The sequence below is a fragment of the Salvia splendens genome, chromosome 21 (assembly GCF_004379255.2).
Source record: "Salvia splendens isolate huo1 chromosome 21, SspV2, whole genome shotgun sequence".
Classification (NCBI taxonomy): domain Eukaryota; kingdom Viridiplantae; phylum Streptophyta; class Magnoliopsida; order Lamiales; family Lamiaceae; genus Salvia; species Salvia splendens.
The window spans coordinates 13,337,544-13,409,632 of record NC_056052.1 but is presented as its reverse complement, the minus strand read 5'-3'; the positions used below and the strand labels follow the sequence as shown (position 1 = coordinate 13,409,632).

Sequence of the window (72,089 nt, the reverse complement as noted above, 5' to 3'; positions counted from 1 at the left end):
TGAGGTGGTTCTCCCTCGGTATGTGCGTTCAGCGTCCCGATCTCAGGATCTTCTTCTCCTTGAGCGGCCATCCTTCTCGGGTTTTCCTCTATCCTTGGTATCTCTTCCGGTATTGGTCCGTCTATGGTGTATTGCTCCTCGTCACTAATCGAACCTAAGTCAGACAAAGCCGTCGACAAGCCGGATCGAGTGGTTACGAGTATAGATCCTCGCTGAAGTATCTTCGGCCTCCACTGATCAGGAGCCGAGCTGCTGCTCATAAACAGAAACAAAAAGAAAAGAGAAAAATTATGAATAGTATATACGCCAAAGTATCACTCACAATAACAGCTAATAACGCCATTCATCCCCGCCAACGGCGCCATTTGAAAGCGCAGGTTGGCGTAGGTGTCGTTCAAGCAAATTGTGTATCCTACTGATCAGGATAAACAATCCCCCGCCAAGCCAAAAACCTGGTATCAATAATTCCTCAACCCTCTTCTACTGGGTACTATAGTGAAGGTAGGGGTCGAATCCCACAGAGATGAATGCGTTTTGGGAATTGTGGTGATATTCTGGAAAGGTTTGGTTAGCTACCACGCTTGGGTTGAGTCTCTACCTAGGCAAGAAAATGAAGGTGGTATCCTACTGGCTAGGAGGTGTGAGAGGATTCTGATATGCAGCTGTGTACGTGGACATGGTGAAAACAGGAAATATTCAAAAAGTACTAGGTTTCTATTTTGGGCTAAACAGAATATCAGAAGATAGTGGTAGTTGTGGTGACTAGGCTGGCAGGTCTGCAGGGTATAATTAAAAGTGAAGGACGAAAAGCAAAAAGCATTTTTAAAGAAACAAGTGGTCCCCAACACTTGATATGGACATCATCTTCTTCAACAAATACAAACTAAAATCAGATAACAAGTAAACCAGATTCAACACCATTTAAACACAGTTTACCAACTCACGATTCCAGTTCTACCACTAAAAATTCCAAATCTAAGATCAAAACCCGAAACTGAAATTCCGCCTACTGGTCAACATAAACGAATATATGAAACACATAACTACACCTTGCATGAAACAAACTCTAAGCAATTAAACAGTAAACAGACTATGCTAGCTCGAAGAAATAAACTACGAAACTGGAAACACACGATTCGATACTCAAAACAACCAAAAATACTAGATCTAAGCTAACTAGGCAGAAAGAGAAGAAATCAGCGAAGCGAACTGATCACAAAACAACTTCATAGCATAAAACATGTTCGGATCTTCAAACAAAGTACTTCCAAGCAGCGAAATTCAAAAGTATCAAAGATCCAGCGTAAAAGAAAACAAGTAATTTAAACTACGAAAGTGGAATAAAAAGTGTTTTGCCACGCCGGGCGATGGAACTTTCTAACTACGATCTTGCTGACTGGATGAAGAACGTCTGGAACTCCGGAGGCTTCTGGAACTCAGGTGATCATGGTTGTGGCGAGGAATGAGGCTCTGGACTGGGCTGAAGGACTGAACTACCGAGAGAATTCTACCTAAGAATTGGATGATAATCTACGAATTGATTTCATTCTCTCTCCATGTGGCTTCCTTTTATAGGGAGGCTTACCCTTGATTTTAGAGTAAAACCTTATGGCGAGATGACTTCTTTGCCCTTAATTGTGGTTGATCAGTCCCAGCTATCTTTCTTCTCCATCTCGAGCCATTTTGCAGGTATACTGGTCAGTACGTAATCGTTCTGACGCCCTTTTCACCTGAAGTATCTGAAGATTTGCCTACTGGCTAGAACACTCAACCTGCACACTTTGAGCAACTGTTTTGCAGATATAATCAAATTATGCACATCATACTGACCAGTAACCGAGACCTAGAATACGACATATCAGCGAACATTAAGAAAACAGAGCACAAATCCAGATTCAAACAAAATGTAAAAGTTCGGACGTCGGAAACTTGCAATTAGCCGGAAATAGAACAAATCTACATATACTAGACGGATGAAACGAAAACACGAAAACTAAGCATCGACCACGACCAATTCTGTTTCCGATCCAGACGTCGGATGCTTAATCCACTCCGGATCCAAGCATTCCGAACCAAACAACCAACAAAATCAACTCTATAACTTCTGATTCAATAGATTTGCCCCGATCTACACAAGCTTCCAACAATTCTACTCAAACTCAATAAACCAACGCGAGAAACAAACATCCAGTTCAGCAACTACGTCAAACTCAAAACAATTTGCATCCATATTAGAAATCAACAACAGTAAAGTAAATACGGAAACAGAAAATGCATAGATAACGAGAATTCAACAGAAAACAGGGCCGAGCTTCAAACAGCAAAGCTCGGTGAAATTCACGACGACAAATAAAACGAAAGCAAATAATTGTATCTTCGCCCTACACAAGGACGGTGTTACCCAACATCAAACAGTAAATGAAATGACCCGAACCCCTACAAATTCCCGAACAGTCCCCCCAAGTGTGTGGATGTGAGTGAGCTAAGAGCCAAGAGCAAAGTGCCAAAAAAAAGTCCTCCCCCCTCTTTTGATTGTATGCTCTCTTCCTTATATAGGTGCGGGTTTGATCTTCTAGAAGCCTTCGCAGAAATCTCCATTCCGCCCTTCAGCTTCGTGATCTCCTTCGTCTAGTCATTTTTCTCCACAATGCTCACTTATTCGCCAGATTCCTTGGGTCATGCAATTGTCCTCTCTTCTTCCTGGACCTGGCGAACTTTCTACACACCTAGCTTAATCAATGCATGAAATTAGCCTTATCAGCGGCACATACTACAAACAGTAAACATACTATAAATAAAATATACAAACATACACAAAACACATGTACAACAATAATACTTACATACATTGCAAACGCTACGCTACATATACTAAAACAAAATACCCTATTTATATACTACACAACAAATATATACATAAAATTCACAATTTATACATACATGGCACCTACTACGCACACTCACTACAGACCAATACACTACAAATACAAATACAAAATACACTACTTGTACACTATACAACAAATGCACAATTCAAATACACAATTTCACACATGGTACACACTTCAAATATTAAACACGATATAAATAAAATACACAAACACAATATAAATAAAACACACACACATACAACTCAACGACACACTGAAAAAAATGAATAACACTGCATACATACTATTAACTATACATCTTAGCACATAATACACATTGCGCACCCTCTGCACATCACACATATACGCACACTTTACACACATACATATTAAACAAAAATTACACATTGTTTACAAAATACATATACAAAACACAAACATTACAAAAACACTACACTCAGTACGCGGCACATACTACAAACAAAACAGTAAACATACTATAAATAAAATATACAAACATACCCAAAACACATGTACAAAAATAATACTTACATACATTGCAAACGCTACGCTACATATACTAAAACAAAATACTCTATTTATATACTACACATCAAATATATACATAAAATTCACAATTTATAAGACAATTTATATTACGCATAAAATTCACAATTTATACTACGCACTAAATGGACAGCACATACAACCCACACTCACTACGTACACAAAATACACAATTTAAATATACTATACAATAAATGCACACACTGCATACATGATATATACATTACACATACTACAAATATTAACTACTTTATAAATAAAATACACAAACACAATATAAATAAAACTCACTTCATACACATTGCGCACTATTTACACACTATACATACCACAAATAATAAACACACTATAAATAAAATACACTACACATGTACTGTAAACATACATGCATACATTGCACACACTACGGGTAGTAGCACAAAATACACAATTTATACACTATACAACAAATATACACATAAAATACATAATTTATACATGCATGGCACATATTACAAATATTAAACACAATATAAATAATAAACAAACACAATATAAATAAAATAAACAAACATTAAATGGACTGCACATACTACACAAATTATATACAAAATACACACTAGTTCACAATTCACAAAATAAACATACTAAACACCTCTATACAAAAATAAAAACTTTACACTATAGACAAAATACACTCTGTCCATACAAAATATGCAATACACACACTACACTACACAAGATACATGCACATACATTAAACATATAAATATAAAACAAACAATACACACTGTACCCGAAAAACTAAATACAAATATTATAAAACATACTATACATACTCTGACACATACAACGAATAATATTACACACTATAAAAAATACACAAAACACATACATAACATAAATACATACACACATTGTGCACACACTACCGATACTATTACAAAATAAACTATTTATACACTCTACAACAAATTCCTAAAACAAAATACTCTATTTATATACTACACATCAAATATATACATAAAATTCACAATTTATACATACGTGGTACCTACTACGCACACTCACTACAGACAATTTATAAGACAATTTAAACTACGCATAAAATTCAAAATTTATACTATGCACTAAATGGACTGCACATACAACCCACACTCACTACGTACACAAAATACACAATTTGAATATACTATACAATAAATGCAGACACTATATACATGATATATACATTACACATACTTCAAATATTAACTACTTTATAAATAATATACACAAACACAATATAAATAAAACACACTTCATATACATTGCGCACTATATACACACTATACATATCACAAATATTAAACACACTATAAACAAAATACACTACACATGTACTGTAAACATACATGCATAGGCACACACTACGGGTAGTAGCACAAAATACATAATTTATACACTATACAACAAATATACACATAAAATACATAATTTATACATGCGTGGCACATATTACAAATATTAAACACAATATAAATAAAAAACAAACAAACACAATATAAATAAAATAAACAAACATTAAATGGACCGCACTTACTACACACATTATATACAAAATACACACTAGTACACAATTTACAAAATAAACATACTAAACACCACTATACAAAAATAAAACCTTTACACTATAGACAAAATACAAATTGTCCATACAAAATACGCAATACACACACTACACAAGATACATGCACACACATTAAACACATAAATATAAAACAAACAATACACACTGTACACGAAAAACTAAATACCAATATTAAAAAAACATACTATACAAACTCGGCACATACTACACTATAAATAAAATACACAAAACATATGCACAACATAAATACACAACTTGTGCACATTTCAGATACTATTACAAAATAAACTATTTATACACTCTACAACAATGCACAAATAAAATACACAACAAATACACATGTGGTACATACTACAAACATTAAACACGTTATAAACAAAATACACAAACAAAATATAAATATAACAAACAATAGACACAATATTATAAAACATACAATACTTAAGCAGCACATACTACAAATACAAATACAAAATACACTACTTGTACACTATACAACAAATGCACAATTCAAATACACAATTTCACACATGGTACACACTACAAAAATTAAACACGATATAAATAAAATACACAAACACAACATAAATAAAACACACACACACACAACTCAACGACACACTGAAAAAAATGAATAACACTGCATACATACTATTAACTATACATCATAGCACATAATACACATTGCGCACCCTCTGCACATCACACATATACTAACACTTTACACACATACATATTAAACAAAAATTACACATTGTACACAAAATACATATACAAAACACAAACATTACAAAAACACTACACTCAGTACGCGGCACATACTACAAACAAAACAGTAAACATATTATAAATAAAATATACAAACATACCCAAAACACATGTACAAAAATAATACTTACATACATTGCAAACGCTACACTACATATACTAAAACAAAATACTCTATTTATATACTACACGTCAAATATATACATAAAATTCACAATTTATACGACAATTTATATTACGCATAAAATTCACAATTTATACTACGCACTAAATGGACAGCACATACAACCCACACTCACTACGTACACAAAATACACAATTTAAATATACTATACAATAAATGCACACACTACATACATGATATATACATTACACATACTACAAATATTAACTACTTTATAAATAAAATACACAAACACAATATAAATAAAACACACTTCATACACATTGCGCACTATTTACACATTATACATACCACAAATATTAAACACACTATAAATAAAATACACTACACATGTACTGTAAACATACATGCATACATTGCACACTACGGGTAGTAGCACAAAATACACAATTTATACACTATACAACAAATATACACATAAAATACATAATTTATACATGCATGGCACATATTACAAATATTAAACACAATATAAATAAAAAACAAACACAATATAATTAAAATAAACAAACATTAAATGGACTGCACATACTACACAAATTATATACAAAATACACACTAGTACACAATTCACAAAATAAACATACTAAACACCTCTATACAAAAATAAAAACTTTACACTATAGACAAAATACACTCTGTCCATACAAAATATGCAATACACACACTACACTACACAAGATACATGCACATACATTAAACACATAAATAAAAAACAAACAATACACACTGTACATGAAAAACTAAATACAAATATTATAAAACATACTATACATACTCTGACACATACAACGAATAATATTACACACTATAAAAAATACACAAAACACATACATAACATAAATACATACACACATTGTGCACACACTACCGATACTATTACAAAATAAACTATTTATACATTCTGTGTAACATCCCAAAAAAAAAATATTTGTGACCTTTATTTAATATATGTCTTTTGGAATTTTCATTTATGAGTTTTAAATTTATTTGCTACGTGATTGAGTTTGATTATGTGGAAAAAATCGTCATGGGGGAAGTGGAATAAAGTGCTATTTATATTTAAGGTGGGGAAGATCGACTCTTTAGTGTTGTTTTTCGTATCTAATCTCTTTTACCTCGCGTTGTGATCGAGTGTTATGTTTAAAGTAAGTATCATGTAGTTCTTTTAGCATTGAAGAACTAATAGCTAGTTTGTGAGGTTCTTTTTACACATAAAAGTCAAAAAGCGTTTTTACAACGAGTTCGATACTAGAATAGAATAAGAACACGATTTCGGACATCACAAGAGTCATGCCGGGATGGACTCGTGCCGGGCAGCCGTGCCAAGTGCCGGGCAGCCCGGGACAGCCGTCTTCCGTCCTCCGGGTCTTGCTCGATCACCACTTTTTGCACTCCCGATACCTGCACGAAAGAATAGACCACGTATCAAATACACTTTCGACATCAAATCAAGACGAAAAGTGGATAAGAACCGCATCACATCAAGCACGTTTTCCAAACAACGGCCGCATTAATTAGTTGTCGTATCGAAACAAAAAGACGTGAATTTTTGTCTTTTGTGAAAAATAATTTTCATTTCCATTTTTTTTACTATCTCTTTTGTCTATATATATATAACTTCCATCCTCTCCCTCTCTTCATCCTCTCCATCCTTGTTCTTGCATCCATTGGAGTTGGATTTTCAAGAGTTCCCAACGAATTGCATCAATCATTGCTTCTACCGTTTGATTTTTTATTTGAGAAGGTATAACTAAAATCTTTTCCTCGTCTTCACCATTGAAAACCTTGTTCTTGATTCCTTCATGCATATAGTTAGTGTAGGAATCTTAGATCGCATAATTAATCGGTGGGAATTTGTGTTTGTATGAGAACAATTGTGAATATGCGATTTTGAATGAATATGTGTGAAGTTTGAATGAATCATTGGTGAATGATGTGTGAATATATGAGAACATGATTGTGAGAACCTTTTAAAGCATGATTGTGTGTTGGAAGCATGAAAAAATTGTGTTTGGATGAATGAGGAAGAAACCCTGATCTCGAAATTGTGAATTCTCAAAACTGTGGTGCTCGGACAGTGGATTCCGACGTGTATTTGATTGACCAAACGATCTTATTTTGGTGCGAATTTGTGACTGAGTAAACTTCAAGGTGTTTTCTGTGTTGTGAGTGAATTTCAGCCCCTTTCGACGAAAGATGAATTTTTAATAAATTTTTGAAGTCGACTGCGCAATTCTCTCGGCCAGAAAGTTTCGTATTCTGTTTGACCGACCAAATGACCTCCGCGTGATGTGATTCTTGAACTAGATGAAAATTTGAAGTGTCCTCTGAGTCTTGTAAATATGTCAGCCTTATTAGACATCGGATGAATGTTTGGCGAATTTTTTAAATGAACTGCGCAGTGCTGCCAGAATTTTTATGTTCTGATCAGAGAGTTGCATAAATGTTTTGACTGACCAAATTATATGATTTCGGTGTGAAATTTTAACTGGGTAAACTTGAATGTGTCTACTGTGTTGTGACCAAATTTTAGCTTCATATGAGGACGGATGGATTTTTGGTGATTTTTACAAACTAACCGCGCAGTTCTGCCATATTCGTTGTTATGTGGAAATATCACTTGGTGCCAAGTTGAGTGAATTATACGACGCATGTATGTTTTAGGAATGTATCCTATGACGTGATGAATGTGTGATTTGAGAAAAGTATTATGACATGTCTTTCTTGTGTTGGTGATAGTTGGGATGGGTAAGAGAACGATAAAAAAAGGGAACAATAGGACATGCATGATAATATAAGTTTACGAAAGGCTGATTTGTGTTGTCGTTGGCAAGGTTGATTGAGTATACGTGAGTTCGAGGAACGAGGGTTGCCTTAAATGGATATTGAATGGTTTAAGCAAACGAGGTGGGCTTTCTTTTACTAAACTCTTTTACGCTTTCAAAAGTATGATTATGGAGAAATAAGGGTGGTTTAAAGTGTTATGTCATGCCATGATGTTTTGTTTATGAGATTGTTGCCTGATGCCTAGTTCGTCTAAGCTTGCTCCGTTAGGCTATATGGCTGTAATGAATGAATGAAACGAATTCGGGTCTGAGTAGGGCCGCAAACCCTATCAGGCTGTGTACACAAGTGGGATCGTGAGCCGTCCTTGCTAGTCAGCCGGTCTCGTGGGCGAATAGTGTGGCCACACTTTCGTCGCACTATGGAAAGAGAATGTGATTGAATGATTGATGAGAAAGTGGGGAGATTGATTGTCTGGCCAGACTTTGAAATGTTTTTGTGTTCTCGTGATATTTCTTAACTACACATAAAACTCGAGATCATTGGTATGGATGACATAACTGTTTTTATTAAAATGTTTTCGGCATGAGCCCATTGAGTACAACAAGTACTCAATGCTGCATGTGTTTTCCCTATGTGCAGGTTGAGCGGGATGTTGCTGTGGATGTTGAGTCGGCATAGGGAATATGGATGCGTTGTGTCTTCATACATAGGCGTCATCCTTGACTCTCTTTGAAACCTTATTTCCGCTGCTATATATTTTTTTGAACTAAAATACTATTCCTTTAAGCTAATTGAGTCTTTCTTATGAACTGTTTCCTTAAATGTTATTCTTAAATGTTTGTCCCTTGGTCACGATCGCCTCGTTTGTAACACCCCTAGTATGGGCGGTCGTGACAATGATGGAGTGTTTTACATGAAGGACGAAAGTTGATGAGTTGTTTTGAGAATGTTAAAATTTTTTAGAAAATAAATGAGTAATCTAAGAATGGTGTTTCAAACATATATGTGAAGTGCATGAGTGTTTTGTTTGGAATACAAATGTGTTATGAGTTTTGAAAGATTTGCATGGTTTGATATGTAGAAAAAAAAATATATATATATATCTTTGAACTTTAAATGAAAACATTTTAGTTCTTTCTTTTGGGAAAATTAATTGACCAATGGAAAATGTTGTGTCTATGATTTGTTAAAAAAAAAATTAATTTACCTTTTTCATTGGAAAATTGAGCCATGGAAGTATGATGTTATATATGTTATGAGGTGCGAAGTATGAAGCGTTATTCTATGGAGTGTTTTATACGAGTGATGAAAGTTGATGTGAAAGTACGTTTTAGTTTGAGTCAACTTTTACTTTAAAAATGAGATGTGGAATTTTTTTTTGGAAGGTGTGAAAGTGTAAAGAAATTTTGTTTCAAAAGTTTTGAATATAATTGTGAAGTTCGAAAGTGTTTTGCTATGGATGTGAAAATGTTGTGTGTTTATCTTGAGGTCTGAATGGCGTAAATTGTGGTAGATGATGATGATTGAGATGACGAATTGTGTTGTGAACTTAGAGTACCTAAAATAAAAGCCTAGTTGACTGCGCGAATCGTAGTTCTAAGTTGAAAACTTAACTATTGCTTCTCTGAGCAATGAAACGTACGAGAACATGAAAATTGAGGCAAACTCTTAAGTCAAGATGCGAGACAAGAAGAGCTGAAGCTAAGTGATATTTTCATGCAACGACGAGCTGTCATACTCGCGATTTAAATTAGTATAGTGTAATCTTGCGTAAGTGGCAAAACGATGGAGATGATCTTCATACCATGCTAAGGAGCACGAGGATGACAACAATATCCTACGAGGATAATCATTATGACATGCAGAGAACTTTATGAAGATATGGACTCCGACTATCATTATTAGAGGCATTGACACGAAGAATCTCAGCGTGGAATCCGTAGTTTCGTAGAACGATGTTACCATGTTTGGCCTCAGAAAGATGAACGTGAGAGCGTGACCCTCGTAGCTAGAATGAATGATTTTAATCAACAATACTTACTTGGATTATAAGAAATTCTGTTTGGAATCTTTCAATTAACGGTGAGCCCTTGTCTATTTACGACCTTGTTTGACTCACAATTCACAATTATTGCACGTTATTTCTTTTCCTATATCGAGTCATGACTCACTTTCAGTTCTTGAAAATTGTGTTTGCCTTCGTCATTTTTGGACATCTTGATTAGTAGTCTTCTTTGATTCATCTTTTGTAAGGACAATATTTTGACTTTATGAACTTCCGCCTTTGAACTTCATTTCTAAAGTTGTTTGCGGTTATGACCTTCAGTACGATCCCATTCCCAAACATGTTTCTTCAAAGGAGGGAATATTCTTCTTGGAACTTTTGTACACCTTTTTATTTCGTAACTATGCATGCGGCAAGTTCTTCCTTGCAGAAGTGAAATTTTTAGCTCAGTTTCACTACATATATTGTTTCATGCTCAATGATTTTCTTTCTGCAACACCAAGTTAAGGCTATTGTGTCTCTTTTTCCTTAACGTGGTTGATCTAGCCGATCTTCCTAAAAAGTTCACTTCACGTTGGTTGCAACCCTGTGAATCCATTGATGTGACATCATTATTCAGTAACATGATGTCGTCGAACCATGATCAGTGCTACCGCATGACATTTGTCTATGCTTCTAAATCCTCCCACGATTGATCATCTCATGTCATGACATGTTTGAACCATCATTCATTGATGCCAAAATTTTGCAAATTTGATTTGACAATTGAAATATCTTATTTGGCAGCCTACTATGGAATTTGAGACCTGATTCAGTTTCATCCTGTTTTCAAGGCCTATCTCATATTCTTTCAAGCTCTCGTCAGAAGTAAAGTCTCAACCTTTATGAGTTTATTTGAAACCTTAACTTCCAGAACGAACATGATCAAGATCAATGAAACTTAGACCCTGCCTTATTTTTTTCAAACCAATTTCTGCAAGTTGGTAATGAGATCTAAAAGAGTCGAACTAGAAGTGTTGTTCTTGTTTTCTTGATTAATTCTACAACCTTTATGATTAAGACACCTTCAGCAGTGTTGCTACAATTTTGAATTCAGTTCATATCCAAGTAAGACTGCTTGATCAATTTTCGAGTTCTTGATACTAGACTTGGAGAAAAGGGTGGGGTTGAGCTTTTCGAATGCACACTGGGGAATAAGTTTCTATACTAAGACATGCGTAAAAGTGATGCACCAGCTAGAGGCAAATTTCTTTTCAAACCCCTGGCGACGAGCCGACTTTTTTGTATGGGATTTCTTTAAATAGACAAACCTCTATAATCTCCGCATTGCATGCAACCATGATGATAAGGAAAGGGCGTCCAGCGTATCTTGTGTACTTGAACGGAGAGGAAAAAGAAGGATTTGAGAGTGGAAGACGTGGCAGTAGTACGAGTTTTTCTCGATGTGTTTTCCCGGAGCTTAGCCTGGACCGCCACCCGACAGACAATTAGAATTCACTATTGATTTGGAACCAGGGTCTGCGCCAGTATCGAAGGCGCCATACCGAATGGCCCCTAAAGAGTTGGCAGAGTTGAAGATTCAGTTGCAAGAATTGTTAGACTTGGGTTTTATCCGATCTAGTGTGACACCGTGGGGAGCGCCGGTGTTGTCCTTAAAGAAAAAGGATGAAACGATGAGGATGTGCATCGACTACCGTGAGCTCAACAAGAAGACCTTGAAGAATAAGTACCCACTGCCGAGGATTGATGATTTGTTTGACCAACTTCGAGGAGTGGGCATATTTTCAAAAAAATGGACTTGAGGTCGGGATATCATCAACTAAAGGTCCGACGAGAGGATGTACTTAAGACTGCTTTTCGCACTCGTTATGGCCATTATGAATTCGTCGTGATGCCATTTTGGCTGACTAATGCCCCGGTCGTCTTCATGGACTTGATGAACCGAGTTTTCCACGAGCATCTCGATGAGTTCGTGTTAGTCTTCATCGACGATGTTTTAGTATACTTGAAGAACGAGGAGGAACATGGAGGGCATCTGCAAACTGTGTTGGAAACGTTGCGAAGGGAGAAGCTTTATGCCAAGTTTAGTAAGTGTGAATTTTGGTTGACTCGAGTGAACTTTCTTGGTCATATCATGACGGAAAATGGGATTCAAGTAGATTCCGCAAGGGTCGAGGCTGTGCAAAATTAGAAATCGCTGAAAACGCCGAGTGAAATCTGCAGTTTCTTGGGATTGGCGGGATTCTACCGACGCTTCATCGAGGGATTCTCTAAAATCGCGAGACCAATGACACAATTGTTGAAGAAAGGAATCAAAGTGGTTTGGACGCCGGAATGCGAGGCGAGTTTCCAACTGTTGAAAGAAAAGTTGACCACAACACTTGTTCTAGCGGTGCCGGCAGCCGACAAGGAGTTCGCCGGCTATACTGATGCATCAAAAGTAGGACTTGGATGCGTGTTAATGCAAGATGGGAAGGTGATAGCATATGTTTCCCGACAGTTGAGACCGAATGAGCTGAATTTTCCGACCCATGATTTGGAACTAGCAGCAGTAGTGCACGCACTGAAAATTTGGAGACACCATCTCTATGGAGTGTGATGTGAGATTTATACGGATCATAAGAGTCTCAAGTACTTCGAGCAGAAGGAGCTAAACATGCGACAGCGACGTTGGTTAGAAGTCGTGAAAGACTATGACTGTGGTATTCACTATCATCCGGGCAAGGTGAACGTAGTGGCAGATGCTTTGAGTAGGAAGGACCAGCCTCAATTGGCTTAGTTGCTAACTCAGGAGGAAGCATTGATCCGTGAGTTCGATAAGATGCAGTTGGAAGTAGTAAAAGAGGCCGAGACAGTAGGAGGAAGAATAACGACGCTAGTGATCGAGCCAGACTTAAGAACCAAGATCATAGAAGCTCAGCGACGTGATGAGAAATTGGAAGAGACACGCGTGAAGGTGAGAACCGAGAAACATGACCATTTTCGTGAAGAGGCGGACAATGCTTTGACGTTCGATGGATGATTATGTGTGCCGAACGACGAGGCACTAAAAAATGAGATTTTGAGTGAAGCATATGACATACCTTACACTGCTCACCCTGGAAGCACGAAGATGTACCGAGATTTGAAGTAACATTTTTGGTGGAACGCAATGAAAGGAGACGTGGTATCGTTCGTGGAACGATATCTAGCTTGTCAACAAGTGAAAGCCTTACACCAAAGGCCATATGGGAAATTGCAACCGCTCAAGATTCCCGAATGGAAGTGGGAGCGTATAGCCATGGACTTCGTGATGAGTTTGTCAAAGTCACAAAAGGGCAACACTGCGATTTGGGTGATTCTCGATCGACTGACTAAAAGCGCGCACTTCTTACCGATTAAGATTTTCTATGGATCAGACAAATTAGCTAAGATCTACGTGAGTGAGATCGTACGTTTGCATGGAGTGCCAAAGACTATTGTGTCCGACCGCGATACGAAGTTCACATCAAAGTTTTGGATGAGTTTGCAACGAGATTTGGGCACGCAATTGAACTTCAGCACTGCTTATCACCCGCAATCGGACGGGCAGTCAGAGAGGACGATTCAAATGCTTGAGGATATACTCCGAGCTGTTGTCTTAGATCGAGGGGAAAGTTGGGATACTATTCTGCCGCTGGTTAAATTCACCTACAACAATAGCTACCAAGCGACGATCGATATGGCTCCGTATGAAGCTCTATATGGCAGGAAGTGTCAATCCCCACTATATTGGGATGAAGTTGGCGAGAGAAAGATGTTAGGACCCGACGCTATAAAGGAAATGACCGAAATTGTGCATCAAATCCGCGCAAGGATCAAGGAAGCTCAAGATAGGTAGAAGTCGTATCCTGACGTGCGTCGAACGGAAATCAAATTCGACGTTGGTGACAAAGTGTTCTTGAAAGTATCCCCGATGAAAGGAGTTGTGAGGTTTGGAGTGAAGGGCAAGCTGAAACCGCGCTTTGTAGGACCGTACGAGATTATCGATGAAGTAGGTCCTGTAGCGTATCGTTTGGCGTTACCTCCCAGTTTTGGGAACGTGCACAACGTGTTCCATGTGTCGCAGTTGCGCAAGTCGTGTTCGACCCCAAACATGTGAATCATCAAGAGGAAGTGATCCTAACCCTCGACATGAGCTACGAGGAAATGCCAGAGGCAATCCTAGATCGGAAGGTGCAAGAGTTTCGAAATAAGTCGATAGCATCCGTGAAAGTGCTGTGGAAACACCATGGTTCCGAGGAAGCCACGTGGGAGTTAGAAGATAGAATGAAAGAAAAGTAGCCCGAGTTGTTTATGTGAAACGATCAAATTTCGGGACGAAATTTCTGTTAAGAAGGGAAGAATGTAATGTCACGCCCGCATTTCCTAAGGATAGAAAACACGGTTGACCGCGACTAGGGGAGGATTAAAGAAGCGGGGAAGAAAGGGAAAAAACCAACACAAATCGACCATAGCCCGAAACAAATGGGAATAGCTCAAATAAAATCAGAGTATCTCAACAATCAACAACTCAAAAGAAACAATATTTAGCGGAAGCATTTGAGAGAATGAATATGCCACGTGTGAAGACATGACACATTCTACACACTTAAATTTCTTCAACGGTCTTGCTCAACACCCACCGCACCCGTCACGCTCAACCTGCAATTTTTAAAAGAAAAGCAGGGCTGAGTACTTGATGCACTCAGTGGACTCATGCCGAAAACATTTTATAAAAAGTATTTATCATGCCACCATTGAGTGACCTTGGGGTTTTAACTTTAGAAATCGCCCAAGACACTAAAATTATTTCCATCGTAAAATTCGGTTGATCAACCATTTTCCCATAGCTATCTACCATATCTGATCCATTGATGACAAAGAATGTGGCCACATTCCAAGTCACTAGACCGGCCGACCCAAAAGACGGCTCACGATCCCCATTGGTGTACACTAGCCTGAATAGGGACTCACTCCCTAGACAGACCCGAATTCGATTATCCATTGATGGCAAAAGCCACATCAGATAGGTTCCATAGAATAAAACAAAACACGACATGACAAATATTCGTATCATTTTCACATAAAAATATACTTGGGGCATTGCCCATATTTAAAAAGAAAGCCCACCTCGCTTGCTTATACCACACAATCACGACTTTACGCAACCTTTTACTCTTGGTACCCTCGTACGTGCAACAACCCTTGTCAATATCACCACACAATCAGGTTTTCCATTATTACAATTATCATGCATGTCCTATCGTTCCTTTCATCGTTTTCTTAGATTGCCCATTCCCGAACGTTCATCAACATAAGGAAAAACATGCCATAATACTTCTCAACGTGTTACACATAATCATGCCATAGGATACCTTCTTAAATCATACATGCATCATATAATTCATTAAAACTTAGCAACAAGTGATATTTTCACCTAACAACAAAACAGGCAGAATTGCGCGGTTGGTTTGTAAAAATCATTTAAAATTCATCCGGTCTCCGTTGGGGCTGAAACTTTTCCACAATACAGTAGACACATAAAATATCATTCAATTAAAATTTCACATCAAAATAATCTTTTTAGGTCGGTCAAATCGAAAACGTAACTCCCTGGTCGAGAAAAACAATTTCTGGCAGAACTGCGCAGTCAACTTGAAAAATTCACCAAAAATACATCTTTCGTCCAAATAGGTTGAAATTCACACACCACACAGAAGACACCTTAAGGTTTACTCAGAAAAAAGAATTGTATAAAAAGGAGTTCGTTTGGTCGGTCAAACATGCGTCGGAACCTACTGTCCGAATACTACAGATTTCATGCTCCAAAATTCGAGTTATCCTAAATGAATGCAAGGAAATCAAGGCTGGGAGTTGATCGGTGATTACCTTCTTAGGCGGAAGAAAACCCTCTTCTCCAACTCGGTTCTTTCTCTAAAGTTTAGTTCCTGGTTTTTCTTGGTATTGAATTTATGTGTAGAAAGATCGTGGGATTGATTGGATATATATAGGCAAAACTGATAGATATTGATGGATTTGGTGGTTGGAGAGATTTTAGGGAGTATAGATATGGGTAAATCGTTTGGTGATATGGTTTAGAGAAATATATTTGACCAAGTCAACTAGGAAAAGATTTAATTAGATTTATTTGATTATTTTTTTTTTTACGGGTGTTACATGTAACATCCAAAAAAAAAAAAAATGTGACCTTTATTTAATATATGTCTTTTGGAAATTTCATTTATGAGTTTTAAATTTATTTGCTACGTGATTGAATTTGATTAAGAACACGATTTCGGACATCACAAGAGTCGTGGCAGGACGGACTCGCGCCGGGCAGCCGTGCCAAGTGCCGGGCAGCCCGGGACAGCCGTCTTCCATCCTCTGGGTCTTGCTCGATCACCACTTTTTGCACTCCCGATACCTACACGAAAGAATAGACCACGTATCAAATACACATTCGACATCAAATCAAGACGAAAAGTGGATAAGAACCGCATCACATCAAGCACGTTTTCCTAACAACGGCCGCATTAATTAGTTGTCGTATCGAAACGAAAAGACGTAAATTTTTGTCTTTTGTGAAAAATAATTTTCATTTCCATTTTTTTACTATCTCTTTTGTCTATATATATATAACTTTCATCCTCTCCCTCTCTTCATCCTCTCCAAAAATTTTCTTCCATCCTTGTTCTTGCATCCATTGGAGTTGGATTTTCAAGAGTTCCCGATGAATTGCATCAATCCTTGCTTCTATCGTTTGATTTTTGATTCGAGAAGGTATAACTAAAATCTTTTCCTCATCTTCACCATTGAAAACCTTGTTCTTGATTCCTTCATACATATAGTGAGTGTAGGAATCTTAGATCGCATAATTAATCGGTGGGAATTTGTGTTTGTATGAGAACAATTGTGAATATGCAATTTTGAATGAATATGTGTGAAGTTTGAATGTATCATTGGTGAATGATGTGTGAATATATGAGAACATGATTGTGAGAACCTTTTAAAGCATGATTGTGTGTTGGAATCATGAAAAAATTGTGTTTGGATGAATGAGGAAGAAACCCTGATCTCGAAATTGTGAATTCTCAAAACTGTGGTGTTCGGACAGTGGATTCCGACGTGTATTTGACTGACCAAACGATCTTATTTTGGTGCGAATTTGTGACTGAGTAAACTTCAAGGTGTTTTCTGTGTTGTGAGTGAATTTCAGCCCTTTTCGACGAAAAATGAAGTTTTAATAAATTTTTGAAGTCGACTGCGCAATTCTGTCGGCCAGAAAGTTTCGTATTCTGTTTGACCGACCAAATGACCTCCGTTTGATGTGATTCTTGAACTAGATGAAAATTTGAAGTGTCTTCTGAGTCTTGTAAATATTTCAGCCTTATTAGACATCGGATGAATGTTTGGCGAATTTTTTAAATAAACTGCGCAGTGCTGCCAGAATTTTTATGTTCCGATCAGAGAGTTGCATAAATGTTTTGACTGACCAAATGATATGATTTCGGTGTGAAATTTTAACTGGGTTAACTTGAATGTGTCTACTGTGTTGTGACCAAATTTTAGCATCATATGAGGACGGGTGGAGTTTTGGTGATTTTTACAAACTAACCGCGCAGTTCTGCCATATTCGTTGTTATGTGGAAATATCACTTGTTGCCAAGTTGAGTGAATTATACGATGCATGTATGTTTTAGGAATGTATCCTATGTGATTTGAGAAAAGTATTATGACATGTCTTTCTTGTGTTGGTGAAAGTTGGGATGGGTAAGAGAACGATAAAAAAATGGAACAATAGGACATGCATGATAATATAAATTTACGAAAGGCTGATTTGTGTTGTCGTTGGCAAGGTTGATTGAGTATACGTGAGTTCGAGGAACGAGGGTTGCCTTAAATGGATATTGAATGGTTTAAGCAAACGAGGTGGGCTTTCTTATAATAATCTGTTTTACGCTTTCAAAAGTATGATTATGGGAGAAATAAGGGTGGTTTAAAATGTTATGTCATGCCATGATGTTTTGTTTATGAGATTGTTGCCTGATGCCTAGTTCGTCTGAGCTTGCTCCGTTAGGCTATATGGCTGTAATGAATGAATGAAACGAATTCGGGTCTGAGTAGGGCCGCAAACCCTATCAGGCTGTGTACACAAGTGGGATCGTGAGCCGTCCTTGCTAGTCGGCCGGTCTCGTGGGCGAATAGTGTGGCCACACTTTCGTCGCACTATGGAAAGAGAATGTGATTGAATGCTTGATGAGAAAGTGGGGAGATTGATTGTCTGGCCAAACTTTGAAATGTTTTTGTGTTCTCGTGATATTTCTTAACTACACATAAAACTCGAGATCACTGGTATGGATGACATAACTGTTTTTATTAAAATGTTTTCGGCATGAGCCCATTGAGTACAACAAGTACTCAGCCCTGCATGTGTTTTCCCTATGTGCAGGTTGAGCGGGATGTTGGTGTGGATGTTGAGTCGGCATAGGGATTATGGATGCGTTGTGTCTTCATACATAGGCGTCACCCTTGACTCACTTTGAAACCTTATTTCCGCTGCTATATATTTTTTTGAACTAAAATACTATTCCTTTAAGCTAATTGAGTCTTTCTTATGAACTGTTGTCCTTAAATGCTATTCTTAAATATTTGTCCCTTGGTCACGATCGCCTCGTTTGTAACACCCTAGTATGGGCGGTCGTGACACTCTGCAACAAATGCCTAGAACAAAATACTCTATTTATATACTACACATCAAATATATACATAAAATTCACAATTTATACATACGTGGCACCTACTACGCACACTCACTACAGACAATTTATACTACGCACTAAATGGACTGCACATACAACCCACACTCACTACGTACACGAAATACACAATTTGAATATACTATACAATAAATGCACACACTATATACATGATATATACATTACACATACTTCAAATATTAACTACTTTATAAATAAAATACACAAACACAATATAAATAAAACACACTTCATATACATTGCGCACTATATACACACTATACATATCACAAATATTAAACACTATAATTAAAATACACTACACATGTACCGTAAACATACATGCATAGGCATACACTACGGGTAGTAGCACAAAATACACAATTTATACACTATACAACAAATATACACATAAAATACATAATTTATACATGCGTGGCACATATTACAAATATTAAACACAATATAAATAAAAAACACACAATATAAATAAAATAAACAAACATTAAATGGACCGCACATACTACACACATTGTATACAAAATACACACTAGTACACAATTCACAAAATAAACATACTAAACACCACTATACAAACATAAAAACTTTACACTATAGACAAAATACACATTGTCCATACAAAATACGCAATACACACACTACACAAGATACATGCACACATAAATATAAAACAAACAATACACACTGTACACGAAAAACTAAATACCAATATTACAAAAACATACTATACATACTCGGCACATACTACACTATAAATAAAATACACAAAACATATGCACAACATAAATACACAACTTGTGCACATTTCAGATACTATTACAAAATAAACTATTTATACACTCTACAACAAATGCACAAATAAAATACACAACAAATACACACGTGGTACATACTACAAACATTAAACACGTTATAAACAAAATACACAAACACAATATAAATATAACAAACAATAGACACAATATTATAAAACATACAATACTTATGCAGCACATACTACAAATACTAATATAAAATACACTACTTGTACACTATACAACAAATGCACAATTAAAATACACAATTTCACACATGGTACACACTACAAACATTAAACACGATATAAATAATATACACAAACACAATATAAATAAAACACACAAACACAACTCAACACATAACACATATTGCACTCCCTCTACACATCACACATATACGCACACTTTACACATACATATTAAACAAAAACTACACATTGTACACAAAATACATATACAAAATACAAACATTACAAAAACACTACACTCAATACGCAACACATACTACAACACTAAACATACTATAAATACTAATACAAAATACACTACTTATACACTATACAACAAATGCACAATTAAAATACACAATTTCACACATTGTACACACTACAAACATTAAACACGATATGAATAAAATACACAAACACAATATAAATAAAACATAAACACACACAACTCAACGACACTAACACCATAGCACATAACACACATTGCACTCCCTCTGCACATCACACATATACGCACACTTTACACGCATATATATTAAAAAAAATTACACATTGTACACTAAATACATAAACAAAACACAAACATTACAAAAACACTACACTCAGTACGCGCACATACTACAAACAGTAAACATATTATAAATAAAATATACAAACATGCACAAAACACATGTATAACAATAATACTTACATACATTGCAAACGCTACGTTACATATACTAAAACAAAATACTCTATTTATATACTACACAACAAATATATACATAAAATTCACAATTTATACATACGTGGCACCTACTACGCACACTCACTACAGACAATTTATACTACGCATAAAATTCACAATTTATACTACGCACTAAATGGACTGCACGTACAACCCACACTCATTACGTACACAAAATACACAATTTAAATATACTATACAATAAATGCACACATTATATACATGATATATACATTACACATACTACAAATATTAACTACTTTATAAATAAAATACACAAACACAATATAAATAAAACACACTTCATACACATTGCGCACTATATACACATTATACATCCACAATTATTAAACACTATAAATAAAATACAATACACATGTAATGTAAACATACATGCCTACATTGCATACACTACGGGTAGTAGCACAAAATACACAATTTATACACTATACAACAAATATACACATAAAATACTTAATTTATACATATGTGGCACATATTACAAATATTAAATATAATATAAATAAAATACACAAACATTAAATGAACTGCACATACTACACACATTATATACAAAATACACACTAGTACACAATTCACAAAATAAACATACTAAACACCACTATACAAAAATAAAAACTTTACACTATAGACAAAATACACACTGTCCACACAAAATATGCAATACACACACTACACTACACACACTATACACAAGATACATGCACACACATTAAACACATAAATATAAAACAAACAATACACATTATACACGAAAAACTAAATACAAATATTATAAAACATATTGTACATACTGGGCACATACTACGAATATTACACACTATAAATAAAATACACAAAACACATGCACAACATAAATACATACACACATTGTGCACACACTACAGATACTATTACAACATAAATAAAATACACAACTAATACACACGTGGTACATACTACAAACATTAAACACATTATAAATAAAATACACAAACACAATATTATAAAACATACAATACATATGCGGCACATACTACAAATACTAATACAAAATACACTACTTATACACTATACAACAAATGCACAATTAAAATACACAATTTCACACATGGTACACACTACAAACATTAAACACGATATAAATAAAATACACAAACACAATATAAATAAAACACACACACTCTATACATATAATGCACATGTTGCTCACTATACAAAAAACACGCACTATGCAACACACATTCTATACACACCATACCCACACAAGATATTACAGTGTGCACATATAAACAAAATACATGCACTACAAACATACATACACAATACATATATTGTACATAATACTTACACTATACACAAAATACATACTCGTACATTATACACAAAAAAACATACCTAAACAAAGTACAAAAAAAACAACACCCTTTATGCGCCCAGTACAAACAAAATATACCCCCACTGTACACCATATACACAATATACATGCATTACACACAAAGTATACTTACACTATACAAAATACTCATAGTGCCCACACAATAAACACACTGCACTTCACACACTATACACAAAATACACAAAATGTATACACTGCCGGCACTACACAAATACACACACTTTACACATACAGAAAATACAGACACTATAAACACACTTCATGATGAATGACAGAAAAGTTGAAGCATCTGCGACATCCCAGAAAGTTAAAAGATGAGAAATTGGAGAAAGATGAAAAACCTTGACTTGCTTCAGTATGCTGTCGAGGGAGATTAACGACACAAGCCTTGCATCTTCAGCAGAAGTGGAAGGACTCCGAATAGGTGCAGCGCCACTTTCTAAATTTAACATCTCTGAGTCATTTTTCATTTGTTGTAAAATCTGATTCGAGTAAACAGTGTTTGCAGAATTTCAGTATTTGAGAAGTGAGGTAACCAAGAAAAAGAGATCCAGCGCGCTATAATACAGACCTTTCTTCTCTTGCGATCAACAGATTCAAGAGGTGAACGTAGCTTAGCTACTTGAGCAGAGTCTTTCGCTGCTTCAGTCGCCAAAGTACCAGTAATATCCTTATGGACCAATAGAACCGTAGATATCAGTATGCGAACCATAACAAACCACATTACTGTAAACAATATAAAAAAAGCATACAGTAAAAGATCTAGATAATGGCACTCTGTCCGTAGCTGCACAAAGATGGGAATCTAAAGAAAATGGTAAGAACATACCTTCAAATGTTGCAGCTGTGAAGTATAAAGACATCTGGCATATTCAGATAACAGCTGTCCAAGAGCATCAGTAGTCGGAGGCTGGGCAACACCAAGTCCAGCCATCCAACCATCCATTATTGCTGTAGAGAGAAGTTCCAGCTGACCAGTTGCTCCTGCAGCCGTGTCATCAGCAATGGAAAGGAAATCATTGATTGTTGCTTTGCTTCTGAAATGACAAGGTTAGAATGGCCCATCCACTGTGTGTGGATTTGTTGCTTTGCTAATACAAATTACAAGGAAATCGTTTCAATTTAGTATCTTATTCAGGCTTAAGCTGTTAGAGAGGTGTAACTCATCTATACAGAAATAAAGAATAACATAAACATGCTAGAATGGAAAAGACATTAAATCTAGTGATGAGTACAAATGGAATCAAGAAGGAAAACACGACTAATTTACCTGATCAATTCCACGTATCTTCAGAACTACTGATGAAAACTTTGACTTCTTCTCTGGTTTTATATTTACTTTGAACCCTTGAATTCGGTCCCCAACCAGCATATTCCTTGAACTAGAATCGTAACGAACTAGAGATCTTCCAGCGCTCAACTGGAGAAACCTTACATCACAAAAGACATTTTCACTTTTACACTCGATGCTTATCATATTATAAGATTTCATGTTTTACTCAAGTAGAAAAATTTTTCTATTCAACTAGTAGATCGACACATGACAGGGAGGCACCTTAATTGATTGTAGCTCCGGTGATCGAGCAAGCAGGGACATTATATAGAAAATCCTAACACAAGAGACAAGCATCGTATCCATCACTCTTCTGGGCTCCATTTTACGAATGAAAGAAAAAACAGCATCTCTTATTTCAGCTAGGATTTCATGCTCTCTAGAAGCACCTACCGTAATGACTGCAGCCAGTACCTGCACATAGGAAACCAAGCAGTTATCAGGAAGCTATATTCCATGAAAGATGATAGAATATAAATTTTTAACAATCGAGTTTTTCTCAGCTGAGACACATACATAACAAATGCATAAGGATGCAAATGCATACAAAACAAATCTTATTGATTAACCTAGGCGATAGATCCAAATGTATCGAACACCCTCAAACCATAGAAGGAAAAGGTAAATCTTAACAAATACTTCAGAGTTATGTCATTAACACATGCTCTGGAACCAAGCTAACTTTCTTAATCTTCTCAGATGCCAGAATGTTTCTTAAGGCAACTTATTTTGCAGACTGAACTTGCTGAGCAGATGCAATCATGTCATTCTTCAGCACAGTGAATTTCAGCCTTCTTATCATCATGATACCAAAAACTATATGTTGCTGACTATATTCATAAGAGGAGGTAGAAGGTGCTGAACACAGAATACTAAGGCGAGCGTAGAAAAATGCAAGCAAGGAACCGAAGGGTGTCCTCAAGGAGATCCAATCCCCACAAAAAATTATAGAATGATCAAATTTATAAAATGATGAGAGAGCTAAAATTTGAATGACCGAAAAATTTAAAGCATCTGAGACGACATCTGCCAAGCGCTTTATATTAAGTTCCAGACTAGTAACTTGCCTCGGAGGGAGCATATACCTGTCTTGAATCTATTCCAAGCTTTTACCAGCAATGCAAGAACCTATACAAAACAAATGCCCATGATAATGATAGCACCAAGGAAAAATGAAAATTTTGATAACTAATATGTATAGAAGGCAAAATCTTCTCAAAGTGCAGATATTGCAATGCTTATTGTACAGTAAATACTATAAACATTTGTTATAGAGCCAATTGCGACTAGGCATTACTAATAAGTAGTGAAAAATCACAAGAAAAAGTTGGAAATGTGTCGTATTTGGATTTTCTCGATGTGTTAAATTTCTGCAGTACATTTAAGATTATTTCAGTTCATTTCAGAGTACAAAACTTTGATTTTCAATGTAATTGTAACAATAGATCTAAAGGGTCTGGGAAATCTTTTTTATTATAAATGCAATAAACATATATCTCTCTCTGAGTTATGACAGAAACTGCATGATACTTTGATTTTAGAAACCAATACCTCGAGTCCAACAGACTTTGCCATATTTTGAGTTGTTGTGTTGCTGGCCACCTCATCCAGGTATGATACACTTTCAGTTTCACAGAGTTGCAAAAGCTGCAGCGGAAAAAATCACACTTTAAAGAATTAAGAGCCTGTTCACACAACCACACCAAGCACAAGTACAAGCACATAAAATTTTAAGGTGTGCTAACTTTACCAACAGTTTTAAGATTTAAACACATATCAACTTATCTTAATTGGAAAGTGCACTCACAATAGATAAAGCTTTAGATTTTAGGCGGGAGATAGCAGCCATGTATGAGGAAATATTGTCTGAGCCCGATAACTTTAAGTTCATGACGGCCTGAACCAGAATCAGAACGCCTCCATTACCCGGTGTGAAAGGAAACCAAAAGTGCACTACTCCTGAATTAAAACAAATAATAAAGAAACAAAGGGGGGAAAGGAAAACGAGAAAGTAATCAGGAATGAAGAAAGAATTCAGAAGTGTGAGATTTTATTTAACCGGTAGGATAAAGTTATATGTGCTATTAATAGAACTTGTAATATGCTAAGTCATAAAAGCATAGGAAAACCAAAAGGATCAAGATAAAGTGTAAACAGAGACCAAAAAATTATAAGTCAGTTACATCCAATCACCTCTACGAGAGTTTATGTTCTCAAAGTTGTAACACCAGTCCCAATGTTAATGTAATCCATAAAGCGCACAATGGGAGAAAGTGGCACAGTTAAACGTGATAATTTACTTGCTGAGGTTTATCTAGAAGACCGTCGTAAACCCGATGAGGCAAATTGTATAGACAGCGAAGCACCACTGAGTGACTGCATTGTGGGTTTGAGTAGATTAGCTCACAAAAATAAAGTCAAAAACAAGGTAAAAATAGAAAAAGTATCAAGTGAACTACATCAAAGAAGACAAAGACCCTATTACTTGCCTTACGAAAGGTAGGTGTGTTCTGATGGCTTCATGTAATTAGGAGTCAACTCTCATCTAGAGAACTTGGTGGTCTCTGTTGTAGTGAGATCGAAGAGGGGAATTGCTAATCCACACGAGATGCTGCCAGGTCCGATTAGAGAAAATGATGGGCCTGCAATCTGAAACCAAAATGACCACGTCGATAATCAGCATTGGCACTATGGCAGCCAACATCAGGTTAAGTATAAGCTGCTGAAATACTGTTAAGATCCCTCTCTATAAATGCTGCAAAGTGTAGGATATGATGGCAGTATTGTGGCCACTCAATAAGACGGTCCACAAACTGCTCCAATGCCTTACTCCCAAATGAAAACATCATAATGTCATAAATCCAAGGTCAGACTGTAATTCACAATAATAACATTCACTGATAACCTAGGAAGGAACAAACTTCCGAATCCGCAGGCTTCCACAAAGCATCTAAAACAGCTCGTAAAGCAATACCCAACGTAAGGTGAGTCACACGTTGATGCTTAATGACTGATCTGAAGTAGAAGCATTCACAAAGGATAAACATTATAGGCAAGCTCAAAATTTTACAATAGGGTAACATTACAATTATCATAGTTAGGTTGAAGAGTATTTTATGACATTATTTATCTGGGATCATGTTCACACAGTAAACCAATAATTTGATTTATCAATCATAAACATCAAACGGACAGGTAAAGATAAAAAAACTCAAACACAGTAGACTAAGTATAAAACTACCTAACTGGCATATAAGAGATGTTAGGTCAAAATAAATTGTTGAGGAACTTGACCAAACAGATCACTTCAAAAAGAATATGCTGAATTATCTCAGTAGCCTCAAGTGCAACAGGAAGTGCAATAGGATTGGCACACAGCTCTGAAATCTAACCCAAAAAGAATTTCTTTCCTGCATACAGACAAGAAAAGGGATACACGTTTAGTGCAACACGTAGAAGAATTCCAAGGACATAAAAATAATAAATTGTTGTATGTATTCCACTTCCTACAACTAAACAAAAAATTATATCTAAATGTATGTATAAAGAAGATAATAACTAACCACACATCCTGGTATCGTGTTCTTCAGAATTAGACAAAGCTAGACCAACTTCAATTTTATCAGGTACAGACAAGTGTAGAGCATCAGACTGATTATGCAGAAGTTCTTCATTGATGGCTTTAGTATGAAATGACACACTTAATATCGAACTAAAGTTAGGTTTAATAAATAAAAGTTTGAATATTGAAGCAAATATTAGTTGCAGCTTTATACCCTTCAACTCGCTGGAATAAATAGAGAGGTGGTCAAAACTAAAATGGAGCAGTACTACTCAATGAGACGGTCCAGAAACTGCTCTAATACCTTACTCTAGAAGGAAAACATGGGAATGTCATAAATCCAAGGTTATACTAAAATTCAAAATAATAACATTAACCAATAACCTAGGAAGGAACAAACTCTTGAATTTGCAAGCTTCCCCAAAGCTTCTAAAGCAGCTCAAGCAATACACAGCATATGGTGAGTCAGAAGTTGATGCAGCAATACACAGCATATGGTGAGTCACAAGTTGATGCAGCAATACACAGCATATGGTGAGTCACAAGTGATGAATACTGACTGATACTGAAGCAGCAGCATTCATAAAGGATAAAACATTACAGGCAAGCTGAAAATTTTAGAACGGCGTAACATTACAACTCATAGTTAAGTTGAATAGTATATTACAACACTATTAATCTGTTCTTATGTTCACTCAGTAAACCAGAATTTGTTGTATCAATCATAATCATCAAACGGACAGGTAAAGAAAACAAACTCAAATATACAGAAATCGAAGTAGTCTAGATTCCATCTATTATAGTTAAAGTATTTACTACATAGTGGCAACAAGCTGCAATTTCCATTCCTGCATTGCTAAAATATTAAAATCATGAGAAAGATCAGTCACCCTGCTATAGTAGTGGCAACACTAACCTCATATAAAGTATCTTTACTTGACACCCTGCACATATTTGTATAGGGCATATGAGACAAAGAAAAATAGGATGCTATCTATGTATGTATGAATTAATTATGCTGCAAGGTAGCAAAAAGTGGATTAGAAAAAGTAGAAAAACGTCAGGCACAATATAACAAACAAAAATATAATATATATAACAGATCAATTATAAAGCTGCAAAATGCAGCAAAGAATGAATTAAATAAGTAGGAAAAATAGAGGCGCAACAACCAAGAAACAGAAGATCACAAAGCAAGCTCAAAAATCAATAAATAGACTTTTGCCTTCAGTTTTCCACCGTTTCCCCCTCATCTTTTAAGTTAAGAACTCAGTCGCCCACTACCACCCTCAACCTTTAGATCGACTAAGTACTTTCTAGTCTATTTATGCACTAGGAACTATCACAGAAAACACCTTAGTTCCACGAGAGATAACATTTGCAAGAACGAATCTAAATGCTTAGAGAGGCCTTCAAATCGACTAAGAGTAACACAAGAATATGCTGAATTATCTCAATAGCCTCAAACGCAACAGGATTGGTACACAACAGCTCTGCAATCTGACTCAAACAGAAAGTCTTTCCTGAATACACAGCCAAGAAAAGGGTGTGCAACAAGTAGAAGAATTCCAAGGAGATAAAAATAATAAACTGTTGTATGTATTCCACTTCCTACAACTAAAAAAATTATGTCTAAATGTATGTACAAAGAAGAGAATAACTAACCACACATCCTGGTATCATGATGATATCGTGTTCTTTAGAATTAGACAAAGCAAGTCCAACCCCAATTTTATCAGGTACCAACAAGTGTAGAGCATCATAAAGATTTGGCAATAGTTCTTCATTGATGGCTTTAGTATGAAATGACACACTAAATATCGAACTAAAGTTAGGTTTATTAAATAAATGTTTGAATACTGAAGCAAATATTGGTTGCAGCTTTATACCCTTCAACTCGCTGGAATAAATAGTGAGGTGGTCAAAATTGAACTGGAGCAGTAGTACACTACCTTCCATTCCATCCATTTTGTAATAACAAGTTAAACAATTACCCACACACATCAATTACTTCCCAAACGTAAGTCTTGCTCGCCCTCAAGCAAGTTAGATAAATAAGCACATTCACAGGACATTTGATAATCCTCTACTTCAAGTCACGTCAAATCACATGAATCATTTAGAGAAATTAGGTTGAGCCCGAATTCACGCGCGAGTAAGACTTTAGAACAAGAATTGTACACGAACTAATTCCCTAAGAGCTAGGCATCCAATGCTTCAATGTAAGTTCGATTTATGTCTTGGGAGTCTCAAACCATCGTCGCTAATTCATAAAGAGAAGTTCTTCCAGCTATTCTTTATTTTAAGCACATATGATCTTTCTCCCAAAATCAAGCAAAATTCATCTCTCACAAATCAATATGATGCATAAATCAAAAGGTCTTTTTCATTTGGATGTAACGGGGCTTTTGGTAAAGGTGTGATCATATTTGGATAAGTAGCTTATCACCATTCTTAAAATACTAGCACATCCCTCACAACATCCTTCACAACATCCTTCCCATCTCACTGAATGCGTACAAAATTCTGACAGCTCAACACCCCAAACTTGAGATTTTTCTACCATCTAAACCAAGTCATCTTATTCTTTTGAGCATAATTCTGTTTTTTGCTCGATATTCTTTTTTCTAGCCTTGGCTTTTTTAACACATGAAAGGCTGCCTTTTTATTTTATTTTTTTTACTTGCCTTGGCCTTTTTTTACACATGAAAGGCTGCCTTTTTATTTATTTTTTTCTAGCCTTGGCTTTTTTTTACACATGAAAGGCTGCCTTTTTATTTTTTATTTTTTCAAGCCTTGGCTTTTTTTTACACATTAAAGGCTGCCTTTTTATTTTACTTTTGTTTGAAGAGACAACTTTTTTCATTTGTATCTCAATATAAATGAATACAACCTAATGAATGTTCCAGGACTTCCAACTTTTCCTTACCACCATAAATACCCTCCCAAGAATGTGCTAGCACTTTAATTTTAGTGACTAGGGTAGAAAATATAGGCCAACAAACGGATATAACAAGTAGGCTAATATAGTGACTTCAAAATTTTCAACAAAGAAATTAGGCTTTTGGGGCTCAAACCGGCTCACTAGTGGTTTATGTAGGGTTAGGCATGTGATAATTTGGATATGATGCTTTTAGTCCTATTGCCTAAATCATTTTTATGCACCAATATCAACAAGATTGCAACTCATAAAGCTCTCATTCAGTTGATCGACCCTATGGCTTTTTCAATTAATTTTTCAAAACCAGAATAATTCTCTCTCCTTAGCTCAAGAAATCGGGCACCAAAGAACACTATTGTCACTATATTTGAAGCACGGGAAACATAGTTCTCCAGAAGTTAGTAAGCAACAACAAGTTTACGGACCAACCCTCGAGAGAAACGAACTCTACACTAATAACCCAAAAAAAGTGGTGAAAGTTGTGATAATCAATGGAGAGAAAATTTTGCTTGCACACACAAATAGCAAGTGGTGAAACACTGTTCGTGGAAGCTTTTCGTTCTCACTACAAAGTAGCATAGTACTAGGGCAATTTTTGGATATTTATGAAGCTAATATCATTTGTTTATCAACTGGTGATGTGTATGAAATCATTAAAAACTAGGGAGATGCACATATTAGAGAGCCGTGACAGACAACCTCTTGAAAATTTACTCTTAATCATAACTTGTCAATTAACATTTAAATTCTCTATAAAATTCAACATATCAGGCATGAATGAGAAAAAATGGCAGCTAGGCACTCATGTATAACTTGAGTATATACGGGTTTGAATAACACCCGAAAAAGATGAGAAGTAGAGTTACCAGAATCCTCAAAGCCCAGGATTTTGACGACTACAAAGATGAGAAGTAGAGCTACTCCTTTTTTCATCAGGGCCGAGTCCAACACAGGAAGCTAGTTGCTCTGCAGTCCAGCCCTTCCCAAGCTCCTGCAAGAAGAAACAAACTTCATTAAAATCTTATCAAGAAGACAATGGATATGATTATGATAAAAACAGATGCACTTAACATTTTATGGAAAAGGATGACTGATATCCATAGGTTAAGCTAGGTTAAGCCAGAGAGGTTTTACATGGACTAAATGATCTTCCGATGCAGAACGAACGATTCGGGACTCAAATTGACTTATAAATAACCTACAAAGAAGATTGTCAATCTTAGATAGCCTTAAAAATGCATTAAGTACAGAATGCATGCATGCACATAATTATAAATGTGGTGAGTGAAGCAGGTTTATTAAAAAAATGTCAATGCATTCAGGTAGTAAAAATTCTAATCAGATGACAAAGTAAAATCTAGAAAAACCTGGTTGTTAACAATGCATTCCCGGAACAACTTTTGCTGACACAGGGGCTGTAGAAATTGAAGAGAAGAATCACACTGCTGCCAGAGATGATTCAAGGTCTCTTCAGTAGTAGGGGATGCACTTCTAGATGAATCGTTGGTCTGCAGATACTTGACATCTACACAAACAGCAGCAAATGCTGCCTCTTTGAATATATACACCTGCCACAAACTTCACTTACTCAGCCACAACATAATTTGATAACACTTTGAAATAACAACAATCAAGAAGATGAAGTGGGAAGATTTATAACATAAACTAGTAATTTAATGTTCTCAGTTTTCACCAAATCCTGGATTGCTACCTTGTAATACGCAGTCAATGCTTGAGCAACCTCTTGGTAATGTGGAGAAACAATGACTGTCAACAATTGTAGACTGCAAGCTACGAGAGCCGCATGAAGAAGAACCATGTCATTGGGAATGGTGTGAGATTCCTGGATACGAAGTAGTAAGTACATATCTACAAACAACAGATAAAAGACCAGGTCAATCAGTTGTTCTGATATCTTCATATCTTCAAGCAATATCTGAAGAAAACATATGATGATATATGAATTAAGGGGCATACTGAGGATGTATACGCATATAACCACATCATAACACACGTAAAAAATATGTTGGCAGATGTTGAGAATGAGCTAGGATCAATGTGAAGATAAGCAGCTGTGAATCAAAGTTATTAAAGGTTAAAGGGCTCTGGAGAGGTGGAACTAAAAAACCTATAAAGCATTAAGTAGCTCATATCATACAAATGATGGGTGAGTTTATGATCTTAGAAAGTTGTGGTTTATGCAAAAACATTAGCAACAACAGAAAACTAGAGGAAATTATGCAGAAAGGTTGTCAGGATAACTACAAAAAAACTTGTTACTTTTAAACCTGACTGCAAATCTCATAATATTGAGCATGAAAAATGAGAAGCAACCAAAAGCAACTTAAAGCAAAAAAAAAAGGAAAGCGAAAACAAACATACTGTTACATGATGCAGTGGAAAAAAACCACACAGAATAAAGTCGCTAGTAAAGCAACCAAGTCAAAATAAAGATTTTCTTTCCATCCGTTTATGTTTGTTGTCTTGCATCAATCAGCACACAAATCCAATTAGGACTTTTGAAAATTAACAAAAAAATAGAGCAATGCCATCTGCTTGATATGATGATAGATAACACAGTATCACTTTCGATAACCTGTTCAATTTTGGGCACCCGAGAGGCAAGATCACACATAGAATGTAAGAGAAGAATTCCACATAGAAAATACTTGAACGTGGATTTTTCCCTTTCCCAAACCATAATCACTGCAATAAGGTGAAGAGGAAGATTCCTTGCAAATTTTTCCAAGTCAACCTGCAATAATCACGTGCATTCTGACTTGTAAATAGCAATAACAATATCTGTAACATAAATAACAACTTTAGCAACAACCCTATTAATTTCTATGAGTACATCCCAGATACAACAAGCCAAGAAATTGCAGATTTCACCTCTGCCGAAAATCCCAACAAACTACAGTTATAGTGTATATAGATAGATAGATAGATAGATATACTCCTACTCCCAATCAGTTTCACTATCACACAATTGTTTCACCACCAAAACCGAGAGAGAAATAGAGAGTCAGTGGGTCTAGCTTTCACAATGGTTGAGCCCAAATTTTAAGATAAATTCTCAAAGGGATAACACCAATCTACAAATAAGCAAGCAATATCATCCTAAGAATGGTTGGACATCACAACAAGTTTATTAGCTTCACAAATCAAGAAGAAAACCCAATCTCATGAATACAAATCTAACTCCCTAACATATCTAGCCAAACAGGAAGATAAATTTGTAAACTGAAAAATTAATGGAAACTTACCTAAGCCGAGAAGTCCACGGCTGTCCGACGAAATTGACTGTGACAATGCAGCCGATATGGCTGGAGACCGAAGTGAGACCCCGACGGCAGCGACTGCTCGGTGGATTCTCGAGTGCCTCCAACCGCTCGGCGGCACCTGATATCCGACAGATGGACTGACGGCATGACAGCCTTGAGACGCGGTGGCTTATGTGCGCGACGTCGGCGATTCCAGACCGAGGAGAGTGCAACTGGAACGGAGGGAGCGACTCCGAAGCGATGGAGGCCGCTGTCTGCAATTGAATCTGCGGCTGTTTTCAATTCTGTTTCACTGTTCACTCCGATTTCTCTGTTCATGCGATTACTGGTCACGTGATTACTGTTCACGCGGTTTTGTTCCTTTGATTCAAGCTCTGATTTGGTGCTGGTTTTTTTCTATTTTTTCTGGTGTTGGCGGTTTGGGGGTGGGCTTGTGATCGCGAGGTATGGAGGATCAGCAGGTGGGGGATTCGATGGTGGGGGTGGTGTCTGGGGAAATTGAGGGACAAGTTATTTCGCCTGAGGTCAAGCGGTCGGAGAGGATGGAGAAAGGAAATCCGGCACCTAGCGGTGTCGTGAAGTCGATTGAGGTCAGGAGATCGGAGAGAAAGAAGCTGCCCCGGGTTATCTTGACTCGCGGTCGCACCGATTGTCCAAGACCGAAATCGCCTTTGATGAGAATGGCGGAGATGAGGAGAAGGGGCTTGAAGGGTAAGGCGCTGCGACATTCAGGAGCGAAGGGTTTCAATGATTCTGATATGGTTTTGTTTTCTGGAATATGGTTTTGTTTTCTGGAAAAAAGAAGGTAGGGGGGAGGAAGTTGCAGGTGATGGATTCGATCTCTGAAGGTAAGGAGGGGTTGATTGAGGGTGCGATGATCTCTGACAGGGCGGTTGAAAGTGATGGGGCAGTTCGGGAGTATGATAAGGATGCTGAGGTTTATGTGGATCTTCATCCCTTGAACACTCAGTTGCGGGGAATGGAAGAGGATCCAATTGCTTTGAGGGAACTGATCCCAGCTGGAACCTCTGCAGACCTGGCGCTAGACCTAATATCATCTCAACCTTTTTAGGATATGGTCTTTGTTGGGGAGCAGGTGGTCCTGGAGATTCCTGATAAGGAATGTCTGATATTGGAAACGAGCCGGGGGAAGGCAGAGGAAAGTTTGTTGAAGGCGAGGGGCCGCGCTCAGGAAGGAGATGTGGAAGAAGATTTCCCTGTCCTGAACAGAGACAATCTTAGGGCTTCGAGGGGGAAGGGAAGGAACAGGGGTGGTGAAGGAGAAGAGATGGAAAGGGAGGTGGAACAAATGGCCAAAGATAAAAATAAGTTAGGGGGGTATGTCAGGCCTAATAGTTTGAATGGATGAAAAAACTATAAAGCATCCTTGTCTGGAGGAGGGCATTTTAATGGGAATAACCCGGTGTGTTTTGAGTCTGAGAAAATTCAGAAGATGGGGGTGACAAGTGAGAGTTGCGGGCTTCCTTCAATCCATTTTTCAAGTGCGGAAACCTTGTTTTTGGCCGAGAAGCTGGGCTTTGCTATAGTGGGGAAGTTTTCTCATTCCATCCCCTCTTCTCTTCATGTGCAAAGGGCATTAATGGGGATGAAATTTAAAGGGGAGTTTTCATGGAAATATATAAATGCTAAGCATGTGTTAATTCAGTTTGCTTTACTTGGCGATTATGCTAAGCTCCTGAGTGGGCCGAATGGGATGCCGGTATGGTTTGTGGATCGTCATCCTATGAGAGTCTTCAAGTGGTCTCCGGATTTTGATCCGTTTTTTGAATCTCCTATTATGGTGGTATGGCGCAATCTGATTGGTCTACCTATTCATTTGTTTGATAAGGCAGTCTTGTTTTCGATTGGGAGACTCCTGGGCGAGCCTCTACAGGTGGACCATGCAACTGTTACCCGGTCTAGACTTTCCTTTGCTAGACTGTGTATTGAGATAGATATATCCAAAACTCCACCGCATGAAATAATGATCAATTTTCAAGGGAGGGAAATCAAGCAGACTGTGAAATGGGATCGTATCCCTCTGTATTGTCATGAATGTAAACACGTTGGTCATTCTAGTGATATTTGTTATGCAGATGGTAAGAGGGACAGACCTTTGAGAAGGGAATATAGGAATGTGGCTGATTTTGATGTGCATCAGAAAAGTGGAAAAGAGGGTGACGGTTTAGACAGGGACCCCCTGACTTGAAAGGGAGTCATGGGGTTGATGGTGAGTTAGATCCTAATGTGGAGAAAGGGGACGTCTCGGAGCTAGGGAGTTTGGAGGATCAGGATGGTGGGGAGTTTCAGCTTCAAGGTAAAAGGTGTGGTAGGTATGGAAGGGGCGAATGGGGTGCCAGAGGTGGGAGGGGGGGAAGGGCTGTAGGGGGAGGAGGTGTGGGAGGTAGGGCTGGTGTGGGAAGAGGGGGAGGAAGAGGGGGAGGAAGTGGGTTGGCGGCTGGTGTTTTCTGTGGCAACAATGGTGGTGAGCAGGGTAGGGTGGAGGTGGTGTCGGGATGTGGAGGGAGTTTAGCAGATGGTGGAGGGAGTAGTGTTGGGGAGGAAGGCTCTTTGTCAGATGGAGGGGGTCATAAGGTGAATTCTTTGAAGCCTTCTGAGAACAGGTTTTCGGTCCTGGGCTCTCTTTCTTTGGACCCTAGAGAGAGCGCGTTTGCCGCGTGGAAGCCTCAGCGCAAATTCTTGAAGATGTTACCAAATGGGGACTTTGATCCAGAGGCGTATGAAGATGAGAATGATTGGGAGAAGGAGGAAGAGGAGGACTTGGAGGAAGATTCCAAAATGCTTCAGGGTCAGATGGTAGAAAAAAGGGGGGCTTCCTTTGAGCTGACAAATGGGATGGAAGGAAAATGAGCGAAGAAGGGTAGATTGGTTGAGGGGGTGAATGCTGATGAGTTTCCCCATGTCATTTAACTTTTTGATTTGGAATGCCCGGGGTGTGGCTAACACAAACACTCAGACCTTCATAAAGAAAATGGTAAAAGATAATAGAATTTCTGTTCTTGCAATAATTGAGCCTCTGATCAAGCCTAAGCCTGATGTCTACAGTAGGCTTTTTGGGATGAAATTCAAAGGCGCTAATAAAAATGGACAAATTTGGGTCTTCGTGAAGGAGGACATTGAGCTGGATGGTTGGGATGATTCGGACCATGTCCTTCATGGCCGATATGTCTCTCCGTCCCTACCGGTTCCCATTTTCATGTCGGTAGTTTATGGTAAATGTTCTAGAGAGGGGAAGGTGGAAATATGGGATAAGCTCCGAGAGCTGGCTTCGAAGTTGGATGGTTCGCCATGGTTAGTGGGAGGCGATTTTAATATTTTTGTGTCGGAATAGGAGAGACAAGGAAGTGTGAGGAGGCAAGGTAGGAAGGCTAGGGAAATGTCGGACTTCGCAGAAACTATTAGTGACTGCCAACTGTTAGATGTGGGAGCGGATGGGCCAAAATTTACTTGGGCAAGAGGGAACACCTTTGAGAGACTTGATAGAGTGCTTCTGAGTGAAGGTTGGGCAAATGTCTTTGAGTCTACAAGAGTCACTAACTTCTGAGGTTTCTCTCAGATCATTTCCCTCTTCTGATTAATTGCCGATTACCTAGACATCGGATCAAGCCATCCTTTAGGTTCCAAAACATGTGCGTGCGTCACCCCTTGTTCCTTAAGGAGGTGGAAAGATGTTGGAGGGAGGAAACGAGCACCAGTGGCATGGTTAATGTTCAACTCAAGCTAGCCGTCTAAAGAAGAGCTTAAGAATCTGGAATCGTGTAGTTTTTGGCAACATTTTTGAGAGATTAAGCAAGGCTGAAGCTGAGGCTAAGGAAACTTCAGAAAAATTTGAGCAGAACCCCACTCCAGCCCTTCGTGTGGAGATGAACAAAGATATAGCTGAGTTTCTTGCAAGGTTAAAAATGGAAGAAGATTTTTGGAGGCAAAAAGCGGCCATTAAATGGGTGGCCGAAGGAGAAAGAAATACTAGATATTTTCAAGGCTGGGTGAAGCAGAAAAGGGTCAAGGCGAGAATCCACATGATAGAGGAGGGAGAGAGAGTACTGACAGATGATGCGGATATTAGAAACTCGGCAGAAAAGTTTTTCAAAGAATTGTTAACAGAGGATGTAGGGTTGCTGGGAGAACCTGATCTGGAGATTATCCCTTCCCTGACTCCTCACGTGAACATGAACCGATTGGAAGAGGGGGCTTCGGCTGAGGAGATAAGGCAAATTGTGTTTAGCATCAATGCAGAAAGTGCAGCAGGGCCGGATGGGTACTCTGCTATGTTCTTCCAAAGTTGTTGGGAGATAGTTGGGACAGATGTGATTGCTGCAGTCCATGATTTCCTTGCAGGCTCACAGATTCCTAGAGGTATTGCGGCAACTTTAATTGTCCTTATCCCTAAGAAGAAGAATCCTACAAAATGGGCAGAGTTCAGGCCTATTAGTTTGTGTAATGTAATGAATAAGATCATATCCAAATTGCTTGCTTCAAGATTGGCTCCCCTGCTCCCGATGCTTTCCGTTCCAAACCAAAGTGGATTCATCAAAGGGAGATTGATTAGTGATAATTTGCTTTTGGCCAAAGAACTATTTCATGAAATTTGGAAAGGAGTGACATCTCCAAATATGGTGCTAAAACTGGACATGGAGAAAGCTTATGACCGTGTTCAGTGGCCATTCCTGATTAAAATTCTAAGGAAGATGGGTTTCTCGGAGAGAGGGCTAGGTTTGATTGAGAATTGTATCTCTCCTTGTTGGTTCTCGGTTTTAATAAATGGGGGTGTGGCAGGCTACTTCAAGTCTTCACGGGGGCTCAGACAAGGAGACCCGATTTCCCCCTCTTTGTTCATCCTTGCAGCAGATTATTTGTCACGGCTGTTAGACCGCCTCATCCTTGGGCGTAAGGAGATGTTGTACCGCACGGCTAGGTATACGATGGGGATTTCGCATTTGGCTTATGCTGATGATATTATGATCTTCTCGCAGGCTAAGAGGTCCTCCTTAACCCAATTATTGGAATGCTTGAAGCACTACATGGAGGTATCGGGGCAGAGAGTCAATGTGGGTAAGAGCTGCTTCTTTCTGGATAAAAAACACCAGACCTGGGCTAGAGAAGTGAAGGAGGTCAGTGGGTTCCAGCAAGGGAGTCTTCCTTTTGTTTACTTGGAGTGCCAATCTTTAGGGGTCGGAAGAAGACAAGTCTTTTTTTGTTCATTAGAGACAAGATCTCGGCTAGAATTCATAGCTGGGGTCACAAGCATTTATCCTTTGGGGGTCGGTTAACCTTGATAAGAAGTGTCTTGGGGTCGCTTCCTATACATATATTTCAGGTGCTTGACCCTAAAAGGGGCGCTGAGACAGATAGAACAAGTAATGGCCCGGTTTCTGTGGGGATCTTGCAATACATCAAGGAAGACTCATTGGATTAAGTGGCAGAGAGTGTGTCTCCCTACGAATGAGGAGGGTTTAGGTTTTAGAAGATTGGCTGATCTGGTGGAGGCTTTCACCATTAAATTGTGGTGGCGGTTTAGGGAACAGGATTCGTTATGGGCATAGTATTTATATCAAAAGTACTGCTCAACCTCTTTTCCTTTGGTAACATATCGTTCTAACCGTTTTAGCCCAATTTGGAGAAGAATTTTTAAGGTCGGGGAACTCTGTAGGGAGCAGGTCAGATGGGTGGTGGGAAATGGGAATATAAGCTTCTGGTATGATGTGTGGGTGGTCAATACCCCTCTGGCAGACCTGTGCAATCACAGACGAGCCCTTTCTCCTCTAAAAGTTAATGAGCTGTGGATAGGGGACCAATGGAATGAGATGGAGCTGCAAAGGTTATCGATGGAGGAGGGTTTGCCAGATGGTATTGTAGAAAGGATCTTGCAGATACCTTTTGATGCGAGGAGTAGGGATAGGGGAAGGTGGAAGCTCACGGGAAATGGAGATTTCTCTTCATCCTCTGCTTGGGATTTGGTCAGGGCCAGAGCGGGAAAACGACGGATACATGAATTGATTTGGGGAAAAGGTATTGGTTTGTCAATATCCGTGTTCATCTGGCGCTTGTTGGCCAACAGGATCCCGGTGGACACAAAAATGCAATGGAGGGGAATTTCTCTGGCTTCAATGTGCAGATGTTGCAGTAAACCACAGATTGAGTCGAGATTGCACCTATTTGTGAACGGGGAGGCGGCGAAGAGAGTGTGGTTACATTTCTCGAGATGGTTCCCCCAGGCAAGTCCTTTTGGGGAGGTTGGTGAGAATATTGAGATACGTTTTAGATGGTGGCAGAGACAGATGGGATGGAGAGCAGGCCAGCATCTCTGCACTATTATCCCGTGCCTGATATTTTGGTTTATCTGGTCAGAAAGAAATGAGAATGTCCGTCGAGATAAGGCGTTTGAAGTTGAGAAGTGCCGGTTCTGGGGATGCTAATGAAGGATGTGCGATGATGGTTTGGGGGCTGGTGCTGGACAGGAGTTTTTTTGCTGATTCAGACATAGGATCATATGATTGAATCAGAGGGCTTCTTGCTTCGGTTTTGATAGTTTTACAGTTTTCCTATGCTTTGTTGAATGTAGTTTGTTGCCTTTGTGTGACTGTCCACTTTTGGGATAGTTGGTGTATATTCTTTTCGTTTGATGATATATATGGGATGAGGGACCTACTCAACCCTCCACCGTGAAGGTGTTCGATAAAAAAAAAAAGCATACCATTTCAATCCAATTGGCCTATAAACATTCATTGTACGATCTCTATTACGGAATTGCATCAAGATAAGAACATTTTGATCGATATAACATCATAGTTATATAATGTTGGTCGCGTGACAGTTCTGCATATATTTTTTTTTTGCAAACATCAATATATTAAACACACAATTGTGGATTCTCTGCTTGCTCTTTTTTGGCGAATTGGGCTAGGGTTCGCCCTGCGTTACCTGGTCCAGGGAGAAATGGAGGATCTACTGGTGGGGGGGTTGCCGGGATCTAGGGTTTTTTTCTCGGAAAGTGATGAACGAGGAGGGATGTCCCTGGGCACGAAAGGGGGAGCCGAAGCTCTGGAGGTCCGAAGCTCTGACAGAAAGAAGTCACTTCACCGGGATAAAACGTTTGAGGCGGAGAATGTGATCAAGAGAGTTAACTCTCAGCTAAGAAATATGGTTTTAGCAAAGCTTATAGGTCTGGACCAGTGGAGAGATTGCTGTCCAAGGCTGGATGTCATGAATGATGAAGGGATTAAAGCTCGAACGAGGAAAGTGGGTAGAGTGGCTGAAATTATGGCTTTACTCCTGGGTGTGACATTGGCTAAACAGTATGGGAACCAGATATAGATTGAGCTGGATGCGGAGATAGTTGTTCAATGGCTAGGATCGGGGATGCTGGGCTCGGCTGAGGTTTGCACAAGTCTGGCTAAAATCAGACGGGAACTAGGAGGAGTCAGGTGGAGGATTTCGCAAATTTTTAGGGAAGGCAATAAAGCGGCTGACTTTCTGGCAGAGATGGGCAATCAGGCAAATACGAGGAATTTTTACACAGGATGTGAAGCGCCAGCTAGAGTAAAGGCGTTATGCAGATTGGATCAACTCGGACACCCTAATTTTAGGTTCTGATTGCAAGACAATCCACTTTTGGATGGTCTTTGTTAAAACTCTTCGTTTTTCTGATGATATATAGGGGATGAGGGTCCTACTTAACCCTCCACCGTGAAAGGTGTTCGATAAAAAAAAAGCATACCATTTCAATCCAATTGGCCTATAAACATTCATTGTACGATCTCTATTACGGAATTGCATCAAGATAAGAACATTTTGATCGATATAACATCATAGTTATATAATGTTGGTCGCGTGACAGTTCTGCATATATTTTTTTTTTTTGCAAACATCAATATATTAAACACACAATTGTGGATTCTCTGCTTGCTCTTTTTTGGCGAATTAGGCTAGGGTTCGCCCTGCGTTACCTGGTCTAGGGAGAAATGGAGGATCTACTGGCGGGGGGGTTACCGGGATCTAGGGTCCTTTTCTCGGAAAGTGATGAACGAGGAGGGATGTCCCTGGGCGTGAAAGGGGAAGCCGAAGCTCTGGAGGTCCGAAGCTATGACAGAAAGAAGTCGCTTCGATCCACGGAGGCTCGAGGTCGGTTAGCTAAATCAAGGCCGAAATCGCCGTTGTTGAGGATGGCGGAAATGAGATGAGGGGGCCTGCGGGGAAGGGCTTTGATAAGGCTAATTTCGTGCATTGGTTAAGGGGTTAAATTTACACGTTTGCGGGGTCTAATACATGTTTTAAGCCAGGTATGTAGAAGGTTTTCGCCAGATCCAGGAAAAGAGAAGGACATTTGCATGGTCCAAGGAACTGGCGGATAAGTGAGCAATTTGAAGAAAAATTACAAGACGGAGGAAATCATGATGCTGAAGGGTAGAATGGAGATTTCTACGAAGTCTTCTAGAAGTTTATGTCCGCACCTAATAAGGGAGAAAGCATGCAATCTGGAGGGACCTTCTCGGTGGAGGCTTCATTAACAGATCGTAGCTCATAGCTCACTCACTTCTGCACACTTGGGTATTCATGAGGGAATCGTAGGGTAGTTCTGGGTTATAGTTTGCTAGACAGTAGTTGGGTAACACCGTCCTCAAGGAGGGCGAAGATACAATTTAAACGCTTTCATTTTTAGTTTCCTGTCGTGGATCTCGCCGAGCTTCGCCGTTCGAAGTTCGGCCCTATTTGTGGTTGAATTGCTTTTGGTTATTAAATTTCTGTTTTCCGTAATTTCTCTGCTTATGTCGATTTTGATTATGGATGTTTATTATTCTGAGTTTGTTGTGATTGCTGAGTTTGATGTTTGAACTTCGTATTGGTTGCTGAGTTTGGGTGAAATCGTTGGAATCTGGTGTTGATCGGAGTAGATCTTGTTGAATCGGGAGCTATGGAGCTGATTTTGGTTGTTGTTGGGTTCGGAATGCTTGGATCCGGAGTGGATTGAGCATCCGACGTTGGATCTGAAACAGAGTGATCGAGATTTATGCCTAGCTTTCGTGTTTTCGTGTTTTCATTTCATTCAGTCTAGTATATGTAGATCTGTTTTATTTCCGGTTATTTGCAAGTTTCCAATGCCCGAATTTCTATATTCTGTTTGAATCTAGATATGTGCTATGTTTTCTTCATGTTCGAGTTTGATTCAGCTCCTAAGATACATGTCGTTGTTAGTTAAATGCTTTGTTAGTTAGTTGCAGCTTTAATTTCGTACGTTTCTGTTTCTGGAATATGGTCCCCTCTATTTTCCCGCTTTCTGTTTAGTGATATTAGGAAGTCGTTTGCTCGGTCTAGTAAGCTAGTTAGTTATTTTGTTACCACAAGGTTGTTCGATGTCAGCATGATGTTTACAGTTTCCTAGGTCTAGAGGTTAATTTCGTGCCTAGGTCTACTGATAGTTAAACCTCAACCCAAATTTACATGGCAGCAGCCGTTTTCTAATCCAAAGTTCCTCAGATGCTCTCCTACGTATCCATCTTCGTGGGATCGACCCCTACTTCTCTATACTAGTCTATAGTATAACGGGTTGAGGGATCTTTGAACGCTAGAAGTGTGTGTCCAACAACTGAGCCTTCTATATTCTCTTGAGTTCCTAGACCAAGTGATCTAGTGGATTCATTGGATTTAGTGGCTCGACCTAGAACAATAGAACACGAACACATGTCTATCAGCACACTCGCGCGCTTCAAATGGCGCTTTTACCGGGGATGGATGGCGTAATTTGTGATTATGTTTAGATGATTTTTGGCGTACATAGTTTTGATTTTTCTTTCTTTTCCTTTATTTTCAGTTTATGAGCAGAGGCTCACGGTTTGGGCATAGTAACTCGTCTGGGTGGAAGAACGATCAGTTTATTTGGCAGGTCAAGGACACAGCATCTACGGTCACCACCAGATCAGGATTATCTACGGGAGATCCGTTTTCGTTTGGTTCGGAAAGTGAAGAGGATTGGAACTCGTCAGGAAGGGAGGATCCTAAATAGTCTTCAGAAACAAGTACAGTGGAGGAAGAAATATGGGACATGGCAAACATAGTCGATCCAGATCCGGAAATTGGTTCGCTCACTGCCCATCTAGATGGAGAGCCAGCTCAAGCCATAGTGATGAATCCGCGACAGAGGTCCATTGAGATCAAGACGAACGTGCTCCGTATCCTACCCACATTCTCTAGACGTAGGAATGAGTGCCCGTACGAGTTCTTGAACGAATTCAACAAATTGTATAGCATTCAGAAGAGGCCAAATGATGCAACAGAGGAGGACTATCGCCTGCGTGCTGTTCCTTTTGCCTTGAAGGGGGAAGCCAACACGTGGTTATTAAGGTTACCCCCAGATTCATCCGCACATGGAGGGATTTCAAACTTGAGTTCCTTGATTACTTTTTCCCTTCCAACAAAACAAATGGTCCGAAGAAAGAAATAGTGGAGTGCAAGCAGGACTACGACGAGTCGTTGTGTCAATATTGGTCGAGGTTCAAAGGGTTGTTTTATGCGTGCCCAAATCACAGGATAATAGAGGCAGAGACCTATTATCTATTCTATGAAGGAGCAAACCCTGAGTCAAAGGATTTAATGAACTCCTCGAGCGGGAGAAATTTTACAAGGAAGAAGGGATGCGAAGCAAGAGAAATCCTGGGAAATTGATAGATGCCAAGAAGGCATACGATAACCCAAGGAATTTTGTGAAGAGATGATCAGTTAATGCGATGAGGGAGCAAGAAGATGAGAAGGTAGAGGCAAGGATTGACAGGCTTGAGAAATCACTATTGAACGCAATCGAGAAGACCAAACTACCAACCTCACAAGCGAAGGAAAAACCTCCGGGTCTAGGAGATAGTCAACTTCAGCAATATTATGGACCTCAGGAAGGAGAGTGCCAGGCCCAAGCTAATGCGATGGGGAGTTGGAATCTGGGGAGACAAAGAGACGCACCCTGGAGGAACCATCCCAATTTTAGATGGTCGGGCAACAAACAGAGCCAGTCAGCACCACAACAGAGTATCCAGTTTGCACCTCAGCCTGAGAGACAGGGTAACTGGTCTGGAAGAAGTCAAGAGGGGCAGGGCAACTGGAATAATCGGAACCAGGGAGATCATCCGAATTGGGGGAACAAGAACCAAAACCTTCAAGGGAACTCTTATGTACCACCGCACCAAAGGAATTTCCAAACCAACTACCAAGGGCCAGGAAATCAGTACAACAATAGTTCAGGAGGGCAAGGAAACCTTCGCAAGAATCAAGCGAGTGGTTCGAATCCAAGTGCAGGCCCAGGGGCCCAGTCAGCCAAATTCAAAAACACCAAAGAATCTGGATGAAATGGTGCATGACCTCGTCAGTTCTCAACAGCATATGCAGAACAACTTGCAATCGAACAATGACGTAGTCTACAAGCTTCAGGATGCTCAGCAGGAGCAAAAGGTGGCAATGGATATGATGGAAAAGCAACTGTCTCAGATAGCAACTTCCTTAAGCGAGATGCGAGGGAATGAAGGCAAGATTCCCGCCTCAGTAAGGATGCCTGGTAGAGCTAACATCAGTCTAATTACTTTAAGATCCGGGAAGGGGTATGAAGGTCCAGAGATGAGGACGAATGAGGAGACAAGCCCCGCAGGAAGCAAGGAATGAAAGGGTACAACCTCTAGACCCGGGCACTTAAAGGGAAGCAGTTCCGGGAGAAAAGATGACCTTCAGGAAGGAGATTTGGGGAGGCCATTACCAAGTAAGGAATAACCATTTTCCTAGACCCAGAGCCGGAAATGGAAAATGAAGTAGTGAGGAAGGAGTCAGACAGACCTGCAGCTAGAGGATCTACAAGTGTAGAGAAACAAGTGAAACCGTTTCCACACCGAGGAGAAGTTAAGAGGAAGAAGTGTGTGAAGAAAAGTGAACTAAGCTACAAGCTGTTGGCGAGGTCTCCAACCGAGAGGATCCCTCCAGCGTGCATGCTTCACTCTTTTATAGACGCGGACATAACCTTCTAGAGTCTTCGTATAAATCTCTATTCTACCCTTCAACTCCGAGGCTTCCTCCGTCGAGCAATTTTCCGCATAATGTCCACTCTTTCGCCTTCTTCCTAGGTCCACGCAACTGTCTCCCTTCTTTGCTGGCCCTGGCAAAAATCTTCACACACCTGGCTTAAAACAGGTGTTAGACCCAGAAATTTCACGAATTAAAGCCCTAGACCTATGCATGAAATTAGCCTTATCAAACTGCTCACACTTAAACCATGCTTGTCCTCAAGTATGAAAGTCAAGAAAATGAAATAAGGCGAATTTCAATGCACGGTTCCCAAGAACGATCCTACAAACAAGATTTAACAAAAACAAAAACCTAGACCTAGAAAACTAACAGACTCAGAAAAGAAAATAACACACAAAGAACACAAAGCACAACACATAAACATGCACTAGCTTCAACTTTTAGGCGACTGTCCCCACAAGCTTAAGTCTTCTCCGATCGTCTACAGTCTCCAAATCCTCCTTCTTCCTTCGTCAACCCAAACGGTTCATCAGTTTGTCAAGAAACCTATGGATTTCCTAGCGGTTAGGTTCGCTCGATCACTCATTCCTCACCAGGGATGTTAGGACCAAAAACGCTCCAAGGTTAAAGTTACACCACTGATGCATTGGGTTATGAGAGTTTCCCCTTTTTATTATCTCCCCTCTTTTCTGGGTAAGGCAAATATTTCCTAGGTCAGGCAATTTTTACTTCCTGCCCTTAGATAATTAAGCTCCTTTTTTCTCTTCTTTTATTTTCCCCCTGGACTTTGTCCAGCTTATACCTCCTTTTTTTTTTCTTTCCTGGACTTCGTCCAACTTATACCTCCTTTTCCTGGACTTCGTCCAGCTTATACCACCAGTTCTGGACTTTGTCCAGCTTATTCCTTCATAACCCATTTTTTCTCCTTTATACTCTACTCCCTAAGCATCAAGTGGCTGCCCATTTTTTACAAGTTAGCTCAAAGTGTTTAGGCTTATAACTCACTTTATAGTAAGGCTGCACAACTAGGTTATCTAAGGTATCCTCTATCGTCCTCACTTCATCCAAACCGCTTTTAGTTTATTAAGGAAGAGGGCATCAAAGTTGACGTGTATCCTATCTTCAATCGCTCTCACTAAGGGAATATTTATGCCTTATTGTATCCACTAGCTCATGCAACACGTAACACACAGACAAGACCTAAAAAAAACTATAAGACTTATAGTCACAGACTGCAACTATTCCCTCCCCCTCCCACTTCACTCAAGCTTGTCCCCAAGCCATCCTAGTGAAGGGGGGTAAATAGGGAAGTACAAACATGTAAAACAGAAAACCAAACAAATAAACAACGTGCCAAAATAAACAAACTTCTCACACTTAGATCGTACACCGGGCTAAGTGGGAGAAAGCACAACAACCAAAACCAAACATGCAAAACAGCTCAACCCCTTCTCACACTTAGACCAGAAATTGGGCTAAGTGTGGAAAGTAGCAACACATATGTACAGAGCAAGCATGCTGGCACAGAACATTAAAACAAACAAAAAGTAGAAACAGAAAGCAATAAAAGACGAAAAGTAAAAGTTACTTGGGTTGGGGGAAATTAATTTGGGGTCTGGCCCCCTCAGGAGCCAGACTTGGGTGGCACAGCCTGTTGGGTCACTTTAGCTTTCTTTCTTGCCGGTGATTCCGGCTTCTCTTTCCTCTCGTCAGTCTGTCTGGGTACGGTCTTCTTCAAGGTCATGGGTCTAGTAGAGGACGAAGTGATTAAAGGCTTGGTGACTTGTGGCTGCTTCCGGATAGATAGATCTCCTGGACTTGGCGCCCTGGGTCCGCCACTAGGTCCAGGAAGTAATATTGGTGCGTCCGGGAATTTCTCGCGCAACCACTTCATCATTGTCGTTATTAACGCGACACCCTCCGTCATCTTCTCAGTGCATCGGGACGACATTGCCACCAGATCAGAAACGCGCCCCTTGAGGGCCACCATTTCCTCCCTAACCGTCTGAACCTCCGATCTCATTTCTACCATTCCCATTCGTACTCCGGCAACTTTCCTTACTCTCTCAGCTTCACCACTGTCTTTTCCTTTACCCCGCAGGGCCACAATCCCTTCCATCACTTTGAATCTCGGATCTCATCCAACTGACTTCCTTTCTCATTGCATCCACCTCCACAACTGGCTTCCTGGCATCACCTGCATCAGCAACGTCCTTCACACCCGCCACCTCTTGTTCCTGTTTGATCTGGGCCTCCGATTTACCAACTTCGTAAAAACAGACATCCCTCTTGTGCATGATTAGCAGCCCCTTGTTGAAGAAGTACTCCATATTGAAAACCTCGGGGGGTAGACACATCTTCACCTCCTGGCAAGCCTTGTGGATCTTCATAATCACATTGCGCTGCAGATAAGCTCCCATAAGGTGGCATGTGTATAGATGCCGGGAGGGATTGGCAGTTACTTGGTGGCAGACTTGAGCTAACCAGTAGCCCAAATGAACACGTACACCCGTGGCCATGCACCAGGTAAAGTATAAGTCGGTGGTTGTCAAGGCGGTGTTGGCTGTGCCCATCAGGTTGTAGCTAATGAAGGTTTGGGCGAACCTCAGAACCCTGTCTTCGATGTGGTGAGCCTTCGAACAACTAGTTTTAAATTGACCCACCCTCGGATGAGTCAAGAACTCCCATGCGCTCTGCGCTTTGAAACCTGGCGTGAGTTTTGGTGGACCAACCATTCTCTCATTCCATAAACCTTCGTCATCTTCCGTACGCGTTAGCAGACCCATCCGTAGAGTCCACTCCCTGATACTCATCACATGCTCTTCATTGAAGAGCCTGAAGTTAATGGAATCGGCATCCAAGTCGGTGGTGGATTTAAACCGGAAAGTCGAGAAAAATTCCCGTGCCACGTCTATCGGAACCTTAAGGGTGCTATGCTTTAGCAACCAGTCAAAGCCGATTGCCTCTATATACCCCCGAAACTCGTCATTGCTTGAGATCCCCTTAAGCTCTGCTTAATCGTACATCTTTCCCGATTTGGCATGTTTCCCCACGGTACTCTTCTCCGCATATATCGCTGTACGTTTTGGGTCATCAAACTTCCCCATCGCATTCAGCAGTTCCTTAGTTATCCAGATTTCTGTCGGCTCAAAATTGAGCTCCACTCCTTGTTCTTCCTCGGAGTTACTGGACTCATTAGGGCTTTCTGACTCGGCATCGGACGATATTTTAGCATGTGGAGAGGGAGAATGGTCGGCGGACTTCCCTCTTGCTTTCTTGGTCGAGGAAGAAGCGATCTGCTTCCCCTTCCTCTTCCTCTCGACCGCGCGTCTGCGCTCCTCCTCGTCGCTCTCCCCATCGTCAGGTCTGGGAGAATCTGCCTGCTCAGGTGTTGCGGCCCCTCGACCCAGCATGTCCTCCTCCGTCTGCTGGACGGTTTCGTCTATCTCATCAAGCAGACTCCGACGAGCCTGCCTCCTTGCTTCCCTTGCGTTTACCTGTGAATCGGTCCCATCGGGGACATCAGTCAGATCCACCATTAGAGTCATCCCGTCGTCGACGGGTTCCTGTGCCTCGCCAGATGCGAGGTCGTCTTCCTTCCCAATCAATGGGGTTGCCCCCTCGATGTAAATAGGGGTCTCTACCCCACCCGGACTTCCCGTAACAAATTGGGCTTCGGTGTCCTCAACCACTTCTGGGGTTTCCCCAGCCGATTGTCTTTCAGAAGTTAGGGCTTCGCCGCCCGTTGGAACATCGCAACCAACAACAGGGGTTTCCCCCTCGACCAACTCCTCCAAAACAGGGGTTTCACCCTCTATAAACTCCTTCACAACAAGGGTTTCCCACTGTGTATGGCTATCAGTAACAGTAGAAAGACCCGCCCCCACAGATTCAGGCAGGGTGTCTCTCTCAACAAAATCCACGGCGGCAAACACAGGATTTACCTCCTCAGTGACAGAACCTAACCTAGGCTCACTTACGGCCAACAACTCCAACCCCGCGGTCAGATCTGCTTCTTCTTCGCGAGATTCTGCGGTGGTTGGTTCTTGAACAGTGACGGCTTCTTCTGGTACAGCGGTGGTGGGTTCTGCGACAGCCACCGGTTTGGGTGTTGAAACCCCTGAAGTTCCCGGTTGTGATACGGCAGATGTAGAAACGGCTGGTGCAGATTTCCCCATTACCGCCGCGAACATGGCAAATGCCTCCATCGCCTTTTCTGGTCCCCCAAATTTTTGTAGTATATCCGCCATAAACGCCGCCGCACTTGAATCGGCGGATCCTGAAGTGTTTCCGGTACTCGACTTGTTATCCATGAAGAATTCTGTAGAAAATCTTGACAAAAACTAGGACAGAAATTTCTTTGATTAGGGTTAGAGAAAGAAAACCAAGAGAGAAGTTTGGGGAATTCTGGATGTAGAGAGAGAGTGAATAAAGGAAAATGAAAAGAGAACACAGTTATTAACCGATAGGTATGGGAGAGGACGGTTTGCAGGCGGTTGCAGGCATGACGCTGGCGACTGTACGCCTTCCCATAAAGGTGTCCTTTGAAATTCGAACCGGTGCCAACTCCCTCCAAAACTTTACTTCTCAACTCCTCGCCCTAGCAAATTCCTTCTGCAAAACCGTACTTAGGAAAAAACATTAAACAAAAACTTGAAACGCCAGACTCCTCGGTTTTAGGGTATGACAGTATCAAAAACATTCCTAAAGAGTCTGGTATTTCGAAAATATTTTTGGAAGATTATTTTTTTTTTTGGGTTTTTCTAGATTTACGAAAAGCGATTAAATATTTACAAAATTTCTTACGAGTGTTCTCAAGATTCCCCGGGTCAGGGTATAAAAACTTTTCAGTCACTCGACCCAGGAAATTTTTAAGAACACTTCCTTCCTATACCCATTTGCGGATATCAAGAAGCGCGTGTAGCGGCACTTCGTCCACTACACACATCTCCGAGGCATCTCTAAACACCTTCAGACGATGACCATTGACAAGGAAAGGAGTAGAGTTTGAAGAACTTCCCTGGATTTCTACTGCTCCATTTGCACGCAGACTCACAACAGTGTATGGCCCAATCCATTTGGACTTTAATTTGCCGGGCATTAACTTGAGCCGGGACTGGAACAGGAGAACCTTCTGCCCAACTTGCAGTTCCTTGGTCCGGAGATTTTTATCATGCCACAATTTGGTCTTTTCCTTGTACCACATTGCTGACTCGTAAGATTCAAGTCGCAATTCTTCCAACTCTTGGAGTTGCAGTTTCCTCTCTCCCTCACAAGCTCGAGGACTCATATTAATCTCCTTGACCGCCCAGTACGCCCTGTCCTCAATTTCCACCGGTAGGTGACACATCTTGCCAAATACTAACCTGTAAGGAGACATTCCAATGGGCGTTTTATATGTTGTTCTATATGCCCATAATGCATCATCAATTCTCTTGCTCCAGTCTTTCCTCGATAGATTCACCATTTTTTCCAGGATCGCTTTGATTTCTCTATTTGATATTTCCGCTTGGCCGTTGGACTGAGGATGATATGGTGTGGAGAGGCGATGGTGAACTCCGTACTTTCTCATTAGAGCTTCAATAGTCCGGTTGCGGAAATGCGTCCCATTGTCAGATATTATAGCTCTGGGTACACCGTACCTGTTGAAAATGTTAGCTCTAAGGAACTTCGCTACCTCTTTAGCTTCACACGATGCGGTTGCTTTTGCCTCTATCCACTTCGAAACATAATCTACTGCCACAAGTATGTAGGTGTTTTCGTATGAAGATGGAAATGGACCCATGAAGTCCATTCCCCAGACATCGAAGATCTCACATACAATTATTGGAACTTGTGGCATTTCGTCCCTCCTGGAGATTCCCCCGGTCTGTTGACACCTCACACAGTTCTGACAGAATTCAAAAGCATCCTTATTCAACGTGGGCCAGTAAAACCCACTGTCCAACACCTTCCTTGCGGTCTTCCTAGGTCTAAAGTGACCTCCACACGCTAGGGCATGGCAATGGTTCAGCACATCCCTCTGTTCCCACTCTGGGATACACCTCCGGATAACTTGGTCGGCTCCCATTCGCCACAAATACGGGTCATCCCAGAAATAGTACTTGGCCTCACTCTTCAATTTCATCTTCTGGGCCCGGGAGATTTCTTGGGAACTGGGTATCTCTCCAGTGACTAAGTAATTTGCCAGGTCAGCGAACCATGGCTCAGTGTTTGTCTGACATTTCCCTTTCTCGGCATCCCTTGGACCTATTAATGCCATGAGCTTTTCCCAATTGATGGGTCTAGGGAGTTCTTCCAGATAATACAAAAGTTCCTCGGGGAATGCATCTGGAATTGCTTCCTCGGTCTCTCCTTGAAAGATACGACTTAGGTGGTCAGCCACCTTGTTCTCAGTTCCTTTCTTATCCTTAACTTCCCAATCGAATTCTTGTAAAAGTAATACCCAACGGATTAATCTTGGTTTAGACTCCTTCTTTGCCAGCAAGTACTTAATAGCTGCATGGTCCGTGAAAACGATCACCTTCGACCCCAGCAAATACGGGCGAAACTTCTCAAATGAGTATACCACCGCCAGCATTTTTTTTTCGGTGGTGTCATAATTCTTCTGAGCTTGATTCAGCGTTTTGGATGCATAAAAGATCACATAGCTTTTTCCATCAATTCTTTGACCTAGCACTGCTCCCACAGCATAGTCGCTTGCGTCACACATAATTTCAAAGGGTAGATTCCAGTTGGGCGCTCTAATAATGGGGGCAGATACTAGTCTATCTTTCAACAACTGAAAAGCCCTTTTGCACTCCTCATCGAACTCAAACTCCACATAGTTATGCAATAAGTGAGTGAGGGGTTGAGCAATCTTTGCGAAATCCTTTATAAACCTCCTATAAAATCCTGCATGCCCTAGGAATCCTCTCACCTCTTTCTGATTCGTCGGGTAAGGCAGTTTCGAGATGACATCAATTTTTGCTTGATCTACCTATATGCCTCTTTCCGATACCACATGCCCTAGGACAATTCCTTCAGGGACCATAAAGTGGCATTTCTCGAAATTCAAAACCAAATGCTTTTCCTGGCACCTCCTCAGCACTATATCCAAACTCGCCAAACACGAGTCAAATGAATTACCGTACACAGTGAAGTCGTCCATAAAAATCTCGATGCAATCCTATAGGAGATCCGAGAAAATACTCATCATACACCGCTGGAAAGTCCCTGGCGCATTGCAGAGACCAAACGGCATCCTCCTATAAGCGTACGTTCCAAAGGGACACGTGAAAGTTGTCTTCTCTTGATCCTCGAGATCCACATAGATTTGAAAATATCCACTATATCCATCCAGGAAGCAGAAATATTGCTTACCTGCCAGCCTCTCCAACATCTGATCAATGAAAGGTAGCGGGAAGTGATCCTTCTTAGTAGCCTCGTTCAGCTTCCGGTAGTCAATACACATCCTCCACCCAGTAACAAGTCGAGGGGGGACCAACTCATTTTTATCGTTCTTAACTACCTGTATTCCTGACTTCTTAGGTACCATATGTACGGGACTAACCCATTCACTGTCTGGTATGGAATATATGATTCCTAGGGATAGCAGCTTCAATACTTCCTTCAGCACTTCTTCCCTCATGTTCGGATTCAACTTGCGTTGCGGATCCCTACAGGCCTTTGCTCCTTCTTCTAAACGAATGTGATGCATACACATATCTGGACTGATTCCAACCAAGTCAGAGAGCGTCCACCCAATGGCTTTCTTGATTCAACTTGCGTTGCGGATCCCTACAGGCCTTTTTGGAAGATTATTTTTTTTTTGGGTTTTTCTAGATTTACGAAAAGTGATTAAATATTTACAAAATTTCTTACGAGTGTTCTCAAGATTCCCCGGGTCAGGGTATAAAAACTTTTCAGTCACTCGACCCAGGAAATTTTTAAGAACACTTCCTTCCTATACCCATTTGCGGATATCAAGAAGCGCGTGTAGCGGCACTTCGTCCACTACACACATCTCCGAGGCATCTCTAAACACCTTCAGACGATGACCATTGACAAGGAAAGAAGTAGAGTTTGAAGAACTTCCCTGGATTTCTACTGCTCCATTTGCACGCAGACTCACAACAGTGTATGGCCCAATCCATTTGGACTTTAATTTGCCGGGCATTAACTTGAGCCGGGACTGGAACAGGAGAACCTTCTGCCCAACTTGCAGTTCCTTGGTCCGGAGATTTTTATCATGCCACAATTTGGTCTTTTCCTTGTACCACATTGCTGACTCGTAAGATTCAAGTCGCAATTCTTCCAACTCTTGGAGTTGCAGTTTCCTCTCTCCCTCACAAGCTCGAGGACTCATATTAATCTCCTTGACCGCCCAGTACGCCCTGTGCTAAATTTCCACCGGTAGGTGACACATCTTGCCAAATACTAACCTGTAAGGAGACATTCCAATGGGCGTTTTATATGTTGTTCTATATGCCCATAATGCATCATCAATTCTCTTGCTCCAGTCTTTCCTCGACGGATTCACCATTTTTTCCAGGATCGCTTTGATTTCTCTATTTGATATTTCCGCTTGGCCGTTGGACTGAGGATGATATGGTGTGGAGAGGCGATGGTGAACTCCGTACTTTCTCATTAGAGCTTCAATAGTCCGGTTGCGGAAATGCGTCCCATTGTCAGATATTATAGCTCTGGGTACACCGTACCTGTTGAAAATATTAGCTCTAAGGAACTTCGCTACCTCTTTAGCTTCACACGATGCGGTTGCTTTTGCCTCTATCCACTTCGAAACATAATCTACTGCCACAAGTATGTAGGTGTTTTCGTATGAAGATGAAAATGGACCCATGAAGTCCATTCCCCAGACATCGAAGATCTCACATACAATTATTGGAACTTGTGGCATTTCGTCCCTCCTGGAGATTCCCCCGGTCTGTTGACACCTCACACAGTTCTGACAGAATTCAAAAGCATCCTTATTCAACGTGGGCCAGTAAAACCCACTGTCCAACACCTTCCTTGCGGTCTTCCTAGGTCTAAAGTGACCTCCACACGCTAGGGCATGGCAATGGTTCAGCACATCCCTCTGTTCCCACTCTAGGATACACCTCCGGATAACTTGGTCGGCTCCCATTCGCCACAAATACGGGTCATCCCAGAAATAGTACTTGGCCTCACTCTTCAATTTCATCTTCTGGGCCCGGGAGATTTCTTGGGAACTGGGTATCTCTCCAGTGACTAAGTAATTTGCCAGGTCAGCGAACCATGGCTCAGTGTTTGTCTGACATTTCCCTTTCTCGGCATCCCTTGGACCTATTAATGCCATGAGCTTTTCCCAATTGATGGGTCTAGGGAGTTCTTCCAGATAATACAAAAGTTCCTCGGGGAATGCATCTGGAATTGCTTCCTCGGTCTCTCCTTGAAAGATACGACTTAGGTGGTCAGCCACCTTGTTCTCAGTTCCTTTCTTATCCTTAACTTCCCAATCGAATTCTTGTAAAAGTAATACCCAACGGATTAATCTTGGTTTAGACTCCTTCTTTGCCAGCAAGTACTTAATAGCTGCATGGTCCGTGAAAACGATCACCTTCGACCCCAGCAAATACGGGCGAAACTTCTCAAATGAGTATACCACCGCCAGCATTTTTTTTTCGGTGGTGTCATAATTCTTCTGAGCTTGATTCAGCGTTTTGGATGCATAAAAGATCACATAGCTTTTTCCATCAATTCTTTGACCTAGCACTGCTCCCACAGCATAGTCGCTTGCGTCACACATAATTTCAAAGGGTAGATTCCAGTTGGGCGCTCTAATAATGGGGGCAGATACTAGTCTATCTTTCAACAACTGAAAAGCCCTTTTGCACTCCTCATCGAACTCAAACTCCACATAGTTATGCAATAAGTGAGTGAGGGGTTGAGCAATCTTTGCGAAATCCTTTATAAACCTCCTATAAAATCCTGCATGCCCTAGGAATCCTCTCACCTCTTTCTGATTCGTCGGGTAAGGCAGTTTCGAGATGACATCAATTTTTGCTTGATCTACCTATATGCCTCTTTCCGATACCACATGCCCTAGGACAATTCCTTCAGGGACCATAAAGTGGCATTTCTCGAAATTCAAAACCAAATGCTTTTCCTGGCACCTCCTCAGCACTATATCCAAACTCGCCAAACACGAGTCAAATGAATTACCGTACACAGTGAAGTCGTCCATAAAAATCTCGATGCAATCCTATAGGAGATCCGAGAAAATACTCATCATACACCGCTGGAAAGTCCCTGGCGCATTGCAGAGACCAAACGGCATCCTCCTATAAGCGTACGTTCCAAAGGGACACGTGAAAGTTGTCTTCTCTTGATCCTCGAGATCCACATAGATTTGAAAATATCCACTATATCCATCCAGGAAGCAGAAATATTGCTTACCTGCCAGCCTCTCCAACATCTGATCAATGAAAGGTAGCGGGAAGTGATCCTTCTTAGTAGCCTCGTTCAGCTTCCGGTAGTCAATACACATCCTCCACCCAGTAACAAGTCGAGGGGGGACCAACTCATTTTTATCGTTCTTAACTACCTGTATTCCTGACTTCTTAGGTACCATATGTACGGGACTAACCCATTCACTGTCTGGTATGGAATATATGATTCCTAGGGATAGCAGCTTCAATACTTCCTTCAGCACTTCTTCCCTCATGTTCGGATTCAACTTGCGTTGCGGATCCCTACAGGCCTTTGCTCCTTCTTCTAAACGAATGTGATGCATACACATATCTGGACTGATTCCAACCAAGTCAGAGAGCGTCCACCCAATGGCTTTCTTGTTTCTCCTAATTACATTCAGCAGTTCCTCTTCTTGTCCCTCGGTCAAGCTGCTGTTAATAATCACCGAGAAGTTTTCGTTCTCCTCCAGATAAGCATACTTGAGCCCCGGTGGAAGTGTTTTCAATTCTTTCTTGGGGATATCTTGTTCCTGGGGCAAGGGATTTTTTTCTGTTGTCATTCCTTTCTTAGACTCAGCAGAACTGTTCATGCTAGCCACATAAGGTGTCTTCCTTGACCAAACTAGCTCCGGACTTGTACAGAATTCCAGAATTGCTTCCGCTAGTTCCTCATCTGATAACTCATTTGTGTTCATTGTTTGACACCAACTGGCTACTTCTCTATCTATGGCATGACCCATCTCAGAATTCTCGATCTGTTCCTGCATTAACTCTGTCTCAAGATATTCCTGGACCAAGGGGTTAATAACATCTATAGCATACAAATTTTCAATGTCAAGAGGTCTTTTCATTGCCTCATCTATGCTGAATGTATATTTCTCCCCATTGTAATCAAGGCAAATAGTACCGTCAAAAACATCAATGATAGTTTTAGCAGTCCGTAGAAAAGGTCTCCCTAGAAGTACTCCGCCAGACTCTGCAGACTCATTATCACTCATCCTTATCACATGGAAATCAGCTGGGTACAAGAAATCATGTACCTTTACTATCACATTCTCAAGCACACCTTCAGGATAAATGCATGACCTGTCTGCCAATTGGATCACAACTTTCGTGTCCACCATGCCTACCCCTACTAACCTCTTGTATACAGATAGCGGTAACACATTTATCGACGCACCTAAATCACACATAGCATGCTCGATTTTCACATCACCAATAGAGATGGGTAAGGTAAACATACCTGGATCATTGCATTTTGAAGGCATCCTCTGCTTTTGAATCACTGCCGAGACATTCTCGCCTATCAAAATTTTCCCACTGGGTCTAGCCTTTCCAGCTATAAATTCCTTGATGAACTTGCTAAACACCGGCAATTTCAAGGCCTGCAGGAATGGTAGATTAATGTCTAGTTTCCCAAAAATGTCCATGAAATCCACCGGCTCTTCTTTCTTCTTCTTGGCTTCCCCCCGGCTCGGGAAAGGCTTCAATCGTTTTCCTGCTCCTGTAGAACTGTCAGCTGAGAATTCTCCAGTCTCCTCCCTTTCTGCCTCGTTCTCAAATACTGGCTCTGGATCGAGGAAGAATGGCTCAGTTGACTTAGGCAAGGGTTTCTCCAAATCTCCTATCTTAAGGTCATCCTTGACCAAAGAACTTTCTCCTTCCAAGTTCCCAGACCTAGGAATAGTATCTTCTTCCTTACCTTCCTTGGGGCTTATCACTTCCTTCGTTCTCACCACTGGCCCATCATATGCCTTCCCGGATCTCAAGGTAACCTGACTTATATTCGCCCTATCTGGTGGCCTTACTGAGGCGGGAATCTTTCCCCCGTTTCCTCTCATATCACTCAAAGCAGTGGCTATCTGGGACAATTGTTTAGCCAGCATATCCATGGCTGCCTTTTGCTCCTGTTGAGCATCTTGAAGCTTATGCACTACGTCATTGTTCGATTGCAGGTTGCTTTGCATATGTTGCTGAGAACTGACGAGGTCGTGCACCATATCATCGATACTCTTTGGTGACTTTGTGGTTGACTGGGCCCTGGCCCTATACTCAGCGTCGGTCCACTCGCTTGATTCTGACGAGCGTTCCCTTGACCGCCTGAAGAGTTGTTGTATTGATTTCTTTGGCCCTGGTAATTATTCTGAAAATTCCTTTGGTGCGGTGGCACATAAGAGTTCCCTTGATTATTCTGATTTCTGTTCCCCCAGCTTGAGTGGTCTCCTTGGTTCCGATTGATCCAGCTGCCCTGCCCCTCTTGATTCCTTCCTGACCAGTTACCTTGCCTTTCGGGCTGAGGTGCAAACTGCTGACTTTGTTGTGGTACTGGCTGATTCTGCTCATTGTCAGTCCATCTGAAATTCGAATGATTCCGCCAAGGTGCATCTCTCTGTCTTCCTGGATTCCAGCTCCCATCGGGATTCCAACTACCCATTGCATTGACCTGGGCCTGATAATCTCCTTCCTGGGTCCCGTAATATTGCTGAATTTGACTATCTCCTGGACCCGGAGATTTCTCCTTCCCTTGTGAAGTCAGTGGATTCGTTTTCTCAATCGCGTTCAAAAGAGCCTTCTCGAGCCTATCAATCCTTGCCTCCACTTTATCATCTTCTTGCTCTCTTACGGCATGCACCGACCCTCTTCTCACAGCATTCCTAGGGTTATCGTACGCCTTCTTAGCGTCGATCAATTTTCCCAGAATTTCCCTTGCTTCACTTCCCCTCTTTCTTGTGAAATTCCCCCCACTCGAGGAATTCATTAAATCCTTTGACTCAGGAGTCACTCCTTCGTAAAACAGAGAGTAGGTCTCTGCCTCTATCATTCGGTGGTTTGGGCATGCATCCAACAACCCCTTAAATCCTGACCAATACTGACTCAAGGATTCGTCGTAATCCTGCTTACACTCTAATATTCTTTCTTCAGTGCATTCGTCTTGTTGGATGGGAAGAAATAATCTAGGAATTCCAATTTGAAATCCCTCCATGTGCGAATAGAATCCGGGGGTAACCTTAATAACCACGTGTTAGCTTCCCCATTCAAGGTAAACGGAATCGCACGTAGGCGATAATCCTCCTCTGTTGCATCATTCGGCCTCTTCTGAATACCACACAACTTGCTGAATTCATTTAAGAACTCATACGGACACTCATTTCTATGCCCAGAGAACGTCGGCAAGATGCCGAGCACGTTTGTCTTGATCTCAATAGTCCTCTGGCGTGGATTCATCACTATAGCTTGAGCTGGTTCTCCATCTAAATAGGGAGTGAGAGAACCGATCTCTGGATCTGGATATACTACCTGCGCCATGACTATTTCCTCTGCTTCCCTTGTTTCTGACTCTGTTTCTGATTCGGGTGGGGATTCTGGATCTTCACGTCCTGACGACGTCCAAGATTCGTCGCTAGTTAATTCACTCGGGAACGGATCTCCTGTGGTGAACCCTGATCTAGTGGTCACAGTAGAGGTTGTATCCTTAACCTGCCAAGTAAACTGGCCGTACTTCCTCCTAGACGAGTTGCTCCAGTAGTTAGATCCTGAGCCTCTGCTCATAATCTACAAACAAAAGAGAAAGAAAACAAATCAAAACTATTTACACCACAGACTCTGAACACTAACACTAAGCACGCCATCCATCCCCGGCAACGGTGCCATTTGAAGTAGGAGCTGAGTCGGATCGTGTGTGTTTCGTGTGCTTACAGGGAACACTAATACAAGTGCTCGGTCAAGACACCGCGCTTCTTAAATCCACTGGATCACTAGGTCCAGGAACCCAAGGAACACAGAGTGTTGTTGTCGTTGGACACGCTCGACTCTCCTTCAAAAATCAATCCCTCAACCCAAAGTACTATTAAATTAGTATAGGGAAGTGGGGTCGATCCCACGAAGATGGATTCGTGAGTAGTGTTTAGAGACTCTGGAAACAAGCGGCTGCTGCCACGCAAAGGGTTGAGGTTTATAACAACTACCACTAGACCTAGGCACGGAATTTAAATGCTAGACCTAAGAAACAGAATACTTGTAAAATCAGACATCAACACCGAAAGAAACAATAACTCGCTAGACCGTGTAAATGATTAACTAAATATGACTAGGCAGGAAGAATTAAAAAGTGGGGACCAGGACATTCAAATAAGATAAGTACGGTAAAAGCTGCAACTAACAAACTCATGCAATTTCCTATCCAACTCAGAAACGTAAATGAAGAAAACAGAGCATACTCCTAGATTCGAACAGAATATAGAAATCGGGACACCGGAAACTCGCTACGAATCGGAAGTACATCAGATCTACATAAACTGAACGAAATGAAACGAAAACACGTAAGCTAGGCATAAAATTAAACCAACACGACTCAGATTCACGTCGAATGCTTAATCCACTCCGGATCCAAGACATCCGAACTCAACACCCAGCACAATCAACTCCATAGCTCCGATTCTCACAGATCTACTCAAATCAACTCCAGATCCCAACAATCACAGACAACCCTACGACAGCAACAAGTTAAGACCCCGATTCATCCACAAACAAACTCCATTCTCCCAGATCCAACCACAAACCTGCGATAATCTAGAAAACAACCAACTCCAACAATCCAACTCAGAATTCAAGTAAACATAATCGACAAACAAAGATCAACACAGTCGGAATAAACTAAAACGAAACTTGCATAAACACAGAGAATATCCAGAAAACAAAGAGGTCCGAGCCTCGAACAGCGAAGCTCGGTGAATTCAGCAGAAATGTAAACAGAAAATAAATTGTTTCTTCACCCTCAAGTAGGACGGTGTTACCACCAGATCGAAAAGTGTGTAAGCTAGAAGTGAACCCCAAGTATGCCCTGAATTTCCCACGAAAGAACCCAAGTGTGTGAAGAAAAGTGAACTAAGCTACAAGCTGTTGGCGAGGTCTCCAACCGAGAGGATCCCTCCACCGTGCATGCTTCTCTCTTTTATAGACGCGGACATAACCTTCTAGAGTCTTCGTAGAAATCTCTATTCTACCCTTCAACTCCGAGGCTTCCTCCATCGAGCAATTTTCTGCATAATGTCCACTCTTTCGCCTTCTTCCTAGGTCCATGCAACTGTCTCCCTTCTTTGCTGGCCCTGGCGAAAATCTTCACACACCTAGCTTAAAACGTGTGTTAGACCCAGAAATTTCATGAATTAAAGCCCTAGACCTATGCATGAAATTAGCCTTATCAAGGGTGAACCGGTGGATTTTATGGATATCTTCGGAAAATTGGAGATCAACTTACCATTCTTACAAGCTTTAAAGCTACCGATCTTCAGCAAATTCATTAAGGAGTTTATAGCTGGAAAGACGAGGAGCGGGAAGATTCTGATTGGAGAAAATGTATCATCAGTGATTCAGAAGCGGAGAATGTCCTCCAAGTGCACTGACCCAGGTATGTTTACCTTGCCTATTTCAATCGGTGATGTCAGTATTGAGCATGCCAGGTGTGATTTAGGGGCATCGATAAATGTTTTACCGCTTTCCATTTACAAGAAGCTGGTAGGAGTAGGGATGATCGATACAAAAGTGGTAATTCAATTGGCAGATAGGTCGTGTATCTGTCCAGAGGGAGTCTTAGAAAATGTTATCGTCAAGGTGCATAATTTTCTGTATCCTGCCGATTCCATGTTATCAGAATGAGTGACAATGAGTCGGCTAAGTCTAGTGGTGTACTTCTGGGGAGACCTTTTCTCCGTACAGCCAAGACCGTAATTGATGTTTTTGATGGAACTATATGCCTTGACTACAATGGGGAAAAATATACCTTTAGCATCGATGAAGCAATGAAGAAGCCTCTTGATGTAGAAAATTTGCATGCTATCGATGTTATTAACCCCCTGGTCCAGGAATATCTTAAGACATAATTAATGCAGGTACAGATTGAAAATTCTGAGATGAGTTACTCTATCGACAGAGAAGTGGCTGGATGGTGTGAAGCGATGAACACAAGTGAATTATCAGATGAGGAGCTAGCTAAAGCAATCTTGGAATTCTATACAAATCCAGGAGTAGCTAAGTCAAGGAAGACACCCCATGTGGCGAGCATGGAGGCTCCTTCTAGGTCATGGAAAGAAATGATATCTGATGGAACAGAGAAAAATCCTTTGCCCCAGGAGGCGAGTACCCTGAAGAAAGAACTGAAGGTGCTCCCACCAAGCCTCAAGTATGCTTATCTAGAAGAGAACGAGACTTTTCCTGTTATCATCAACAGCAACTTGACCAAGGAACAGGAGGAAGAATTGCTGAATGTGATCAGAAGAAACAAGAAAGCCATAGGATGGACTCTCTCCGATCTGGTAGGAATTAGTCCGGATCTTTGTATGCATCATATCCGGTTGGAAGAGAGAGCGAAAGCCTACAGGGACCACAACGTAAGCTTAATCCGAACATGAGAGAGGATGTTCTGAAGGAAGTTTCGAAGCTGCTATCCTTAGGCATCATCTATTCCATACCCGATAGTGAGTGGGTCAGCCCAGTTCACATGGTACCAAAAAAATCAGGGATTCAGTGTCACGACCGCACTTCCTAAGGATAGAAAGCACGGTGGATCGCGACTAATGGGGGAATTATGAAGCGGGGAAGAAAGGGGAAACAATCAAAGGGGTACGACATGTAGATCGAAAGACGAAACTTTATTATCAAACTATAGTCTGAGATCACGAAGCGACATAGTTTGAATGAAAATAGTTCAACAAATTAAGGAAACATAAGAGTTTTTTAAAACTTGACATAGCGGAAGTATTTGAGATTTAGCTACTACTACGTATGAAGACACAATAGCAACCGACACATTTATTGAATACGGTCTTTGTCCAAATGCTCAACATCCTCCGTCCTCGTCAACGCTCAACCTGCACATAGGGAAAACACATGCACGGGCTGAGTACTTGATGCACTCAGTGAACTCATGCCCGAAATTCATTTCATCGATAAAGTTATGTCAGCCATCATTGAGTGAAACTCGGGTTTTTATTTAAAAGGCCGAGAAACACTAAAATCATTCCTTAAATAAAATAGTGTCCGCGCGGACAATGTCATCGTCATCCTCCATCATATACCATATTTGAACCATCATGTGAAACGAGAATATGGCCACAAACTCGATCACTGGATCGGCCGACCCAAGGGACGGCTCACGATCTCCATCAGTGCACTAGCCTAAGTAGGGTTCAGACCCTAGTTAGACCCGAATTCGTTAACCATCAAAGTCTAGTAGAACATTGTTCTAGTAGACAATCAGATAGGCAATTCAAACATAAAGTACGGCATGACATAATATTTAAACCACCCTTATTTCACCATAAACATATCATTTGCAAATAAAGAAGTTTAAGTAATAAAGCCCACCTCAAAAGCTTAGTGTTTCCTTAAGTAGCTTCTCGTTCCGACTTTAGCGGGCGTGCGAACCACCTTTTTGGAAAGACATAAATTACACATCAATCTCCATAACGAAGACATTTAGAATGCATGCACTCTAATTAAAGTCTTTTATTTGGTTTTCTCGGTTTTTGTGCATTTCCAATTATTCGGCGGCCGCCCAAGGCGTCACGTGCGACGTCGGTCAGCCGCTTACGCCCATTCTTTCCTCCGTTGGCTCCTCGTATTTTCCATGACGTCAAAATATATATCTAAAATTAATTAAGCGCATAATTAATTTATCGCAACCATTTTCCTTCGCATTTATTTTATTCTGGACTTGGGATGAAATTATTCATAATTTAAAGTATTCCAGAAATTAATTAAAATTTCCCACGATTAAATTAAATTATTCTTTACGATTAAATTATCGGCCCAACATTTAATCATTTCCCTACCTTATATTTCCAAATTAACTAAGAAGCCCCAAATACATTAAAACAGTACCCAACTAAAAAACGTCCAATTAAGTTATAAGGCCCAATTTCAAACAAAACAAAAGTGGCCCACTCCTCACTCTCTCTCTCTTCCCCCTTTTTCTTCTTTATCTTTTCTTCCTCTTCTTCTCTATCACCCGATGCAATTTCCGTCGACGGAAGAAAGAAAACATATGCTCCCTCTCAAATCCCGTCGTCTCTCCGTCGCGTCTTCCTTCCTCACGACGTCGCACGCCATCGGAGTGAGGAAGTCCAGCCCTCACCACGCTGTCGCTGCTGCCTACGTGCTGTCGCCGGCTGCCGCTGCTGCTCTCTGGAGTCGCCGGCCGCCGCTGCTGCCCGCCGAGTTTGCTGCCATCGTCGCCGGGTTGGCTGTCGCAGGGCACGGCGGCGACGCTGCTGTTCCAGCCACTGCCGGTTGACCTCCCCCCCTGACACCACTCCGAACAAGCCCAAAACAACTCCAACCCATCCCGATTCACCCTGCAAGATAAGTTCTCATACAAAGTTGTGTTCTTTCGTATTTTCCATTAACCACGACGGTGTTCGATTAGTTTTATATGTTGAATTTCTTGTGGGAGATTCATGTATGAAAGGTGTAATGAGATATATGTTAAAACTTCATGCTTTGAAGATTGGGTAGAGATTATACCTCAAATGGATTGAACTTGGTGGTGGAGGAACAAAAATGGTAGCAATCCACTTCCTTCTACTTCCTCTCGGCTCCTTCTCTCTCTCGGCTATCACTATTTTTTTTCCTTTCTTGGAATGTTGAAGTGAAAGAGTAGGGAAAAGATAAATAAGTTTTAATTTTGGGTGACTCTTGATTTTGTAGAGTTAATTGAGGGAGATGGAAGGTGAAGGAGTTGGAACATGCAGAGTCTCCATGGAGAAGAAATCGGCCGAGAAGGAGGAGAAGAGAAAGGATGAAAGGTGTTGGGCTGGTTCCCACATTTTTGGAATGGATTGGGCTCCCACAATTTAATTAAATTTGTTTTGGGCTCATTTAGTTGTAAGGTCCATACTTGTATAATTCTTTATTGGTTAGACTTTTTAATTGTTGTGGCCCAAAGCCATTTTATATAAACATTTGGACTTCAATCTTAATTGAGAAGCCCAAATATATATATACTTTATATTCTCGCATTTCTTTCTAATGATTAAAATTCACGGAAACTTTAATTAATTTCGTTATCTCGTCTCCAACAAAGATTAAAATCGCCCAACGCAACAATTTATATTTGGTGTTGTTCCAAATATAAATTCCTCAACTGTTCCTCGATTTAAGCGCGCCAAGCACTATAAAATCCATCACAAACATCTCATTCAATCATGCCAAGTATAGCAATATCAACATCATTACTTCAACGAGACTTTCAAACACGTCTCCTAAAATTTCACCATTAAATAAAAAGGGACGCCTCATTCCACATCAACACATAAATACTACACTCCATTCCAAAGAAAATTAACGAAAAGGGTAGCATCCGAAATAATTTTATTAATTATTTCATGACATATATTAAATTAGTACTTTAAAAAGTACGGGCGTTACATTCTACCCACCTCAACAGAAATTTCGTCCCGAAATTTACTCATCTCTAACGAACAACTCCGGGTATTTCTCTTTCATTTTATCCTCAAGTTCCCAAGTAGCCTCCTCGTGACCATGATGTTTCCACAGCACTTTCACTGACGCAATTGATTTATTTCTCAATTCTTGCACCTTCCTGTCCAGAATAGCTTCGGGCTTCTCCTCATAACTCAAGTCGGGATTCAAAATCATTTCCTCTTGGTGAACCACGTGTTTGGGATCGAACACGTACTTTCTTAATTGCGACACATGGAAAACATTATGTACGGTCCCAAAACTCGGTGGTAAAGCCAACCTATACGCTACGGGTCCCACCTTCTCAAGAATTTCATGCTAGTCGGCCGGTCTCGTGGGCGAATAGTGTGGCCACACTTTCGTCGCACTATGGTAAGAGGATGTGATTGTTTCGGTGGCATATGGAAAATGTTTTAGGGAAGTGTAACATCCCAAAAATTTGTGATGTTTATTTAATAAGTTGATTTGAAATTTCAATTATGAAACTTTTGTTTCTATGCGATTAAGTGAATTATGTGAAATAATTGTCGTGGGTGATGTGGAATGAAGTGGTTGATATTTTTTTATTTTCCAATGTGGGGAAATAATTTAAGAGGATCATGCATATATTTTTCCGAGCCAATTCATTGGAATTTTCGGCCCTTCCTAATTTTTGGAAATAGTATTACATTTCTTGGATTTAATTAATTGTTTTGGGATATTTATCCAAATTAAATCCAAACCAAATTTTCCCTAATTTGTACAACATGGAATCTGAACTCTAACCTATTCTTGTGGAGTTTTCGAAAAATCCCCTATTAAATAGGAGGATGAATTATTTTTCCTTGATTTAATTGGTGCCTAATTGATTCCCTTCTTTTTAATTAAATCCAATTAAATCATGTCACATTTTATTTCTTCACCCAAATTAAATTAAGAGTTGAATTATTCTTTGTGGCTAATTAATCCAATTTTCGGCCCCCCTCTATTTTGTAGAGGAGATTATAATTGTTACCTAATTTATGAGAGTCTTTTCCTATAAAGAATCTACCAAATTTAAATCCTATTCTATTTAATTGAGGATTTAAATAATTTTCTTGTGCACACTCCTTGAATTTTCGGCCCCCTCATTATTTTTCCTACTTGGAGATTTAATTTATTTTGTTCCCTTATTTATGGAATATTCATTGTTATATTTCCTAAATTGTGGATCTATTTCTCTCCAAGTAAATACCAAATAATTCCTAGTTAATTCCCAGCCATAAATTTCGAAAGTTACGCCTTTTTTTTTAATTGTGGGATTTTAATTATTGGCCTCTATTTTATTCCTCCACAATTAATTAATTTTTTGGGATTAAACCTAGGACTATATAATCACCTAAACTAAACCCTAGCCCCCATTCCCTCAAAATTTTTGCCACTCTCCTCTCTCCCTCTCTCTCTCACGCGCCTCTCCCCTCCCACACACATTCTCTCCAAAACTCATCCATTCAATCCTTGTTCTTACATCCGTTGAAGTTAATTTTCAAGAGTCTCAGACGAATCGCATCAATTCTTGTTTCTACCGATTCGTTTTCATCAAGAAAGGTATATTTGATTCACTTTCCCTCAATCTTTTCATATAATCCTTGTTCTTGAACCCTACATGCATATAGTGAGTGTAGGAATGATAGATCGCAAAATTAATCGGTGGGAAAGTGTGTTTGCATGAGAACTTTGATAATTATGCGATTTTGATTGAGTTTATGTGAAGTTTGATTTGAATCTTCGGTGAATGATGTGAGTTTATGTGCAAACATGATTATGAGAACCTTTTTGAGCATGATTTTGTGTTATAAGCATGAAAAATTGTATTTGGATGATTGAGGAAGAAACCCTAATTTCGAGTTTGTGAGCCTGAAATCTGTGACGTTCTGATGTGTAATTGACCTATCAAATGATCGAATTTTGATGTGAAAATTTTACTGAGTAAGTTTCAAGGTGTTTTCTGTGTCTCGTGTGAATTTCAGCCCTTTTTGTCAAAAAATGGATTTTTAATAAATGTTTGAAGTTGACTGCGCAGAATGTTTCGTATTCTGTTTTACCGAACAAATGACCTCCGTTTGATGTGATTCTTGAACTAATTGAACATTTGAAGTGTCTTCTGAGTCGTGTAAAAATTTCAGCCTCATTGGACATCGGATGAATTTATGGTGAATTTTTCAAATGAACTACGCAATGCTGCCAGAATTTTTATGTTCCGACCAGAGAGTTGTATAAATGTTTTGACTGACCAAATGCCATGATTTGAGTGTGACACTTTAACTGAATGAACTTGAATGTGTCTACTGTGTTGTGACCAAATTTAACTTCATATGAGGTCGGATGAATTTTTGGTGATTTTTACAAACCAACCGCGCAGTTCTGCCAGTTTTGTTGTTATGTGAAAATATCACTTGTTGCTAAGTTTGATGAACTATATGATGCATGTATGATTTGGGAAAGTATCCTATGACGTGATTATGTGTGACACGTTGAGAAATATTATGGCATGTTTTTCCTTATGTCGATGAATGATGGGATGGGTAATTTAAGGGAAACGATAAAAAGGAACAATAGGACATGCATGATAACATAAGTTTATGGAAAGCTGATTGTGTTGTCGTTGGCAAGGGTGATTGAGTATACGTGAGCTCGAGGAATGAGAGTTGCATAAGTTGGAATTGTGTTGTTAAGCAATCGAGGTGGGCTTTATTTTCAAGCCTCTTTATTTTCCGAAAATATTACGTGATGTTATAAGGGTGGTTTAACTGTTATGTCATGCCATGTTTTTGTTTGTGAGATTGTTGCCTGATGCCTAGTTCGTCTGAGCTTGCTCCGTTAGGCTATAGGGCTGTGTTGTGAAACGAATTCGGGTCTGAGTAGGGCCGCAAACCCTATCAGGCTGTGTACACTGGTGGGATCGTGAGCCATTTTTGCTAGTCGGCCGGTCTCGTGGGCGAATAGTGTGGCCACACTGTCGTCGCACTGTGATATGATGATTGTGATTGATGGAATGATGAGAAAAGTGGGGAGCTAAATTGTCTGGCCAGACTTGAAATATTTTTGTGTTCTCGTGATATTTCTTACTATATATAAAACTCGAGATCACTGGTATGGATGACATAACTAATATAAAATGTTTTCGGCATGAGCCCATTGAGTACAACAAGTACTCAGCCTTGCATATTATTTTTCTTATGTGCAGGTTGAGCAGGATGTTGCGGAGGATGTTGAGTTGGCCTTAGGATACGTTGTGTCTTCATACATAGGCGTTATCCTTGACTCTCTTTAAACCTTATTTCCGCTGCTATGTTTTTTTTTCGAACTATGTTTCACTACTTAAATCTTTTCCGTACTATGTTTGAGTATGTTTTGGTTGTGTCAGGCTTGAAACGAGTATTTACAATGTTACTTAAAAATGATGTCTCCCGCTCTTTAAACTAAATATTTTCTTAGGAGTTGATTGAGTTTTAATATTTATTGTTTCTCCGCTGCTTCTTTTAAAAGTGTTTATCATAAGTCATTTTTATTTAATAGTAAAATTATAACTTTAAGCTTCTTTAAAAAAGAAAAAAAAAGTTTTTCATCCTTTAAGTTAATTAAGTTTTCATAAAAGGCTATCCTTGCATGTTGTATCACGATCGCCGCGTTTGTAGTACCCCTAGTATGGGCGGTCGTGACAGAGTGGTATCAAAGCTTAGTGTTTCGCTCTGGTCCGAGAGTCTTCTTTTGTCTTAATTCTAGATTAGTGAATCCTTATTGACTAGAAGTGTAACGAAGGCTCAACATCCAAAGCATCGCGCTCAACCAAAGAAAGTGAGGTATGTTTTAAGTTGTTGAAAGCATGTGAGATCGATGCATGTAATTGATGATGATATGATGAGGGTGTTTTGCAAGTGTATGCATGTGAATGAACGTTATGCATGTAGATGTATTGTAATGACATGATTATGTGGAATATGAGCATGATTGCCATGATAATCTAAGCACGTGATATATATATGAGTACGATGTTGTGATAGTATGATTTTGTTGAGTATGAGCATGATTGTCAAGATGATCTAAACACGTGTAGTATGTAAGAATGTGATATTGTTCTGGTATGCTTATGTGAAACAAGAGCATGAGTGACATAATGTCGTAAATATGTGTTATGTGTGAAAGTTCTACGATGTAAGCATGCGAACATATGAAGATGGAGTGTTTTACATCAAAAATGGAAATTTATGAGTTGTTTTGAGAAAAGATGAGTAACTAAAAATGTTGTTTCAAACATATATGCGGAGTGCATGAATGTTTTGTCTGGAATACAAATGCGTTATGAGTTTTGAAAGATTTGCATGGTGTTTGACATGTAGAAAAAATGGGAAAATGATTTTTAGGTTGATTGTTTTGCAATATTAATGACTAGTTGTTCTAGTGGGGTATGATTGAGGAAAAATATTTATGTTGTGGAAAGTTGTTGGAATTTTTGAAAAAAAAAATATCTTTGAACTTTAAATGAAAACATATTAGTTCTTTCTTTCAGGAAAATTAATTGATCAATGGAAAATGTTGTGAGTATGTACTGTCCAAAAGAAAAAAAAATTTGAGTTTCGACAAAAAAAAAGTTAAAAAAAAAAGAAATTACTTTTTCGTTTGGAAAATTGAGCTATGGAAGTGTGACGTTATGTATGTTATGAGGTGCGAAGTATGATACGTTATTCTATGGAGTGTTTTATACGAATGATGAAAGTTGATGCGAAAGTACGTTTTAGTTGAGTCAAAACTTTTATTTTGAAAGTGAGATGTGGAATTTTTTTTGGAAAGTGTGAAAGTGTAAAGAAATTTTATTTCAAAAGTTTTGAATATAGTTGTAAAGTTCGAAAGTGTTTTGCTATGAGATGTGAAAATGTGGTGTGTTTATCTTGAGGTATGAATTACGTAAATTGTGGTAGATGATGATCTATGAGATGATGAATTGTGTTGTGAACTTTGAGTACCTAAAATATAAGCCTAATTGACCGCGTGAATCGTAGTTCTAAGTTGAAAACTTAACTATTGCTTCTCTGAGCAATGAAACGTACGAGAATATGAAAGTTGAGGCAAACCCTTAAGTCAAGGTGCGAGACAAGAAGAGCTGAAGCTAAGTGATATTTTCATGCAACGGCGAGCGATCATACTCGCGATTAAATTAGTATAGTGTAATCTTGCATAAGTGACAACACGATCGAGATGATCTTCATACCCTGCTAAGGAGCACGAGGATGATAACAATGTCCTACAAGGATAGTCATTATGACATGCAAAGAATTTTATGAAGATGTGGATTCCGACTATCATTGTTAGTGGCGATGACACGAAGAATCCCAGCGTGGAATCCACGGTTCTTAGAGCGATGTTACCAGTCTTGGCTTGTGAAAGATGAACGAGGGAGTGCGACTTTAATAGCTATAACAAACTATTTTAATCAACAACTCTTACTTGGTTCTAAGAAGTTATTTTTCAGGACCTTTCAAATAACCGTGGACCCTTGTCTACTTGACAACTTGTTTCGTTCACCCCTTGCAAGTGATGCATATTATTTCTTTTCCTCCATTGAGTCTTAACTCACTTTCAGTTCTTGGAAAGTGGTGTTGCCTTCATAACTTTAGACACTTGGATTGATTGTAGTCTTCTATGACTTATTATTTATACGCACAATATTTTGACTTTGTGAGCCTTTGCTATTGAACTTCATTCCTTAAGCTGCTTGCAGTTATGTCCTTCAATATAATCACGTTTCGCAGACATTTTTTTTCTATGGGGTATTCTTCCTTGAACTTTTGTTCAGCTTTTCATTTTGTAACCATGTATGTGTCAAGTTCTTTCTTACAGAGTGAAATTCTTTTTGGTTCAGTTCCACTACATGAATCCTTTTCATAATAGAACCTTCATTTCTGCAAAACGAAGTTAAGGCCTACATTTTATACCTTGCCTTAACAAACTTAATCCACTTGATTTTTTTTCAAAAAGCCCCTTTGACTTTGGTTGCCTTCACAAACTTATGAACCCATTGATGTTATTCTATCAATCCATATTATGATTTTCGTTGAACCATGATCAGTACCGCCTTGTGACAAATGCCTACATTTCTCAATCCTCATGCAACTGATCATTTCTTTTCCCTCAACCCTTTAAGTCATTATCCATTGATGTGTGGACTTTTCAAATTTGGTCGGACAACTGAATTATCTTTTTGGTAGCCAACTATGAGAATTGACATTTATTTGATTTCATCCCATATTCATGACCTATCTTATGTTCTTTCATGCTCCGTGGGGATGATAATAACCAATTGTTATA

The 72,089-nt window shown here is 39.9% G+C and overlaps 1 protein-coding gene across 1 annotated transcript; it reads right to left on the bottom strand.

Moving 5' to 3' along the window:
* Nucleotides 1-31,430: 31,430 nt before the first annotated feature.
* LOC121784254 (nodulin homeobox-like) lies at nt 31,431-32,578 on the bottom strand. Its single transcript, XM_042182415.1, has 3 exons — nt 32,268-32,578; nt 31,924-32,124; nt 31,431-31,547 (listed from the first exon to the last, which is right to left on the bottom strand). Exons 1-3 carry the CDS (start codon nt 32,529-32,531, stop codon nt 31,431-31,433), a joined length of 582 nt encoding a protein of 193 aa, XP_042038349.1. The 5' UTR covers nt 32,532-32,578.
* Between the last annotated feature and the right edge of the window lie 39,511 nt (nt 32,579-72,089).

Coding starts and splice junctions, on each gene's coding strand:
- LOC121784254 (XM_042182415.1), bottom strand. CDS start 32,531: ATGCCCCTTAATTCATATATCATCATATGTTTTCTTCAGATATTGCTT. Junction 32,125..32,267: donor CATTGACTGCGTATTACAAG/GTAGCAATCCAG, acceptor AGTTTGTGGCAG/GTGTATATATTCAAAGAGGC. Junction 31,548..31,923: donor AATGCATTGTTAACAACCAG/GTTTTTCTAGAT, acceptor TTCTTCTTGCAG/GAGCTTGGGAAGGGCTGGAC.